The 72,089-nt window shown below is 37.2% G+C and overlaps 1 non-coding gene across 1 annotated transcript; it reads right to left on the minus strand.

Annotated features, from left to right (window-relative positions):
- Positions 1-26,295: 26,295 nt before the first annotated feature.
- LOC144456087 (U6atac minor spliceosomal RNA) lies at positions 26,296-26,423 on the minus strand. Its single transcript, XR_013484990.1, has one exon. It is a non-coding gene; the product is annotated as a U6atac minor spliceosomal RNA (small nuclear RNA).
- Between the last annotated feature and the right edge of the window lie 45,666 nt (positions 26,424-72,089).

The following is a 72,089-nucleotide window of genomic DNA, read 5'->3' on the forward strand; positions in this document are numbered from 1 at the left end:
ACTAGGTAATGGGTAATGGAATTGTCGAATAATGTGGGCACCCAGTGCCCACAAAGGGGTTTCCTTGTAATCACTTTCTTACCAAATGTTGAATCTCTTCACCATCTCTACATGGCAAGAGCTCTGGAAACTGCTGCTGCTGCTGCCATTGTCACCTACACAGCCTCCAAAGCCTACAGCTTGAAGATAAAATTCTTACTAGAGAATTTGGCTCTTAGCAGGCTGGTTAAAAGAGAAAATTTTACTTTTTTCATCTTCTTTTTATAAAGTGTGCTTTTGATGGACTACATGCCTACATTTTAAACATGCTTCATGTCCATCCTTGTTGGCCAGCTTCAGACTTGCTATTTCTCCTTTCCAATCTCAATCAGTTGTGATATCTTCAAGTACCAGAAGGTGGTACCCTGTCACTGTTTCAGGGCCCCAGAGACACAGCCTGACCTTAGTGAGGTGGGATTGAGCCCTCTTTTAAAAAAACTTGCCACAGTCTCCCTTAGCAAGGTCTGAGATTCCTAGAGTGCTCCATGTAGAGAGGGGAATTTGGCTTGTTTTACTCAAATGCCAGTTGTTAACAAAATCAATTTGATTAACTTCATGGATTAGAAATAAAATCACAATTGTCAGGATGTTCTCTGCCAAATCCTCTAACTGCCTATTCTTTGATCTGGGATGAGAGCTTTTGTTTCATGATGAGTGTAATTTCTTTGTGTTGCCAGACTTTCATTCAAGAGATGCCAGGTTCTTGGTGTCCCATGACTAATAGAAAAAAAATAGCTATTCTAAATAACAAAATTTTTGTAACTAGTCCGAATGAGTGTTTCATACCTATTACAAGTGCTCTGGTCTCTATCCTTTCTCATTTAAGAAGTTAGAAAGGAGGGAGAATAAGCATACTTGACAATGGGTGGCAGAAGACCCATAGATGTGTATGTGCATATCCCAAAGAGTGTGTAGGCACAGGAACATTGGAGGGGAGTAGGGGGAGAGAAATAGTAGGAAAATCTAGCTAGAAATAGTAGAAGAATGTAGGAAAATCACCTCATCTGCATATAAAGTAGTTATACCATAAAGTTGTGAAATGCTTAAATATTAATAATTTAGGTAATATTCCTGATAGAAAAATAATGGAAATAGCATTTAAAATTGCAAATTCTCTCTACATTGCTGGCCACAGGATATGATTTGCTTTGTCATGTAGCTAGAGATTTTGATTTGTCACAGGAATTTAAACAAGAATACTGCACATAGGCATGTAATGTAGCCATTTAAAAATACAAAATATTTGCTTATAAATACCATTTCCTGTTTGTTCCTATCATTACCACTATTTTTCTTTCAAAAATGTGATTTCATTAGTATTTACCTTTGAGGAAACCCCCTCTACTATTTTTTTAATGCATAAGTACTTTGTGAAGACCCTGTATGTAGATTATGCATGTGTTGAGGCCAGATATCAACAAACCAGGCTAAAAACACAATTATTAAACCTTATTTTTAGATATGACTTCAATTATTCAAGTTATCTGGACCGTTTCTGTCAGTGATTTTCACTCTTTTAAATGGTATGGCAAAGCACCTAAAACAGTGTTGAAGAGAGACCAAGAAGGGATGTAGTAGAAAGAAATGAAATATCTCTGCCATGACTACTTTCTTTAATATTAATAATTTTCTTCAGCAGGACTTCCAGAGGTGGGGGAGAAGAAGGGTGGGAGGGAGAGAGAGAGAGAGAGAGAGAGAGAGAGAGAGAGAGAGAGAGAGAGAGAGAGAGAGAGACGGAGAGAGACAGAAAGAGACAGAGAGAGAGACACACAGAGAGAGACACACACACACACACAGAGGGAGAGAGAGAGAGACAGAGAGAGAGAGATATCTGTATTTTAGCTCTGGGGCTGTCCCTTTAGCTGCGTTTGTTTTTATGAGCACTAGATGGCAGCATTTTGCACTTTTTTCCTGTTTTAACCTCCAAATATGATTGAAAATCAATAAACTAGAGTCAGTAGAGTTGTGCTCTCTGGAGATTTTCCAGTGAAGCTTAATGAGGTCAATATTATCCAAGACCTCAAATTATAGCTGAGCTGTGGGCCTCAAGGTGCTTTATTATATGTTAGATTCATCTTCATTCACAAATTTATGAAGTGCCTACTATGTTCACAAGGATGAAAAATAAGATGGACTTTGGCTTCTAGTATCTTACACTCTAGTAAGGATGTGCAAACAATCTGGCAGTTTATTACAGTAGACTAATTACTATCAAACTCACAATATTTTGTGAGGAAAATATTTTGCAAAATTTAAAGCATTTTATAAAAGTAAGATATTTTTGTAATTTCCTTACTTTAAAAAAAAACTCAGTGATTCAGAAGCGTATTTCCTAACTTTGATTCACTGTCATAACCAAGTATTTTGGTTTTTTTTTAAAGTTAATTCTAATGATTACAGATTCAAGCTTTTCTTTATATTTAGGCATTCTCGTTCTATAAATCTGTGGATGGACCAATTTATTAGTGAATAGGCCAATTTTCCCATATGGCCTATAACATATAGATATATTTATACAAACATATATCTGTACATATAAAATTATGTGTGTAAATTTATACTGCATTTGTCTTAAGAAAAGCTAAAGATGTCATATAGTAGTTTTTAATAGTATATGTGTTCATCTACTTTCATGGCTTCAACAAAATTACCTCTAAGCTTACAACTCACAAATCTCTTATCTCTATTGCAGAAGCACTCCAGCATTTCCAACAGGTTACATATTCACTTTACTGTTTTTCCATTCAGACTCATCATGTTCAAAACTAAATTTGTCATTTCCCCTAAGACTTGTTGCTCATTCCCAGAGATCATTCTTTCTGTCTCCCAGACTTACAGCCATAATTTTCATGTTAAACTCTTCCTACACTGGGGGTTCTTTTTTTTTTATCTATACCAGAAGTTCTAAATATTTTTGTTTGTTTGTTTGTCATGTACCCCTCTGGCAGTCTGATAAAGTTTATAGAACTCCTGGGTATAATGTTGAATTGCAGAAAATAAAGTCCGTAAAATCACAAAGGAAGCCAGTTATATTGAAATAAATAGATAATGAGGTAGCATAGTGGGTAGAACACTGGGATTGGAATCAGAAAGATGCATCTTCATGAGTTCAAGTCTGGTCTCAGATACTTATTAGCTGTGCAATTCTGGGAAAGTCATTCAACCCTATTTGCCTCAGTTTCCTCATTTGTAAAATGAGATGGAGAAGGAAATGGCAAAACCACTCCAGTATTTTTGACAACAAAACCCCAAATGGAGTCATGAAGAGTCTGAAATGACTCAACAAGAACAAAGAAGTCATTGACTCCTCTTTGGTTTTCACTCTACTTGTCTAACCATTGTTTCTTAGCTTTGTTTGCTGAATTATTATCCATTTCCTTTGCTCTAAGTATGGGTGTACCCTAAGGCTCTTCCTTGGCTCCCTTGTAATGTGAAAGGACAACAACAACTAGCATTTCTCTGGCACTTTAAGGTTTGCAAAGTACTTCACAGATATTATATTACTGATCCTGCCAACAACTCTACATGCTTTTATTATCCCCATTTTTCAGATGATACAACTGCAGATGTGAGGTTAAGTGACTTGCGGGGATTTACATTGCTAGTGTCTGAGGCAGCTTTTAAACTAAGGTGTTCCTGGCTCAAAGTCTAGCACTCTGTCCACTAATTATAGAGTCTGATTGGTTCAGCATTCTGCTGACTCATGCAAATAGAAAACAAAACCAAAATAAAGACCAAAAACCTTACATATTCACTTACACCGTTGCAGCAACTCACGTTGGACAGGGAGTACCTGAGACAAAGATAGAGAAGACTCCTTAGGGGCAGCAGCCTTCATGCCAAACTCTAACAGTGAACATATTTCTTAAAAACCAGGTAACTGATCCACCCCAAATTTCTCAGAACTGGCACATAGCCCCCATCAGAGGCTGAGGCTGTGCCATGATGTTTATGAGTGTGTTTCAGACTTGGGGAGTCAGAGGTGACATAGGTAAATAGATAGATAAATAGATAGATAGATAAAAGGAAGACAGAGAATTACACACTCAACATTTGGTTAATTATGGTGGTTTATTGATAAGGATATTTAACAGAAATATATATATATATATATATATATACATACAACAGAAATGTACACATATGTTTATGTATGTACATATGTGCACACGCATGTATACGTATGCACGTGCAGATGTGTGTATTTATGTACATGCACATAGACATTGTGTATGTATTGTTATACGTATATTTCCCTCTTTAGATAGCTATAGATATATACACACATGTAGATAGATATGTGTGTATGTGGTGATTTATTGTTAAGGATATTCAGCGAAAACTTATCTATATTTAAATAGAAAACAGGAAGGCAGAAAAGTACACATTAAACATGATTAATTATAGTGGTTTATTGATAAGGATATTTGACAGAAATACATATGTCTTCAACAGAACTGCACATATATACACACATATAAATATATTTACACATAGATACACGCGTGAGCATGTGCACACACACATATGTATGTATGCATGCATGTATGTATATGTATTTTTTTACCTGCCAGACTGGCAAAACTGAGATAGGACTTTGTTGCCTTAGTCGTAAGCAAACTCAACATTCAACATCTGGACTTGGTGTCAGAAAAACCTGAGTTCAAGTCTTCTCTTACTAACCACTTACAAATTATGTGGTTACTAGTTACTTAACCTCTACCAACCTTGTTTCTCTCATCTATAAAATGCAGTCAATAATAGCAGCAATCCCACAATGTTGTTGTGACAGTCAAAAGAGGCAATACATTTAAAACGTTTTGCAATGCTTTATAGCACCATAAAATGCTAATTATAATTATTACCTCATTATTTTTACATTTTGGAATTTTCTTCTGTCAAGGCTCATCTCAGAGCCTTTATGAAGCCTTTGTTGATCCTTGCCAGTGCTAATGCCCTTTCCATCCTCAGGTTGCCTTTTATTTATACATCTGTAAGGTACTTCAGGGTAGGGATGTATTTTTGGTATCCTTAGTCCTTAGTTCAATGACTTACATATCAGCCATTTAATAAATGTTTGTTGGATTCAACCTAATTAAATGATCAAAACATTGTCAATCAGTCAGTCAACAAGTTGCTACACAAACCATAGGAAAGATGAAAATAGAAAACAATGGAAAATGGTGAAGTTAAAAAGTAAAGAATTTGGTAGCAACTGAAGGAGAAAACAGCAACCAGTGAAAAGTAATAGCAAGGACAAGAGGATGATGAAGCAAACATAAGGACAAGCCACAGCCTTGGGAAGGGGAGAAATAAATCATGGGTGGCAGGAGCATACAAAAGAGGAAAGTAGCACAAGAACGGGAAAGCTTTAGGAATGTGCTACGTAAAAGAAAATGGGTTTACAAATGATGTATAAATGAACTATTTTACATTTTGGAATGCTCTCTCTCTATATTTTCTTTGGTCCTAAATTCTTCACTTATCCATAAATATGACTGATAAACTATTCCATGCTCTTTTAATTTGCTTATGGCATCACCCTTTATGTCTAAATTATGTACCCATTTTGACCTTACCTTGGTATAAAGCGTGAAATGTTGGTTTATATTTAGTTTCTGCCATACTGTTTTTGTTCTAAAAGTTTCGATCTTTGGGTTTATCATATACTAGATTACCCTGGTCATTTACTGCTATGTGATTTGTACCTAATCTATTCCACAGATCCACTGCTCTATGTCTTAGCCAGTACCAGATCATTGTGATAATTATTGCTTTATAATACAGTTTGAGATGTGGCACAGCTAGACCACCTTCTTCTGGTTTCTTTTTTCATCAATTCCTTTGACATCCTTAACAATTTTTTTCCAGAAAAATTTTGTTATTATTTTTTCTAGCTCTATAAAATAATTTTTGATACTTTGGTGTGACACTGAATAAATAGACTAATTTAGGTAGAATTATTATTTTTATTATATTGACTCAGTCTACCCATGAGCTATTAATATTTTTCCAATTGTTTAGATTTGACTTTATTTGGCGAAAAGTATTTTATAGTTGTGTTCATATAGTTCTGGGATTTGTCTTGGCAGGTAGAATACCAAGTATTTTGTATTGTCTACAGTTATTTTAAATTGGATTTCTTTTTCTATCTCTTGCTGCTGGGCTGCATTGGTCATATATAGAAATGCTGATGATTCGTCTGGGTTTATTTTGTATCCTGCAACTTCACTAATGTTGTTAATAATTGGGCGGAGTCAAGATGGTGGAGTAAAAGCAGTGACTTGCTTGAGCTCTTCCCCAAACCCCTCCAAATACCTGTAAAAATGGCTCTAAACAAATTCTAAAGCAGCAGCACCCACAAAAAGACAGAGTGCAACAAATTTCCAGCCCAAGACAGCCTGGATGATTGATCAGAAAGGTCTATCTTGCTGGGCAGGGGGAGGAGAGTGCAGTTCTGCATGGGTGCGCTGGCATAGCAGGCCGCAGCGAATCTGCAGCACAGACTGAGAGGGAATCAGGTGGCTGATCAGAGGGGCATTGCAGGGTCTCTCTGCTGGTGTAATCTGGGTCACAGTTCAGGATGGTGTTCCTGGGGCAAGGAAGAGTGGAGCTTGTAGTGGAGGTAGGGAAAAATTCCTCCTCATAGTTCTGAGGCAGAAAAGAGTGCTTGTGGTCATTCATAGACCAGAGCACAGGCCAGGAAAGGAATAAACACCTCATCCCTTATCATACCACCTTGGAAGAACTGAAAATTTACAGGTCCCTAGAAGTACCTCTGAAAACAACTGCACAAAACCCCTGAAGCTTGGGACAGTACATTCTCCACACTGGAAGCAGATACCTACCTTAACAAAGAGTTTATAACTCAAGTAATTGGCTGGGATCATGACCAAACAAAGGTCCAAATTCTATATAACCATAGAATCTTTCTTTTGTAACAAAGAAGATCAAAACATACAACCAGAAGAAGACAGCAAAGTTCAAAACTCCTACATCCAAAGCCTCTAAGGAAAATATGAATGGGTCCTAGGCTATGGAAGAGCTCAAAAAAGTGTTTAGCAAATAAGTAAGAGAAGTAGAGGAAAACATGGAAAGAAAAATGAGAGTGATGCAAGAAAATCATGAAAAACAAGTCAACAGCTTGCTAAAGGGACCCCCCCAAAAATACTGAAGAAAATAATACCTTAAAAAATAGCCTAACCCAAATGGCAAAAGAGGTCCAAAAAGCCAATGAGGAGAAGAGTGCCTTAAAAAGCCAAATTGGCCAAATGGAAAAGGAAGTCCAAAAACTTACTGAAGAAAATACTTCCTTGGGTCAGCTAGGTGACGCAGTGGATAGAGCACTGGCCCTGAAGTCAGGAGCACCTGAGTTCAAATCCAGCCTCAGACACATAATACTCACTAGCTGTGTGATTCTGGGCAAGTCACTTAACTCCAATTGCCTCACTACAAAAACAACAACAACAACAAAAAAAAACAAAAAACTTCCTTAAAAATTAGAATGGAGCAATTGGAAGCTAGTGATTTTATGAAAAATCAAGACATTGTAAAACAAATTCAAAAGAATGAAAAAATAGAAAACAATGTGAAACATCTCATTGCAAAACAACGGACCTGGAAAATAGATCATGGAGAGAGAATTTAAAAATTATTGAACCGTCTGAAAGCCATGATCAAAAAAAGGGCTTAGACATCATCTTTCAAGAAATTATAAAGGAAAACTGCTCTGATATTTTAGAACCAGAGGGAAAAATAGAAATGGAAAGAATCCACCAATCTCCTCCTGAAAGAGATCCCCAAAGGAAAACTCGTAGGAACATTGTATCCAAATTCCAGAGTTCCCAGGTCAAGAAGAAAATGTTGCAAGCAGCCAGAAAGAAATAATTCAAGTATTGTGGAAACACGATTAGGATAACACAAGATTTAGCAGCTTCTACATTAAGGGATTGCAGGGCAAGGGATCTAATATTTCAGAAGGCAAAGGAGATAGGATTGCAACCAAAAATCACTTACCAGCAAAACTGAATATAATTCTTCAGGGCAAAAAATGGTCATTCAGTGAAATAGGGGACTTTCAAGCATTCTTGAGGAAAAGACCAGAGATGAGTAGAAAATTTGGCTTTCAAATACAACACTCAAGTGAAACACGAAGAGGTAAAGAGGAAAGAGAAATCATAAAAGACTTATTAAGGTTGAACTATTTACATTCCTGCACAGAAAGATGATATTTGTAACTCATGAGTCTTTGTCAGTATTAGGGTAGTTGGAGGGAAAAATATACATAGATATAGATATAGATAGATAGATAGATAGATAGATAGATAGATAGATAGATAGATAGATGGCACAGGGTGAGTTGAAGATAAGGGGTGAGAGACGATTATATTGTGAGAAGGAGAAAGGGAGAGGTAGAATGGGGCAAATTATCTCACATAAAACAGACAAGAAAAGGCTTTTACAGTAGAGGGGAAATAGGGGAAGGTGAGAGGGAATGAGTGAATCTTATTCTCCTAGGATTTGGCTTAAGGAGGGAATAACATACACACTCAATTGGGTATGGAAAGCTGTCATACCCGATAGGAAAATAGAGAGGGAAGGGGACCAGAGAGCAGGGGGATAATAGAGGGGAGGGCAGACTGGGGGAGGGGCTAATCAAAGCAAACACTTCTGAGGAGGGACAGAGAGTATAGAATAAATGGGGGGTTGGAGAGGAAGAAGGGAACTATGTTTAGTTTTTCACAACATGACTACTATGGAAGTGTTTTGCATGACTATACATGTATAAGCTGTATTGAGTCGCTTGCCTTTTCAATGAGGGTGGGTGGGGAGGGAGGAAGGGAGAAAATTTGAATGAAAAATTTGAGAAACACATGTTAAAAAAATTGCTTTCACATGCAAGTAGGAAATAAGAAATACAGGAAATTGCATATAGAAATCTATCCTTCCCTACAGGAAAATAGAAGGGGAAGGGGATAAGAGAAGGGGAGGAGAGATAGAAGGGAAGGTAGATTAGGGGAAGGGGTATACAGCATACATGCCATCTTGGGGTGGGGTGAGGGATGAAATGGGGAAAATATTTGGAACTCAAAATCTTGTGGAAGTGAATGTTGAAAACTAAAACTATATAAAATAAAAATATATATAAAAAACAAATGTTCATGGAAGTATAGAATGACTAAAGTTAGTAGATAGAATTTGAATGCAATATATTTGAAATTATTCAATAAATTTGAATATATTTGAATATCATTTTGCAAAAAAATCTGAATAAAGTATATTCAATATGCTTATAAAAATTACAAGTAGTTTTTTTTAGTTAATTCTGTAGGAATTTCTAAATATACCATCGTATCATGTGCCAAGAGTGATGATTTTGTTTCCTCGTTGCCTATTCTAATTCCTTGAATTTATTTTTCTTCTCTTATTGCTATATCTAACATATCTAGTACAATATTAAATAATAGAGATGATAATGTACATCCTTGCTTCAACCCTGATTGGGAAGGTTTCTGGTTTATCCTCATTACAGATAATGCTTACTGATGATTTTAAATAAATATTACTTATCATTTTAAGGTAAACTCCATTCATTCCTCTGCTCTTTAGTACTTTTAATTAGGAATGAGTGCTGTATTTTGTCAAAGGCTTTTTCTTCATCTATTCAGATAATCATGTCATTTCTATTGATTTTGTTATTATGCTATGGACAATTATGCTGATAGTTGTCCTAATATTGAACCAGCCCTATATTCCTGGTATAAATCCCAGCTAGTCATAGCATATGATTTTTATGATATATTGGTGTAATCTCTTTGCTAGTATTTTATTTAAAATATTTCATCAATATTCATTAGGGCAATTTATAATTTTCTTTTTCTGTTTTGCTTCTTTCTGGTTTGGGTATCTGTATCACATTTGTGTCATAAAAAAAGCTTGGTAGGACTCTTTCTTTGCCTATTTTCTCAAATAGTTTATAAAGTATTAGGATTAATTGTTCTTTAAATGTTTGGTAGAATTTGCTTGTGAATCTATCTGGTCCTCAGGGGTTTTTTCTTAGGAAGTTCATTGATGGCCTGTTCAATTTAACTGAGCTGTTTAAGTATTTTATTTTTTCTTCCGTTAATCTGGGTAGTTTAGATTTTTGTGCATATTCATCAATTTCATTTATATTTTCAAATTTATTGGCATATAACTAAGCAAAATAGCTCCTAACAATTGCTTTTATTTCCTCTTCACTGGTGATGAATTCACTTCTTTCATTTTTGATAGTATTAATTTAGTTTTCATCTTTCTTTTTTTAAAATCAAGTTAATAAATGGTTTATCTATTTTTTTCATAAAATGTTTTCTTACTTTCAATTTTATTAATCTCTCCTATGATTTTCAGGATTTCAGGATTTTTAATTTGGTGTTTAAAGGGGATTTTTAATTTGTTCTTTTTATAGTTTTTTTAGCTGCATGCCCAATTCATTGATCTACTTTTTCTTTATTTTATTGATCTAAGCAATTAGAGATATAAATTTTCCTTCAAATACAGCTTTGGTTGCATCCCATAAATTCTGGGTTATTGTCTCATTGTTGTCTTTTTGTATAATGAAATAATCTATATTTTCTACGAAGTGTTCTTTGACCCACCTGTTTTTTTTAGGATTAGATTAATTAATTTCCAATTTTAATCTCTCTTTACATTGTTCATTATTGAATGTATTTTTTTTTTTATCACATTAAGATCTGAGGGGCAGTTAGATTGCACAGTGATTAGAGCTCTGGGCTTGGAGTCAGGAGGACCTAAGTTCAAATCTGGCCTCAGACACTTGACTCTTACCAGCTGTGTGACCCTGGGCAAGTCACCTAACCTCAACTGCCTCACCAAAAACAAACAAATTTTAAAAAAAAGGTTTGAAAAGGATGTGTTTACTATGTCTGTTTTTCTGAATCTGGTTGTGTAGTTTTTTATGTCCTAATACATGGTCAACTTTTGTGGAAGTGTCAAGTACTGCTGAGAAAGGTATTTTCCTTTCTATTCTCATTCAATTTTCTACAGAGAGCTATCATATCTAACTTTCCCAGAATTTTATTCACTCCTTCACTTCTTTCTTGTTTTTTTTTTTGTTAGATTTATCTAGTTCTGAGAGGGGAAAGTTGAGATCTCCCACTGATATAATTTTATTTTCTATTTCTTCCTGTAACTAATTTAACTTCTTCAAAAATTTAGATACTATACCATTTAGTGCATGTATGTTTAGTATTGATTTGATATGACTTTATTGTCTATGGTTCATCATTTAGCAAGATGTAGTTTTCCTCCTTATCTCTCTTAATTAGATTTATTTTTGCTTTTGCTTTGTCTGAGATCATTATTTCTACCATTGTTTTCTTTGCTTCAGTTGAAGCATAATAGATTCTGCTCCAGCCTTTTACCTTTACCCTGCATGTTTTGCTTCAAATGTGTTTCTTGTAAACAAAATATTGCAGGATTTTTCTGTGTTTTCTTGAGGTCAGAACAAAGCACTAGACATTTTATGCATTAAGTATCACATTTCATGTTACCATTCCTGCTTTCTTTAGATCCAGGTGGCTTTCCCTCTTTTCAGGGAGGCAAGCCCCTTTAAATAGGCCCCATTTAACAGGCTTTGCTTTATAGAGGCCATCCTGAAAAATAAGACATGACAGGATTGAAACATCTGCCTTGAAAAGTACTTCCTCCAGAGTAACCCTGTCATGTAAAGATTTGATTAACCATTGGCCCAAGAGATTATTCTGACAGTTTTAGCATCTTATGAGGCCTGCTTACAGGTGCAAAACAGATCTTAGCAGGACCATCAACTAATCTTTAAACAGCACACAATAAAACACCAATAGACTATGGTGATTTTGTGGTGAGTAAATCGCTGGGGAGGAGAGAGAATGGACCAATATGGTCGTGTTTTCAGGGCTGTGTGCAAAACCCCTTCATGTGAAGGGGATCAAATAAATGTGTCTGGCCAAAGCAGGTAAGTGTAAACACAGGTGCTCATATGCACATGCAATTGCCTTATTTGTGCATGCAAAAGGGGGGTGGTGGCAGAGAAAGCAGATGTGCCTATGCGGGTATGTCAAGTCCTGTTGGAAAAAGTCAGCCCTTAGACTTGTTCAAGGAGAAAAGCAGTGATCATTTTGGCCTTTCTGATTGTTGACTGGATTCCACTGAAAAAAGATTGGCTGTTAAACCAAGTTTCTTGGACTTATTCAAACACCAGGCTCCCAGAGGACCTAGGCAAAATTAGGATTAGGCATGGAAGAAACATATCTTGGCCTCAAAATCAGAGAGGGGCAAAGAAAGACACTATTTTTTTTAATATTGCCCATATAAATACACATATCTTTGACAAAAAATTCTACTCTTAATCTCATATTGGCTTTTTAAAAATATCTCTTTTTACTTTTTACATCTGAGAAACAAAGCCATTTTCAAATGAAGGAGAAGAAAGAGGTACAGTTTTCACTTTGGTAGTATATAAATATTTTAGGGACAGCTTTACCCAGAATCAGGTTGAAAGTCCTTATCCCCAGAGGCCAAATAAACATTTACCTGGGCTTCTGGGTGGCATGCCTTTTTAGAGATAGGAAAACTGGAAATCTGAATGTGCTCAAGGCCCCTATGAATTTTCTCATCTGTACTAGCCTAAGAACCATTAGCCTAGTCAATATTAATATTAATAATAGCTAGAATTCATAGGGTATTTTATATATTTAAGCCTCAAAACAACCTTATGAGGTAGGTGTTATTATTATTCCAATTTTGCAGATGAGGAAATCAAGACACAATTAATATCTGAGGCAGCATCCCTACTCAAGTCTGAAATTTCAGGTATCCTCGAATTTAAAAAAGAAAGGCTTGAACCCTACCTTATACAGTTTGGGGACTGAAGTGATAACACAGAATCTCAGGCTTGGAAGGAACCTTAGTAGCCATTTGGTTTAATCAATACATAACAACCCCCTCTACAACATACCAAAAACAAAACAAAACAAAACAAAAAAACAAAAAACAAAAACCAGTGATCCAGTTTTTACTTAAAGACCTTCAGTGAGCAGAAACCTTCCACATCCTTAGGTATCTTATTATGCTTTTGGATGGCTTAAGCTATTAGGATGTCTTTCCGTGATAGTGACTTAATTTAAATCTTTGTATCTTTTACCCCTTGCTATCTAGTTCTGCTCTCTGGAGTCAAGCAGAGCAAATCTAATCCCTTTTACACATCACAGCTTTTTAAATACTTGAAGGCAATTCTAATTATTTGCCCAGTCTTTTCTAGGTTAAGCATCTCAAATTTCTCTTATGGCATGAATCCCAGGCCTTTAGCTATCCTGGTTGCCCTCCTCTGGAATCTCTCCATTATACCAGTGTCCTTCCTAGAATGTGTTACTGAGAACATACCACATAACACAATACTCCAAATGTGCTCTTAGTAAGGTAGAATATTTACCTCCCTAGTCCTTGACACTATACTTCTCAATGAGAACCAAAATGACATTAGCTTTTTGGTTGCCATATCACATATTTGAGTCATATTAAGTTTACAATCCATTCAAATTCCTAGACCTCTTTCTGAAACACTATGATTGGCCAAGTTTTATTTTCTTTTTAAGAACACAGATAAAAAAGTCTTTTTGGAGAAGAAAATGTACTCAAACTTACCCTCTAAGGTGAGTCTGCATGAGATTGGGGAAAAGGCTGGGAAAGAGAGATGAAAGGTCCAATTTGATCAATTCATATTCCTTGTTTATATGGGTCTATTCCAAAGCAAGTCAAATTTTCAACAACTCTCAAATGGCATGAACTGTAACTTCCAATTTACTTCCAGTTTGAGCTAATTCCATATGGACTCATTCTGGGGAAAGGAAAGGCTCATCTGGAAAAAGTGAATTGACTCTTTCAATAGAGTGGAGCACCCACTCAAAAAAACCCATCTTTTTGCATTTCTGAGGGTCCTGATTGAGAAATAAGTTGGATGTTCTCATCTCATATGATAGTGATGGCCAGATCAAATGGGCACGCAGTGCCTGGGAGACAACAGGGTGTGTAACCGGCACTTAGAGTCCTTTGATCTGTGTTTGTCAGGGCCTTTCTTCACCTGGCCTACAATAGGAACCCAGGATCCACAAAATCATAGAATACCAGTTGGATACCAGATGTGCCTGGGCAATTACTCGCCAAATTCCCAAAATCTGGAGGAAATATCAGAGGCCCATAGACAATGCTTTGGCAACAGAAAACTTACCTCTTGTGAAGGGACTTACCTCCTCTTCACACCATTAAAAACATGTAGGTCTTTTGGAAACATTAAACTGGGCAGCATGGTGACCGATCTTTTATTTCTCAGTTAACAGAGTATTCATAAAAAGATGGAACCATAGAGTCAGAGAGAACCTTTAAAATCTTCTAGTGGAATTCCCTAATTAATTAGAAAATAAAATCCCCAAGGTGGCCCAAAGACTTAAATGAATAGCAAAAGGCTTGCAGAGTCAGTTAGTGACCAAAGTGTCCTGATCCAAGCGGGTCTTTGTTTCTCTTACACTACCATGTCCCTCATCTTTAGAAGGCCAGATACTTCTCTGAGGTCAGCAAGAAACATTCATTGGCTTATCATTTAATTGTGAGTAAGAATGAAACTTGAATACCATCACATATGTTAGACTGTATTAAGACTATAAATTCATGGGAAGTGAATCTCGTACGAGTGGACAAAGTACCAAAAGCAATCATTGAGAGGTGCTGAAATGCCCAAGTGACCAAAACTATACACTTAGCAACCTGCTACAACAGAGTGATAGAAATTCCTGCCATTGTAGTCACATCCAGCTTAAGACATTGCTTCCACTTCCTCCACTAAACTAGGTCATTGAGGAGGAATAGCACTCTCACTAACAGATAACTTTGGACTACTTCTTAATTATGCTAGATGGTTGTCCTGTGTGTCGTGGAGCAAATCATAGCCAATATGAGTGACCGTTAAGTAAACCGTTAGCTTTGGACATATGGTTGATACAATTGCAAAAACTCCAAAGAAATATAGAAATATTTGTTATGAAGTAAAATATACTGTAACACTTTGCTTGCTTCTCATATGAACTTTTATTATGTTTAGTTTTTTTAAGTATATAATAATATGGAAGTAACAAAATTGCCCTGCTTGTGTATCCTTTCATACTTTTTGATTCTCTATATTTCTGATATTTTATTGTTACTCTTTTTTTCATCTCTACCACTACCCACTAACTCAACACAACACCCCCTTCCCCTCACCTTTTTAGCAAATAATCACAGTCAAGAAAAACAAATCAACGCATTGATCATATCTAATCCATTTCTTCTTGGCCAAGAGCTGAGTGATGTACTACGTCATCAATTCTCTTCAGTTATGAGCAATGGTGATTACAGTCCTATGGTTTTTTGAAGTTGTTTCTCCCTATGACACTGTGTAAATTATTCTTTAGATCCTGTTCATTTCACTCTAGTTCCCACTATTTTCTCTTATTTCTCTAATTCCATCTTATGTCTTATGTATAATATAATAATACTCCATTATGTTCATAACATCCATTATGGTCATTCCACAATTTATGGGCATTCACTTTGGTTCTAATTATTTGTTACAACAAAAAATCCTGCAATAGTATTTTTGTACATACAAATCTTTTCTCTCTGCCTTTCACCTCTCTGAGGTATATATCTAATAGTTGTATCACTGAGTTCAAGGATTCACAGTTAGTAAGCTTCTGAATATTGTTTCAAATTAATTTCTACACTATTTAAGCCAAATCAAAACTCCACCAACTGTGTATTAGAGCACCTGTCTTCCCTCAGCCCTGTCAATTTGTCTTTATTTATTATAAGTATATGATGGTCAAAGACCTTGAAGTATAGATCAGAAGCAGAGAAGTAGAGATACCAACTCATCTTTGGAAAGAAGAGGACAAAAGAAATAAAGATGGAACAAGTCTGAGTGCTGATTTGCCCATGAATTTTCTGTTTTGTTTGGCTATGTGACTATATCATCCCAGGAGATGTGTCCCCTTGGGATCACCCAAAATCATTCATTATGCAGCTAAAGGCAGTAATCTCTCCCAATTACAAGACTTTATAGCTGTGAAATCTGTCTCCTTGTGGATATTAATACATAAATGTGAGACAATGACACATATACCCATGCACTGTATTATCTTGATGTAGATACCATGCCCAGTTCCAAACGAGGAGGGGGTATTTCCCTCTCATTTTTGAGACATATACAATAATGGGATATTGGGCATGCCCACATGTATGATGACACTGAAAGAGAAACGCTGCAAACTTTATTAAAAACCTTTAAATGGACCTTCTGCCTTACTTCTAGGGAATGCATATCAAGCTCCCATTTTCTAATATGAATTCAGGTCACTGACAATTGTGGAGACTGAATTCTTCTTTTTAATGCCTTTTTTAGATTCCAAAGTAAAATTCTTTTATTTTTTAACAAATGAGACTTAGACCTTTATTTCTGAATTAAGAAATGTGTGCAAAAAAAAAAAACCAAAACCATATTCCACCACTTAGTACAGAGTCTGGAACTTAGTGGGCACTACTAAGTGCTTGTTGACTGACTGACAGGTAACTGACAGCTCTCTGCTGATGGAGGGAGAATTAATATTTGTGTAAGCTATGGGACAGTCTCCTCAGCAAACTTCCCTTTCCAGAAGACACTCCTGTGATAGCACTCAGAGTTCACATGCCCCAGTGTGTTTTAACTAATGACCACCCTGTAGTGGGGATTCCAAAGTGTCCATGTCAACTGATCCCCTCTACCCGGGAGGGTACACACAGGAAAGTGCTCGTCATGTTATTTCTGTTGTTTGAAGTGCTTCTGATAATTCCCACCTTACTTTCACATTTCCCCCTCTTTTTTTGTTCCATCCTATTCTCCCATCTCCTCCCCTCCTCCAGCCCAAGTCATATGTATGTAACAGGGAAAATATGTCTCCATATTCTTTCTACCATATCCCCTCTTTGGTTGCTTGCTCTAAATGCATCCCCAGAGGCTACAAGGCAATGGCATCTGGTACACAGCTGTTCAGATGAGGCCCGCCTCACTCGTCCTTTGAGCTTCTCCAACCCACATCTTTGCTATCAGCACTACATTCTCCCTTCTTCTGTGAGTTCTCCTTCTGCTTAATTTTTGGAGCTCCTCGGATCCTTTCCCTTTACTCTGAATTGGCCCCAAGCTATTTTTGATTTGTCCTTGCTTATTGAGATGATTGGTCCAATAGGCATGGCTTGCTAAAGAAGAAAGGACTGGCAGCCTTGACCTTATGGTTATGTCTTCTAAGGCCACACAAAGTGGCTCACTAGGTGGGCATCTCCTTCCCAAATTTCTTCATTTTTTAAAATGACATTTCAGTTCTTTTAATTACATCCAGGATAAAGCCACATTGGGGATTTGTATGTCTTGAACAGATCTCTTTAACATTCTTTGAACAAGTAAGACATGCCATTGGCTTGGACTGCTGGATGGTAGTAGCAGCAACAGCAATAATCGGCACAATGCTAGGGCCAGAGCTGAAGCAACACCAGTGAGGAGGATATGGTAGAACCCTCTTGGGCCCCACAGTGACTAACCATAACCAGGATTCTGGAGAGATTGTGGTGTGGTGAAAAAAGTGCTGGGCTGAGTGTCAGAGAAGACCTGGTTTGAGTCCTATCTTAAACACTGACTGTTTGGGTGATCACCCAGAGCTCACTTAACATTTTGATCCTCGGTTTCCTCACATGTAAAATGGAGATAGTGAGCACCCACCTGCAGTACTAACCTCACAGGGCTGTTGAGAGGCTGACATGCCACAATGTGTATAAATGGCTTTGCATGCACTAAGAGTTCTATGTAAATGTCAGATATTATCATCCAAAGGTTTTTTCAACTTTTCTCTGGCACAGACTCATGATGGTACAATCGCCTCTCCATCTACATAGTGTCCGTGAACAAATGGAAAATCATTTGTTTTGCAAAGTATTATGGGAAGGCAGTATTTTGCAGTGGAAAGAATACTCCATTTGGAGTGGAGGATATATTTGAGTTCAAATCCATCCTGCCATATTTAATAGGTAAGACAGGCCAATTTGCTTAATCTCTCTAAGCCTCAGTTTCTTCATCTGTAAAACAAGGATAATAATACTTCTAATACCTAACAAGTTGTGGGGAAGCTCTTTTGTAAGATGGAGAAGTACTACAGAAATATCATTTGTTATGACGATTATTATATCCTGCATCCATCTTGGTTGCCTAATGTGGTAAAACTGGATATACAAAGTCTGGTTGTTGTGACATTCTCTAAACCTGGCTGTCCTGGCATAAAACAAACAAACAAACAAAAAACTGTAAGTCCTAAACTGACAGGCCCATGTAGGCATTTAGACATACTCCCTCCCTCTCCATAAATCTTAACTGACTGAAAGATTCCTTTTAGATTCTCTATCCTGCTTTCTCTCCCCTTCTCTCCCCAACTCTTTTTCCACCTTTCTCTCTTTTGCCTCCCTCCTCCTCTCTTCCCCTTCCTTCCTCCTCTTCCTCTCTCCCTGTCTTTCTCCCTTTCTTTCACCTCCCTCTTTAACTCTCTCTTCTTTTTGTCTCTCTTGCCCTATCTCTCTCTATATTTTTATCTGTTTTTGTATTGCTGTCTCTGTCTCTGTCTCTGTCTCTGTCTCTGTCTCTCTCTCTCTCTCTGTCTCTCTCTCTCTCTCTCTCTCTCTTTGTAGGGGCTGCCAGAACTTCAGTCCATCCAAGGCAATAGAGTAATTAGATGGGTTGTGTAGACAGAGTTAGAACATATGGACATCACTTCAACTTGGAGTCTGGAGAAAAGCACTTTTGTTGATTGAATTAGGAAGAGTCGCAATTACTGTGACAGAAATGTGCTAAAGTGAGGAAATACTGACCTTAGAAGAGAAAGACTTGCCAGGGCCTTCTGTAGACAATCAAGGGCTTCAAAGAGACCCACTGTGGGCATCTAGAGTGACAACAGTTGCCTGACAAATTGCCGTTTCCAGTCCCTTTGAACTAGAAGGGTGAACTTAATAGCTTTCAGCCACTGTTTTTTTTTTTAAGGACTGAATTCCCCGCCTCCCCCCTTGTCCTCTGGTTCTTTGCGTAACACTACTGTTTGCTTCTCTATTTTGACAGACTTTTCTTAGCCTCTTGCTTTAGTGAATGCAAAATTATTTTACCCTATTCAGTGACTTCCATGTGAATTTTATCTTTTATTTGTCCAAGAATTAAACCTATTTTGCCTAGCCCTAGAAGGCAGAACAAAGAACAATGGGTGTAAGCAGATTTTGGCTCTCTCTCTCTCTCTCTCTCTCTCTCTCTCTCTCTCTCTCTCTCTCACACACACACACACACACACACACACAACCACTCAATAATCAGAGCTAGCAAAAATAAAAAAAAAAGAAATGCCTTGAGCTTCTTCAGTGGGTAATAGGTTTCCCCCTCAATGGAGGGGTTTAAATAGGCTGGTAATCCCCTGGTCAGATATATAATATAGACTTTATTTTTATTCAGATGTGGTTTAGCTTATTTGTTTCTTACATTGTTTGAGCTCTGAGATGTCTTAAATATGTTATTATGATATCTCTTCTATTTCCTTGTCAGGGAACTCAGAGCATTCCAAATCATACATTTTGGGCAAATAGACACAATCAGTGAATGGTTTGTGTTGTAGGAAAAATAATCTTACTGGAAATAATTTATTCAAGCAAGCAAACAAGTCTTAGATGAGGTAGGATCTAAAACTGGCTAATTGCTCTTCTTGATCTAGGGAAATGGCCATTGATTGGAAAATTCATTAGTATGTATGTGTGTGTGAGGGAAGAATTTGTTTTGACTTCCTTTAAAATATCAAGGTTGCTAATCTGTATATTGATTTAGAATGACTTTTCATTATACCCTAAGTCCCCAGTATTCAAATGCCCATTTCTAAGACTCTCTCTCCTCTTCCTGCATTTCATTTCTTTTCGTCAGTGCATAGAACCTTCTCATCTATCCTTCAAGGTTCAATTCAAGTTCCAACTTTTCCACTAGGCCACCCATGAAAAAATTATGTAGAATGGGGCAGGGGAGAGGAGAATGGACTTATGGTCAGAACACCTGGGTTCGTATACTAGTCCCTCTAGTTTGGTCCCTGTGTGACCATGGGTTATCATATCAACCCTCTTCATGGACATTTGTTTTCAATTCAATTCAATAATCATTTATTATATATGTACCTACCTTGTGCCAGACACTGTGCTGTTGTTGTTCGACTTTCATTTTCTTTTTTAAATATTAATTTATTTTTAGTTTTCAGCATTCACTTCCATAAGCTTTTGAGTTTAAAATTTTCGCCCCTTTTTTCTCCATCTCCTTCCCCAAGACAGTATGCAATCTGATATTTGTCCTTTATTTTCTTTTTTTTTAAATTTTATTAATTTATTTATTTTTAGTTTTCAACATTTACTTCCACAAGATTTTGAGTACCAAATTTTCTTCCTATCTCATCCCACCCCCTCACCCAAAGATGACATGCATTCTGAATACCCCTTTGGCTAATCTGCCCACCCTTCTATCTCCACCCCCTTCTCTTATCCCCTTCCCCTTCAATTTTTCTGTAGGGCAGGGTAGATTTCTATACCTCATTTCCTGTATATCTTATTTCCCAGCTGCATGTGAAAACAATTTTTTAATGTGTTTTTCAAACTTTGGGTTCTAAATTTTCTCCTGCCCTCCCTCCCCACCCACTCTCTTTGAAAAGGCAAGCAACTCGATACAGTTTATACATGTGTAGTCATGCAAAACACTTCCATAGTAGTCATGTTGTGAAAAACTAAATATGTTTCCCTTCTTCCTATCCCCCCTCATTTATTCTCTACTCTCTTTTGACCCTGTCCCTCCTCAGAAGTGTTTGCTTCTGATTACCCTCTTCCCCAATCTGCCCTCCTCTCTATCATCACCCTGCTCTCTTGTCCTCTTTCCCTTCTATTTTCCTATACGATAAGATAGGTTTTCATACCCAATTGAGTATGTATGGTATTCCCTCCTTAAGCCAAATATTATGAGAATAAGATTCGCTGATTCCACCTCACCTGCCCCTGTTTCCCCTCCACTGTAAAAGCCTTTTCTTGTCTGTTTTATGTGAGATAACTTACCCCATTCTATCTCTCCCTTTCTCCTTCTCCCAATATAATCCTCTTTCACCCCTTAATTTTATTCTCCAGATATCATCTCTTCACCTTCAACTCACCCTGTGCCATCTACCTATCTATCTATCTACATACATATAATTTTCCCTCCAACTACCCTAATACTGACAATGGTCTAATGAGTTACAAATATCATCTTTCCATGCAGGAACATAAACAGTTCAATCTTAATAAGTCCCTTATGATTTCTCTTTCCAGTTTACCTCTTTATGTTCCACTTGAGTCTTGTATTTGAAAGTCAAATTTTCTATTCAGTTCTGCTCTTTTCATCAAGAATGCTTGAAAGTCCTCTATTTCACTGAATGTCCATTTTTCCTCCTGAAGGATATACTCAGTTTTTCTGGGTAGGTGATTCTTGGCTGTAATCCTATCTCCTTTGCCCTCCAGAATATTATATTCCAAGTGCTCTGGTCCCTTAATGTAGAAGATGCTAAATCTTGTGTTATCCTGATTATGTTTCCACAATACTTGAATTATTTCTTTCTGGCTACTTGCAATATTTTCTCCTTGACCTGGGTACCCTAGAATTTGGCTACAATATTCCTAGGAGTTTTCCTTTGGGGATCTCTTTCAGGAGGAGATCAGTGGATTCTTTCAATTTCTATTTTGCCCTCTGGTTCTAAAATATCAGGGCAGTTTTCCTGGATAATTTCTTGAAAGATGATGTCTAGGGTCTTTTTTTGATCATGGCTTTCAGATAGTCCAATGATTTTTAAATTCTCTCTCCTGGATCTATTTTCCAGGTCAGTTGCTTTTCCAATGAGATATTTCACATTGTTTTCTATTTTTTCATTCTTTTGTATTTGTTTTAAAGTGCCTTGATTTCTCATAAAGTCACTGGCTGCAATTGCTTCACTGTAATTTTTAAGGAAGTATTTTCTTCAGTAAGCTTTTGGACCTACTTTTCCATTTGGCTAATTTTGCTTTTTAAGGCACTCTTTTCCTCATTGGCTTTTTGGACCTCTTTTGCCATTTGTGTTAGGCTATTTTTAAGGTGTTCTTCTCTTGAGTATTTTTTTGGGGTCTCCTTTAGCAAGCTGTTGACTTGTTTTTCATTATTTTCTTGCACCACTCTCATTTCTCTTCCCAGTTTTTCCTCTACTTCTCTTACTTGCTTCTCAAAATCCTTTTTGAGCTCTTCCATAGCCTAGGACCAATTCATCTTTTTCTTGGAGGCTTTGGATGTAGGAGCTTTGACTTTGTTGTCTTCTTCTGTTTGTATGTTTTATTTTCTTTGTCATCAAAGAAAGATTCTATGGTCTGATTTTTTTGCAAGGTTTGATCATGATCCCAGCCAATTACTTGAGTTATAAACTCTTTGTTAAGGTAAGAGTCTGCTTCCAGTGTGGAGAATGTACTGTACCAAGCTTCAGGGGTTTTGTGCAGCTGTTTTCAGAGGTATTTCTAGGGACCAGTAAATTTTCAGTTCTTCCAAGGTGGTATGATATGGGGCGAGGTGTTTATTCCTTTGCTTGCCTGTGCTCTGGTCTATGAGTGACTACAAGCACTCTTTTCTGCCTCAGAACTGTGAGGAGTTTTTCTCTTTATGACCACTACAAGCTCTACTCTTCCTTGCCCCAGGACCACCACCCTGAACTGTGACCCAGATCCAAACATATACAAAGCAAGAGAATCCTGCACCAGCAAAGAGATCCCTGCAATCTCCACTCTGATAAGCCACTTGATTACCTCTCAGTCTATGGGCAAAGAAATCAGGAAGCAGCTGTAGACCAGGGCTATACGGGGACTTGGACTGGGACTGTGCTTCTTTCTCACTAGAGTCACAGAATTTTCCTACCGACCTTATAAGTTGTCTTTGGCATTTGTGAGTTGAGAAGTCTGGAAACTGCCACAGCGGGCCTGTGATTCAGTCTTCTGAGGGCTGCTCCAGTTTTGCTGAGGCCTGTTTTGTCTGCATACCCATGCTGAACTGTGTTCCTCTCTGAGCTCTCTGTGACAGACCTTTCTGATCAATCATCCAGGTTGTCTTGGGCTGGAAATTTGTTTCACTCTGTCTTTTTGTGGGTTATGCTGCTTTAGAATTTGTTTAGAGCCATTTTTTTACGGGTATTTGGAGGGGTTTAGGGGACAGCTCAAGCAAGTCACTGCTTTTACTACACCATCTTAGCTCCACCCCCCATTTGTCCTTTATTTTCAAAGATCAATGACATCATGGGTCCTGTCTTGATTTTTGCATGACTCAGATTCTAATGAGGCAGTTGTACCAAGTGGTCAGCTTCACTCTCTCTTCCAGAGTCACTAAAGTCTGGTGGCAAAAAGAAAATGTAAGACTGGGATGCAGTGGAGGACTTTGACATCTTCAATGTCTAATCAGGCTCTAAGAGCTCCATAGTACTTTGTGTCCTCATTTGTTAAACAAGCGTGTTGAAGAAGATAATATCTGTGACCTCTTTCCAGCTCTAGTTCCTATGATCCCATGAACTCTATCTTACATGGGCACTATAATGGCTTCTGCTATGCAGAGTAGTATTCTAGATATTGGAGAAAACACAGAGTTTGAACAAGAAATAAACCCTTATCTCATGAAATTTACAGCCCGTTAGGGAACTTTGACATATATTTATAATAATGAATACATGACAAATGTAAGTCATAATAGATAAAGCACTGGAATTTGAATCAGGAAGACCTAAATTCAAATCCTGCTTCAAAAAATTAACTACTGTGTGACCCTGGATGAGTCATGTAACTTCTCTCAGCCTCAGTTTTCTTATCTGTAAAATGAGGATTAATAATAGCACTTACCTTACAGGGTTGTTGTGAGGATGAGAGGAGACAACATATATGAAATCCTTTAACAAACCTTAAAGTACTATATACATTCTTCTTTTTCTTCTTCTTCTTTTAAAATAGTGCAAAGGAATGACGATGATTACCAAATGTAAAGATCAATTAAGGCTTTCTAGAGGTAATGGTATTTGAATCGAGTTTTAAAGTATAGATACAAATTGAACAAAGGCTCTTGTGTGGTGCAGTGGATAAGAGCAACAGGCCTGGAATAAAGGACACGAGAGTTCAAATCTGGCCTCAGACACTTACTAGCTATATGAGCCTGGACAAGTCACTTAATCCTCTTTGTCTCCATTTCCCCATCTGTAACATGAACTAGAGAAGAAAATGACAAACCACTGCAAATGAGGTCACAAAGAGTCAGATATGACTGAAATGACTGAACAACAACAACACGAATTGAACAAATAGAGGTAGGAAGTTCATCACAAGTAAATGGGTGCAGAGGTGGGAAAGTATAAACCATATTCAGGGCAGAGCTCCTAATCTGACTTGGCTAGAGCATAGAGAATATGGACATGTACAGGAAAATTTAGAGGAAAGATCAATTGTGAAGAGCCTTGAATGCTAGATAAAAGGAGTTTGAACTTTCCTCATTAGGTAATAAGGAGATCTTTAGGGAGTGTTGAGAGGAGGAATGACATGCATAAAGAAGACAAATCTGATGGTGGCCTGATGGATGGTTTGAATGAGGGAGAGAATGGAATTGCTACTGGGTACCTTTAGTAGATGATATGAGGGCTTAAATAGGGTGGTTGTTCCCTTAAATAGGGAATAGACAAGTGAAAATGTTATGGACATGTAACTAAAAGAAATCATTGACTGATTCCTATGGGACGTGAAGGAAAAAGAAGAATCAAAGGTGACACCAAAATTCAAACATGAAGTTGAGAAATACCACAGAAAGAAGAGGATGTTTTGTAGACCTAACTGCTCCATAAGTCCTTTGGCACTAATTTTGTAATTGCTACATTCTTTTATCCTGTTGTATCCACTGATTTTTTACTTTAGATATAGGAATATACATATGGAGATGTAATCCAATTCATTTCCACAAACTTTTTATTAACCATTGGCTATCTGATGGATTTACATATCAGTTAAGCATATACATTGCAGAGGGAAAATTCTGCCTGGGAGGCTAGGAGCTTGTTTAGTCAACTGAAGCTGTTCAGTCGAACCTGAGCTCATTCTTTTTCTATCTTTGTCAACGATTCTCTATTTTTGTCTGTATGTCTGTCTTCTCTCTGACTCTGTCTCTGTCTCTCTGTCTCTGTCTCTGTCTGTGTCTTTCTGTCTCTCATTCTCTCTGTCTCTGAATCTCTGTCTTTGTCTCTCATCTCTCTATCTCTGTTTATCTCTTTCCATCTCTCCTATATGTCAGGCATTGTGCTAGGAAATTTAGATATAAAAAGATGAAAAATGACCCAGTGTCTGATCTTAAGGAATATATTTTCCACCAGGGTGTGGAGGAGTATATGCCATAAACATTAGTAAGTATAATACCAGGCAAAGATTAACTGAGCAAAAAGAATGAAATTCTGAATTTTGGAATTAGGAATTAGGAATTTTGAAATTAGGAATTTCTGAATAGAGAGAAAACTTCTTCAGCAGGCAACATGGGAAAAGCTACACAGAAGAGATGGCACTGGAGCTGAGCCTTGAAGGATAAAAGGATGCATGAAATATAGAGATGAAGACTGAATGCTTTCACTGGGTGTTGACCTCTGAATGGAAGCAAGAGATGGCAAACTGAATATAGGAAAAAGGTAGTAGTCCAGTTCTGATGGAATACAGAATGTCGTAAGGGAAATGCCATTAAGTTACTGTGTGATCTTGGATTAGTCAATTTATCTTTGGGCCTTCATTGCCTCATTATATCACATTTCTACTGAGGACACTTCACTGCCTTCCCAATCTTGTCTCCTTTAAGAGAGAGAATGAGTACATTTCCAGACTCTCTTTGGGGCCACTTCCATGGAGGAGAAAACCTCTTGCAGACATGCAGGGGAAGCCAGTTTCTGGGCATGTCTTAGATTTTCAGCTGACCTTTGGGGATGTTCCCCTTAGGTAAGATTAGTAACTTTTTCTTGCTTTGAGTTCCTACATGGTTCCTACAAGAAGAGCTAATTTGCTGTTTTGGGGTGTATCAAGATACTCTTACCCTGAGTAATACCCCTAAAGTATAGCAGCTGAGCATGGTTAGCTATCACAGAGTAGATGGTAATACCTTAACTATATGTGTGTTATAAAGACCACTAGGACCTCTTCCATCCATATCAAATGGAGTGCTAACCTTCTGGCTTCTCATAAGTTAGCTTGATTCCTGGTAAATTTTGGCCTGGGTTATGTCTGCATTCTTTTTGCTCCTACTCCTTCATACACTATTTTTAACAATGGTGCATCTGAAACCAGGAACAGGTGAACTTTGAACATCCCCTGCTTCTTGTTCCTCAGTAGAAAGATCCCTAGACAGACAGTCTGGAGAATTGGGTGGTGGTCCTAGTTATTGATGCATCTCCCTAGGACAAAACCAGGATCAGTATGTGAAAGTTATGAAGAGGTAGATTCCAATTTATTGTGGCAATGAAAGTGTTTGGAATTAGAGCTGCCCTAAAATTAAATGGATTGTATTGAAACATAGTTCCTAGTGAGCCATATTAAAGACTACATAGTCTAGATGGTTTTAACCTTTCTTGTATCATAGGCCTCTTTGGCACTCTGATAAAGTCTATAGACCACTTTTCAGAATAATGGTTTATAGTTCATGTTCATAATTGAAAGAAATGTGAATTTCCTGTTAGAGCTTAGGGAAAATAAAGATGTAAATATTTTCCCATCCAAGATCATGGACTCCCTGAAATCTGTTCAAAGATTCTTTGGTGTATGGACCTCTACTTATTTAGTCCAACTTTTCTTGCCAAAGGAAGAATAAAATTAATAATACACTACTTTATGTTGTAGCCAAAGCCTGCCAAAATCGTTCTTATAGTTCTCATTATTTTAGTCCATGCATTGATCTGCTGAGAGAAAAAATGTCCAAACTAGCAGTCATGTCTCTAACACACTTAGCCATGTCTCTAACACAAGATATTTTGAAATAACCCTTGTATTCTTTTTTTTTTTCTGGCTAGGCAATGGGGTTAAGTGACTTGCCCAGAGTCACGCAACTAGTGAGAGTTATATGTCTGAGACTGGATTTGAACTCAGGTCCTCCTGAATCCAGGGACAATGCTCTATCCACTGTGCCATCTAGCTGCCCCTAATGCTTGTATTCTTGAACAAGGAAATTATATAATATGATAAAACATGGTTATACAACTCAGGGTAAGGAGAAAGTTAACCTTTTTTAAAATTTCACCAATCCAAAACAATAGTCACTTAATTTGGGGGAAGCACTTTCCTAAAACTACTTAATCCTGTAAGGAGCACTACTCAAGGATTCCATCCCCTCCCCCAAGCCCCAAAGTTACTTGCTAGTGACAGAAATCAGGGACTTCTTCCTAATCTTAGATAGATTTACCCAAATCCTTTCAAGGCGTTGGGAAAGGGGCTACTACATTTTAATAGATCATTCTCTAGGCCCTTTGCTCTTGTCCTTGTCTTACCACCACTTAATAACTTCAAAGAAGGAATCCTACCTCCCTTAGTTAGTCAAAATATGAGGAGCAGAACATTCTTTGAGAAGTGATCCTTAAAGAAAGACTGATAAGGATTTCTCTCTCTTAGATTAGTCCAAAGGCTTCAGACTAGAATACTTCAAAAATGCTTTCATAATACTTTAAAAAGTAGGGTGGGGGATATTATCTGCTTCCATATCCTCATTTGACAAATGAGAAAGATGAGAACTGAGATTAGGGCTGTGTTCTCATACATGGATGGTGGTAGGGAGAGGCTTGAGGAGGGGGGAAGAGAGGAGGTAGGATAAACCTAAAATAACAGCCAAGCGAATACAAACAAATGATTATTTTGAAAACTGTCTTTTAGTTGAGTCAGGAGCTCTCTTCATCCAAGTTTTCACTGTACTTAACTTTGCTGAATTAACAATAGCTTCCCTAACAAGAATCCTCTTTTGATAAGAACTGACTAGTTACAGGAAGTACCTTTTCTGTGTACTTATTAAATATGAAGTGGGGGTGGGGGTACCTTGGTGTACAAAGTGATTTTCCTGAGCATACTCTAATAAGACTATAAAAGGAAGCAATAATATGCAAGAACTCATACTTTTTATTATTAAAAAGATAACTAGGTACAGGAGGACTAAAGTTCACCTGGTTCAAGTTATTTTTATTAATATTAAGATAAATACTGCCAGATTCCCCAACCTCACCCCCAGCAAACGTGTCTGTTGGTTTCAAAACCAGGATGAGTTCTAAAAAGATTTGTGAAGTCTAGGAACAATGGAACAATTTGAGTAACAATTTTAGTATTCCGTTTAAAAAATAGAAAGGAAAAAAAACTCATGTAGATTTTTTTTCTTAAATTTTCCTTGATCCATAGCAAATCTTTTTCTTCAGTAGAATACAAAAAAAAATACTGCAGAAAACCTGTTGGGGCTTAAAGCAGAATGTGTAATGATGGGATATAATTTTAGTGCGTTATAGATATAGAGTTGGAAAGGACCATAGAGGTCATCAAGCCTAATATCTCATTTAACATATGAGTAGACTGAGACCTGAAGAGGTTAAGAAACTTATCAAAAGTCACACGTAGTGTAAGTAACAGATCCAAGATTTAAACTTGGGTCTCCAGACTCCAGAGCTAAGGCTCTTTTCACTTCATTGAATCAAAGATGACTAACAAATAATGAATCAGCTCTCAACCCTGGCTAAGTCTACTACTGGCCTACTACTCAATTCCAAACTGATCCAAGAAGTAATGCAATTGATAAAACTCCTGTAAAGAATAGCCTCATGAGTGAATTCCCCATATTCCTTTACCTGTTGTCACTATTATACAGGGAGACAAATTACAACAAACACTTATTAACCTCTGTCTTTCTGGTACCACACAGGACAGGGAGAAAAGCAGAGGAAATTAGGTGAGAAATGAAAGAAAGAAAGAGGTGGAAGAAAGGTTTCAGTAATGGATACATGAGAGGTGGCAAGTAGGAGGCCAGGCAGCTGGTGTAAGTGTAGAGTGCCACATAGACTTAACTGCGGTGCTGGATTTCATTCTATACTTATATTGATGGTATTAAGGAGGAAATATGGGAGAGAGTATAAGGAAAGGACAAAGGAAATAGTTTTTTAATCTCCAAAAATGAAAATGTCCCTTTCCTGTACCCTGAAGGAATCTGCAACACAAAAATACCTCCAACTTTTCATTTTTTTTATTTGAAAAGCTTAATTGGGTGTGCCTAAAGCTCACACTCCATTTTTTATATATAAAAAATAAAAGTTAAATGCATACATAGGTGTTATTAAAAACTCATATCCAGTTCCCACTTTTTATTAAAAATGAATTGGGGGGGATAATTTCCTAAGTCATATTTCAACATTCTGCTCAAACTGAAAAGAGTAAAATGTGATGGATTTTTTTTTAATGTTAGCTCTGGCATTGGAGCATAAACCCTTGTTCCATAGAGCATACAAACGTTGATGTAGGTATAAAAATGATATGCAGACTTAAATCCTCGGAATAACAGTAAGTTCACAGGGTGGATACTTCAAAATGAGAGGATACTCTTTTCACATCTGGTTGCTTTGGAATCTTTAAGGTAATAACCCTTTAGAAAATCTTTTCCTTTACCCTTACCTATTGGCAAGACATAGGCTGAATCTATATCCACAACCAGGTTGGCCCAATGAACAATCATTTATTAAAATAATTTATTAAAATGATAAGTACTGCTGTATGCAAGGCACTATGTGAGATACTGGGGATACAAAGAAAAAAATAATATAGTCTGTGCCTTAAGGTACTTATGGGGACAAAATGTACATATATATACATATATATATATATATATATATATATATATATATATATATATATATATATACATATATATATATACACACACACACACACACACATATTTATATATATTGTATGTACAGGAAATCAACAAAATAAGCATAAGTTAATGAGGGTGGGTTGATACTAACAGGTAGGCAGATGAACAAAGTTCCAATGAATGGGCTTGAGCTAGGCTTTGAAGGAAGCTAAGGATTCCAAAAAGCCAAGGTAAGGAGAGAATAGATTGATTAGTCAATTAATGGCAAATATTTATTGAGCACCTATTATTTGTAAGCAAGCAATTAAAAATAGGTTATTTTCACTTTGAATAACTGAAAAGCTCACACTTCATTTACTCAATATATAAGCTTCTCCTTACTAGATTTCTTAAGAGCCACAAGGCCACAATAGTTTGGGGCCAGCAGAGGACATGTGCAATCTCCTGTCTCCTCCTTATGCTTCCCAACATCCGGAAGGCCATGATATCCACAAATATCTAGTGGACATCTAAAATCACATGTTCCCTACACATCTCATACTCAACAAGTCCAAAACAGAATTCATTATCTCTTCCCAAAATCTCTCCTCTCTTCTGAACTTTCCTTAATACTGTTGAGGGCATCACTATCCTTCTAGTCACCACATTAAATTCATCCTCAAATCCTCACTCTTGCTCACCCCACCTGATCCAATCAGTTGCCAAATTTTATCATATCTTTCTATCCAGTGTCTCCTGCATATATCTCCTGTTATCCACTCACACATCCCTCAGCATAGGTCAGGCTTTCATTGCCTCTCGCTTGGACGATTGCAATCGTCTGCTAATTTGACTCCCTGCCTTAATTGTCTCCCCACTCCAATTCAGTTTACTAATCTCATAAAGGAAGAAATTAGAGGCCAAAGATATCATTAACTTACCAAAGTCACAAAAGTAGTGAATAGCAGAACTATGATTTCAACCAGGCTCTTTTACTCCAAATCCATTTTTTTCAACTATGCCACTTGTATTGGGGGCCAATTTTGCTACTTACTAGCTATATGACTAAAGATATTTTCTATCAATGATCAGGCCCTCAGTTTCCTAGTCTGCAAAATGAAAGAGTAAGATTAGATTGTTTCTAAGGCTTCTTGCCATTCTAACAATTTGTGCTTCTATGACTCTCCCATGACAAATCCTTCGTTCCAATTCTACAAGACTTGAACAAAGGCCATAGAGGAAAAGGATGCTAACACAACATTTAGGTATTTAACATAGTAAATCTTGGGGGAGCAGGCCAGGTTAGCTGTAAAATAGCAATTTCATTTACACTTATTTCCATTTCCACATTTTGATTGTCACACCAAACACTGAAGATTAGAAAGTGAGAAACATTTGGAAGTGGAACTATTATAAACTACTAGTCGTGACCTACTATTAGAGAAATACCATAGAATCCTGATTGATTTTTTTCCCTTTTTTGTTAATTTATTTTGATTTATCAACAATCACTTCCATATTCTTTTGAGCCTAATTTTTTTCTCCCTCTTCCTCCCCACCACCCTCCCCAAGATGGCATACAATATGCTAAAAGCTTTACATATTCATTCCTATAAAACATATTTTAACATTAGTGATGTTGTAAGTAAGAATTAGAACCAATAGGAGGAACCACCAGAAAGAGGAAACAAAACTCAAAAGAACAGAAAAAAATAGCAAATAGTATGCTTCAGTCTGCATTCAAATTCCATGGTTCTTTCTCTGGATGTGGACAGCACTTGCCACATCCACAGATGTCTTAGATTTTTGCATTGCTGAGAAGAGCTAAGTCTGTCAGCATTAGTCATCACACAACATGGCTGTTACTGTGTACAATGTTCTCCTGGTTCTGCTCACTTCACTCTGCATCAGTCCATACAAGTCTTTCCAGGTTTTTTTGAAGTCTACTTCCTCATTATTTCTCATAGTACAATAGTATTCCATTACATTCACTTACTACAACTTGTTCAGCCATTTTCCAGTTGATGAGCATCCCCTAAGTTTCCAATTCTTTGCCACCACAGAAAGAGCTGCTATAAGTATTTTTGTACACGTGGGTCCTTTTCCATTTGTATGATCTCTTTGGGATATAGCCCTAGAAGTGCTATTGCTGGGTCAAAGGGTATGCATATTTTTATAGCCTTTTAGGCATAGTTCGAAATTTCTCTCCAAAATGGTTGGATCATTTCACAACTCCACCAACAATGCATTAGTGTTCCAATTTTCCCACATGTTCTCCAACATTTATCATTTTCTTGTTTTGTCATCTTTGCCAATCTGATAGGTGTGATGTACTACCTAAGAGTTGTTTTGATTTTGATTTGATTTCTCTAATCAATTAGCATAGAGTTCTAGAAAGAGCTCAAGACTCAGAATCACAAGAACTAGCTTCAAGTGTTGGCCTTGTACAAGTCGTTTAAGCCCGTTAGACTTTAGTTTATTCATCTGGAGAACGGGGCTAATGATACACTACCTATTTAAATTGTTGTGGGCTATTGCTAGATTTTTTAGGGTGAGAAGAAATGATACTCATAAATTGAGGAACAGCTTCATTAATTTACTCAATATGCTAATAAATCTGTGATCTTCATATGAGTATTTCCTTCATTGTTAAGTATTGTGACCCATTCATACCTTCCCATCACATGCATGTCTTCCCATAAGTTCCACACAAGGAGTCCATCAATATGCCTGGAGCTTGCCTCAAGTGCTCCTACCTTCTCTTGATAGTACATGGGCTGGTCATCAGTTATATGTCACTCTCACCACAATACCGGCTCTTTTCTTTTTGGGTCATTCATTTCCATGAAGACATTCTTTGTTGTGGTTCTCTCCCCATGATTCCTAGACATAGAAGTCTCCAAGCACAGGCTGAATAATCACTCATTAAGCATGTTATAAACAGGAGTGTGCTGGTAAATGTTTATTAACTAGCTCTCTAAAAACACAACATACACTTTTAAGCTTAATTTGAATTATTAACATTATCTATATCTCTTTCTTTTATGTAGATAATCATACAAACAATACATTATGTCTTGATTTGTGGTATTTGCTGATTTCCAAGGTATGAATGCTAACACAGAAAATTTGACAATTGGCTGGCTCCAAAATACCTTTGTTATAAAGGCTATTGTTGGTCATGTGGCAGGTTAGAGCTGGACTAGATCAGGGGTTTTTAACCTTGTTTTATTTCTCAGGGACCCCTTTGCCAGTCTGGTGAATACATGGACTCCTCAGAATAACACCTTTTTAAATGTATAAATTAAAATATACAAGATTATAAAGGAAATCAATTATATTGAAATATAGTTATCAAAACAATATAAAAAATCTGATAGATGCTAGGTTTAGAACCCCTAGACTACAGAGAATGCATCTTCTATTTGGACTTTGCTCAGGACAAAATTTTCCCCATTCAATTTCACTGACTCCCTGCAATCTATCCAGGGATCCTTTGGAGGTTTGTGAAGTTCAGGAAAAGGTCCCCTGATTTAGCTGATATCTTTTCACTTCTGCAATGGAATCTGTTTCCTTTATTCTATTCTCTCTATCCTTTGGTAGCACTTTTCATTCCACTTCTAGGCATTACATATTCTCTCTTTCTATCTCCTTTTGAAAAACATCTTTCTTTTTTTTCATGTAGACTCATCATTCATACTAAGTGGTAAACCACTAAGTACAGAGAGAGTTGTATCTTAATTGTTATCAAAGTCTTCTCCCAAAAGGACTAAACTCTAAGCATGGAGTTGTAATCATTGATGGGAAAGAATTCTTAGGGGATTCAGTGCCTCCTTTGGACCCCTGAAACCTTACTACACAGAGACAAACCTCATTTGTATAAAGCAACCTTTAGGACTGCCAAAGCAGATCGAACACACACACAGACACGCAGACACACACACACACACACACACACACACACACGTACACATGCACACACACACACACACACACACACACACAATGGTTAGCACCATTTGGACTAAATGATCTTTAAGAGCACTTGTAGTTTTAGGTGGCCTACTGGATAGTGTACTGAGCTTGAGTCAAGTAGGACCGGAATTCAAATTTGATCCCAGACACTTACTAGATGTGTGACCTTAGGTAAGTCATTTAACTTCTCTTTGCTTCAATTTTCTCAGCTATAAAATGGAGATAATAATAGCACCTACCTTACAGGTTTGTTGTGAGGATCAAATGAGATAATATTTGTAAAGGAGGGAAAGAGGGATGGAACAGTCATTTATTAAGCATTTACCACGTGCCATACACTAAGTGCTGTGTTCTTTACAGCATTTTAGAAAAGAACTTAGCACAGTGCCTAATACATAGTAGGTTCTTAATGAATGCTTGCCTCACCTCCACCCCCACCCCCAGGACTTTTCAAGGTAGACCATTCCATTTGGGGGCAGCTTAGATTATTAAAATTTTCATTCCTATATTAAGTTGCATTGGAACCTAGGCAACACATTCTGAAATAAAGGTTGTTTCTTAATGGAATTATGGGATCAATAAATTTGACAAGTTTTCTCTTTCCACTAAATTCAATAGTTTTGTTATAATAGATATCAGGCTGTTCAGAAAAAGCCAACAGTCTCTGAGAATATTTAGGTAGAGGCAGTCTGCCTAAGCCTATTTTGGCACAGTGGGGAATGTTCAACCTGATATTCAATCCCACATACACAATTTCTTAGGCTGCCCAACCCAACCCAACCCAACCCTTTGCTTTTTTTTAATTACATACTGGGCTTGACTCTCTTAACTCAAGCTGGGCGGCTACACAAGCTAAAGCCATGTGGCACTCACCTGTCACTGGTTTCCCAGATCAATTTAGAAGCAGCTGGCTTTCATTCAGGCCTTTCTTGAGCCAGCAAGTCTTTCATCAAAATTAGAAATGAAAAGGTTGCCTTATCTGTAAAGACACCAAATTGCCTGGGGTGGGGCTTTTTGCCAGTCAAGCTGGTAGACCCTAATTCTTTTGTCACTGTTGGATAAACCTTGGAAGTTGTGAGATAAAAGCTTTGGAAGAAGCTCTCATTTCAAGGGGGTCTTGGTGAGGACATCCCAGCTGGTGTAGTCTGGTCACCTAGACTACCTATGCAATTTAAGCCAAAGAAATAGATCTGGGACTTAAGCTGAGTAGGATCTTCATAAGCCAGGTTTGCCAGGAAGTTATTAGGAAATATGTCTTTGTTGGCAGCAGATGAAGAAAACATCTGACCATTTTTGTTTGAATCACATTTAAAAAAAAGGACTCTACTGTTGAATTCAGAAGCATGTGATCAAAGAGACCACCTAATATAATCCTTTAATTTAAAATTGAGAAAATTATGGCCTAAGGAGATTAAGTGATTTGACCAAGTGGGTCACATAAGCTGAAGATAGGGTAGCTACCTTATTAGCATCTTATCAGGATTAGAAATCTATAAGTAAGCTTTGTAATGATACTGACCAATTTGGAGATAGAATTTTTTTTTTGGCTAATATAAATTTTCATTTCATAAATTAACTATAGATTTTCATGTGATCCTTCAGATTGCTTTTTTTAGTTCCATATTTTTGTCATGAGAGGCATCATGCATAGTAGATAGCTGGCCTTGAAGTCAGGAAGACCTGCACTCAAGCCCAAAGATCTGTACTCAGTGCCCTGGACAACTTTCTAAAACTATAAATATCAAAGAAGGGAGCAAGCCGTATAAAAGAAGGGCGTTTCCTTTTCTGGGATTCACAGGTCTTATACCTACCGCTATTGCTGCTGCCACTGTTGTTTTAATACAAATACAGTCACCATCCTCACTTTAGAGAAAAAAAATCATGTGTCATCTAGAGATTAGAATACTTGCAAGTGGGGCCAGAGAAAGAACTTTGGTTTGGGAGTAAGAAGACTTAGGTTTTATAAATCTTGGCTTTTCCATTTACTACTTCTATGACCTTGGGCAGCCCATGACGTCTCTAAGCCTCATTGTACTCATCTATGAAATGTGAGTAGGTTAGATTCGATGATCTCTCAAATCTCTTCCAGTCCTAAAACCGTGACCCTGAATAATTTATTATACCTTGCCACCAAGTGAGAACCATCAGTTTTGAGTGAATAAGCTTGGGATAAGCAAGAGGCACAGCAGGATAAGAGACTAAAGAAGAGGAAAAGATGCTGCTCAATGATACTGCTTAAAAAAAAGAAAAGAAAAACTTTGAAGACAGTGTAACTCCACATAATTTAGCAGATGTCTTGAGGAATTAATCAGTGTATTATTTTTTTCTTCAGTATTTTTTTAATGAAGAAATTGGTAAAAAAAAATTGTTGCTATGAGAAAAGAAGTAGATCCTATCAAGAAACACTGAAGACAACTATTTAAAAAATTACAGAAATGAAGGAAGAAAAAAAATCAGCTGGGGGTACACTCCTATACCATTTCCTAGGTTGTACAAATATAGTTCCTAGGTGGAGCAAAAATGTAACTACATTTAGGGACCACAGGATTATTTAATTTGATTCAATAAACATGTATTATATTATGTTTTATTATTATGCTTATATTTTATATTATATTGTATTATTATGTATGATAATAATATTATATTTTATATTTATTATGCTTAATATATGCCAGGCACCGTACTAAGAACAGGGGATGCAAGAAGAGGCAAAAGACAGGCCCTGCCCTCAAGAAGTTTACAATCTAATAATTTAGATTATAGCTGAAGTGCTAGAAATAGCTATGGAAATGATCAAATCTTACCTCTTCATTCTATAGGCAAAGAAACTGAAGCCCCAAGTGACAGGCCCAAATAGCAGAGCTGGCATTCAAACTCAGGTTCTGTGATTCAAATCTAGTGTTCATTCTATTGCACTAAGATGTCAGTCCTTCCACAATTTATTTGTATTTACAATGCAATACTAATCAAAATACCAAAGGTCAACTTCTTTGAATTCGTTCAAATTATAAAAAAATTGGAAAAATGACATGAATATCTATATAACCAAGAAAAAATGATGATGAGGATGTCCCATGTCAGATATCAAAATAGACTACAAAGTAGTAATTATCAAAACCATATGGTACCCTATTTTTTTTTAAGTAGAAAAATAGATCAATGTAAAAGAATTCAAAATTTCAAAGTAGATTCGGGCTTAATATAAGGAAAAACTTCCTGACAATTAACATATGCACAAATGGGGTGGGACACGTTGAAAGAAGTCAGTTTTCTCTCACTTTTGTTCAGCCATTTCTGACTTTTCATGATTCCATTTGGGCTCTTCTTGATAAAGATACTAGAGTAGTTTACCATTTTCTTCTCTAGCTCATTTTACAGATGAGGAAATTGAGGCAATCAGGGTTAAGAAACTTACCCAGGATCACACAGTTAGTAAGTATCTGAGGTTGGATTTGAACTCAGGTGTTCCTGACTCCCGGTCCAGTACTCTATCCACTGCACCACCTAGCTGCCCCAATTTCCTATCGTTGGAGGTTTTTCAATGGAGGCTGGATCACCACCTGTCACCGATATTGTAGAGAGTTTTGTTGATCTCATATTACAAAATGTCTAAGTGTCTTTTCAACTTTTAGATACTGTTACTTGAAGTAAAAATATTAGTGAGTGATAAGCTCAATGTTACAAACTATTGGGAAAGGGAATTCAATAAAATGTGTGGAAAATTAGATAATTTTGTAAAAATGTTTTTAGAACCAATCTTGAATTATATACTATAAGAAATTCTAATTGAATCAATGATTTATTTTTAAAATATAAAATGGCTATGTCACTTATCCAAAGTGACATGGATCTGGAGATTAGGTAGATAGATAGATAGATAGATAGAGACAGGCAGCAGACATACATACAGAAATACATAGATAAAAATTTAGTGTTCAACCTGTGATTCCATTGGTATAGGAATGGATCTCTTGGTGAGCCAACTCCAAGCCTTGGTGATCAAATCAATACTGCCAAAGCAACTTTTCTGCAACTTATAGTCTTAAACTTGAGTGTGGGCACTGAGAGAATAAATGACTTTCCCAAAGTATGTCAGAGGCAGGACTTGAATCCCAGTCTTCTTGATTTCAAGTATAGCTATATACTCTGTTTCTTGTGTGTGTGTGTGTGTGTGTGTGTGTGTGTGTGTGCATGTGTGTTTCACCTTGGTGAAGCTTTCTTATGGCAAGAGGGGTGTTTGGTTAAAATAGTAACTCAGGTCCTATATCTGTATGAGCCACCTGGTAGTTCTCCACCCTTGTACTACCCTGTTGATAACTGCAGATGCATGAGGGAGAGCTGGCAGTCTCCAACTTAGTTATTCTTCATATTCATGAATCATTTTGGTCACTTTCAGTCTTCCCTCCAATCCTCCCTCAATCCCATTGCCTACATTTCTAGTTAAATTCTAGGGATAAAGATCCTAATCATGATTCATAACTCACTTGGCTCATTGCCCCCATGCCACTTTTTTCCTTTAGATCTTTTGCTTCCTCAGGATGACAACAAAAATGAATTCCTCATGTCAATATCAATTAAATTGAATATTTGATAAAAACTGCTGGCAACTAGAAAGCAGTCTGGCAGAAATAAGATGTAGACTCCCACTTTATATCATATTCCATGATACATTAAAAATAGATATATGACCTTAATATTAACTATCATACTATTATAAAATTAGAAGAAAAGTGGATTATATACTTCTCACAGCCATGGGATGAGATGTGTTCTTAACCAAACAAGAGATAGAGGCAATTACAAATGGTTAAAGAGAGAATTTTGATTACATGAAACTGAAAAGCTTCAATGCAGAAAAAAAAAAGTAATGCATTTAGGGGCAGAGCCATGATGGTGGTGAAAAGCTAGGAAGTTGCCTGAGTTCTCCCCAGTTGCCCTCCAAAACATTAAATCCAGCCTCTAAATGATTCTGGAGTGACAGAACCTACAAGAAATGGAGTGAAACAATTTTCTATGTTAAGATAACTTAGAAGGACTTCAGGAAAGGTCTGTGTCACTTGAATAAAAGGTGAGAGCAGACCAGAGCAGACCATGTCTGGGCAAGCAATGGGAGGTTCTTAGTCACAGCACAGTCAAGCAACTGAGGCCGTCAGTCCTGGCTCAGCAGGCAAGTCACACAGCAGATTGTTGAAATAACCTATTGGTGGGTCTGCCTGACTTACTCCCCTCTCCAACTGATTTTCCATTCAGCCAGTAAATAGATTTTTCTTTTTAATGCAGGATCAATCATATCAACAAACTCTAGTGACTTCCTATTGCCTCCAGGAGAAAATGCAAACTGTTTTGGCATCCAAAAACCTTTATAACATACCTCCCGCTTACCTTTCCAGTCTTCTTATACCCCACTCCCCATCAGACACTCTTTGATCCAGAGACGCTGCTCTCCTGGTTGTTTAATGAACAAGACATTCCATCTCTCAGCTCTGAGCATTTTCTCTGCCTGTCCCCACACCTAAAATGCTCTCCCACCTCTGTTCCCACTTTCTATAGGAAGCTTTCCCCAATCCCTCTTAATTCCATTACCTTCCTCCTGTTAATTATTTCCTATTTATCCTGTAGATAGTTTGCTTTATATATATATATTTATTTGTGTGTTGTCTCCCCATTAGATTTTAAGCTCTTTGAGGGCAGAGGCTTTAATTTGCATCTTTTTCAATGCCCAGCGCTTAGCATATAGTGCCTGGCACATAGTAGACAATAAATAGTAGGCATTTAATAAATACTTATTGATTAATTGATGGAATATTACTGTGCTATAAAAATGATCTATGTGATGTATACAGAGAAGAATAGAAAAATAAACATGAACAGATTCAGAGGAAAGCCAAGTAGAGCCAAGAAAATAATACATGCAATGACTTCAATAATATAAATGAAAATTATGTGTGTTCTCTCTCTTGAACACACAGAGAGAAATTAAAGTTAATATTGTAAAATTCTAAACAATAAGCATGGCTCAAAAATAAAAACTATGAAAGGACATTCTGTATGCACTTCTTTCATGAAGACAGAAGGGCCATAGGTGCTATACATTGCACATATTTTCAGACTTCTTCGATGTATTGATTAGTGATGTGGATTTTTTCTCTTCTTTTTCTTTTTTTGGTCTTAAAATAAAACACTATTTGTTATATGTGATATCTCTCTAGGTGGAGTGAGAGGAAGGGATATTATGTAAAATTATGATGATATTTTAAAAAGGCATCTATATATTAAAATAAAATGGCTTTTACTGAATTTAAATCAAAATTTAAAATTAGCTTTTACAAACTATCAAATAGAGCCCTCATCATTCCTATTATTTATGCATTATATTATGCATTTTCAACTCTCCACAATACCTTCTGAGTCTTTCTACCCAACAAACTTTATAAAGAAATTTTCATGAGGCAGAGGGGTAAATCCTGTCATTGTATTCCAGATTTCTTTTGTTCCATGTTCTTTCCTATCACTCGATGATCTGAACCACCATTTTTGTAGCCCCATGGATAGATAGATGGACCTGAAGTCAGGAAGACCTGAGTTCAAATCTGGCCTCAGGCATGTATTAGCTGTTTGACCTTGGGTAAGTCACTTCATTTCTATTTGCCTCAGTTTCCTCAAATATAAAATGAAAGTAATAATAGCTCTTATCTTTCAGGGCTGTTGTAAGGATCAAATGAGGTAATAACTGTAAAATGCTTAGCCCAGTGCCTGGCATATAACAGTTGCTATGTAAATGTTTGCTATCATTGTTATGATTATTATTAATTATAGTAACCAGAAATTCAGGTGAATGATCACTGTCTCTTGAATGGTCAGTCAGGCTGTCATTTTCTCTTCTTTTCATCTCCCTGGAGCTGCCAGCTTTACTCTCAGCAGTCAGAGTCAGGAAATATGAATGCTCAAAGGATGCTCACAAAAAGCTTGAATCATGGAAGAGCATGGGACACAACATGCCTTTTTAAAAATTGGTTTTTTTCCAATTTATAGAATAAAATAAGCATTTCCATAACATAGCATAATAAAAAAAAGATAATTGCAAATGAAATTGCAAATCTATTGTGTACAAGTTGCTATTCCTTTTAAATATATAATAAAGTTATCATGCAATTTTTTTCTTTTTCCTTTTTTTCTTCCCTCCCTCCCCAACCCCACTCTATAGATGGCTACCATTAGATACAAATAGATATATATGTAATAGTTATTCTATGCATACTTCTATTTATCAGTTCTTTTTCTGGATGCAGATGGCATCTTTCTTCATATGTCTTTTATAGTTAATTTGGGTATTTATAAAAGCCAAAATGACTTATTTTTTCAGGCATTCTTAAAACAATATTGGTGTTACTGTATACGATGTTCTCTTAGTTCCACTCATTTCTCTTTCATTATTTTGTGCAAGTTTATCCATGTTTTTCTAAGATCGCTGAACTCATCATTTCTTGTAGTATAGCAGTATTCCATCACAATCATATACCACACTTGTTCATCCATTCGTGACTTGATGGGCATCCCTGCAATTTCCAGTTCTTTGCTACCACAAAGAGAGCTGCTATAAAGATTTTAGAACATATGTGTTCTTTTCTCTTTTTCTTAGTCATCTTCGGAAATAGATCCAGTAGTGGCATTGCTGGTCAAAGGGTATAGGCAGTTTTATAACTCTTTGACATAAACCCAGATTACTCTCCAAAAATGGTTGGATCACTTCACAATTTTGTCAACAATGAATTAGTATTGCAATTTTTCCATGTCGTCTCCAGCATTTGTCACTTTCCCTTTCAATCATTTTAGCTACTGCATTTTAGTGCATAATTATTGAAGATTTTATACAAAATTTTTGCAAAAAAAGTGCTGTATGACTATTATGTGAAGCTTTAAAAAATTGTGCTGGTATTACTTAAAAATCATTTATTACTAAACTGTCTTTTGTAAAAGATTAGGATGCATGAAATTCTCCTGAATATACACTAAAATTGGGAAGATTCAAGTCTTACCATATCATGTGACTTACTCATGGCAGCTTTGCCGGCCTGCCCACTCCACTTGTGCCTATGGCTCTTCATTGGGTTGAGTGAAAATCCAATCACTACTGAAACACTCTAAACAAGCCATGTAAGTCAGCTTTCAGAAATATACTGACAATGCATTTGCCCTGAGAATTCTAGGCTCCAGGCTTTCAATGTGTGAGAGATAAATGAGTATCTATATGTCACTGATCGCTGCTCTATATGAGACAAAAGGTTATAAATCAATTTTTGGACTGAAAAACAGGGTGAGATGATTATTGATGATTATGTGGTGAAATATGGTAATCTAGTAGTGTAAAATGGTATTGCAATGTTGTTTTAATTTGCATTTCTCTAATCAGTTATATTTTAGAGCATTTTTATATGACCATAAATTGTTTTGATTTTTTAATTTGAAAATGTCTGTTCATATCCTTTGATAATTTATCAATTGAGGAATGACTTGTGTTCTTATAGATTTAACAAAGTTCTTTATATATTTGAGATATGAGACCTTTCTCTGAGAGATTGTCTATACATTTTCCCCCTAATTTTCTGCTTTCCTTCTGATCTTGGCAATATTTGTTTTATTGGTACAAAAACCATTTAATTTAATGTAATTAAAATTATCCATTTTATACCTAACTGCTCTCTCTCTCTCTTATTTATTCATAAATTGATGGCTTATCCGTAAGTCTGATAAGCACTATGTTCCATGTTCTAATTTTCTTGGAATCTGTCTCTTTATATTTAGGTCATTTATCTATTTTGACTTTATCTTAGTAAATGGTATAAGATATTGGTCTATGTCCAGTTTCTACCATACTGCTTTCCCAGTTCTCCCAACATATGCTTTTTATTAAAAAAATAAAATAGTTCCTAGGTTGCATTACCTGTTGCAATTCCCTGTATCGTAGCTGTGAGCCTTCTCTATTAGCCTTCCATCCTCTTTGGCATGTAAAAATTCATAAATGCAAGGGAAAACATGTTTTTTCAATGAGTAGTCTGAGGCTACAGCATTCTTGTCTCCACTGAGTTACCTTCTTTGTTTCATTGGCAGCTGGGAAACAAGGAAGTCAAAGACAGAAAGAAAGGTTCAATACACATAAAAATATTCAGTGGTACTTTTTTGTAGCAGCAAAGGACTAAAAATAAAGAGGGTGCCCATTGATTGGGGAAAGGGTATGCCATAAGACACAATGAATATGAATTCAGATAAACATGGAAAGTTATACAGATTGGTTCCAAGGGAAACAGTCATGAAAACAATGTGGAAAATGACTGCAATCATAGAAGTAAAAAGGATTGCAAAGAGAAATTGAACACTGAATAATTGTAATGACCAAAATCAGCCCCAGAGAAGAGTAGAATGTACTTCCATTCTTTTACTGGAAATATGTGTCTCCTAGTATAGAATATTGCCTATTCCATCAGAGAGTTTGAGGTGTTAGTTGATTGTGCTGATTTTTTTTCTTTTATAACAAGAGAATGGTTCATACAGAAGACAGGGGAAAGGAACACATTAGAAAATGAATGCAATGTTTAAAAAGACAATCAATCAAACAAATGAAAGAAAAGAAAAACAATAGGAAAAATAGCTATGGAGACCTTCCTTCTTTTAACAGAAAAAAGGAATACTCTGGGGGCAGGATACTGCAGACATTGTCAGATTCAGTGACTCAAACAATTATTTTTGCTTAACTGTTCTTTTTATTTGTGACAAGGGAAGGTTCAATTCCACGTGCATGTAGGTAGGGGTATATTTAACAACATGACACAAAAGTAAAATGCATCAATGACAAAAAAAATCTTACTTTAAAAACAAAACAATATCAAGATTTGAGAAGGGGGGGGACCTGTTTCAGGAGGTTGGTTGCTTATTGTCTTTTGTGTTTGAAGGGAACCAAAATAACATCACTATGTTGGAGTCAAGGTACAATGTGTCCAGCTGTGGCTAATCAGACCCATATGAACTCAGAAGGCTTTACCAAAGGTTGGTCACAAATACTCCATAGGGACATTTGGAATGGAAATGTCTCTAAATTGCACAATCTTACATTTCTTTTGAGGTGCTGGAATTCTGCTTTGCTCATAGGGCACAGCACCTTCTTTGATGCTGGCACTCCATGCTGGATTGTGTTGTGCCAGTGTCTTTAATGTCTCACAATAGATTCCAAGTTTCAAAGAAACCTTGAGAGTATCCTTGTATTGCTTCTTCTGACCTCCATGTGAACACACACCTTGTGTGAGTTGCCCATAAAATAAGCTTTTAGACAAACATACATTTGGCATTGGAACAATGTGAATAGCCCATCAGAGTTTCTTTCTCTGAAGAGAAGTTTGAATGCTTGGAAGTTCAGCCTGAGAAAGGCCCTCAGTGTCTGGTATCATATCTTTCCAGGCGATCTTCAGAATCTTTATAAGATAATTCAAATGGAATCAATTCAATTTCCTGGCATTGGAACTGGTATTCTGTCCAGGTATCACAGGCATATAACAATGAGGTCAGCTTTGTAGAGTTTCAGTTGGGTAGGTAGCCTAATACTGCTTTTCTCCCATGCTTTCCTTAAGAGCCTCACAAACATTGGGCTAGCTCTGGCAATGCATGCATCAACCTCATCATCTATATGGACATCTCTGGAAAGTATGCTGCCAAGGAAAGTAAACATTCAAAACTTCTCCATTTGTTGTACTGATAGTTCCACACATGTGTGGTGCAGTGCTGGCTGGTGGACAATCTCTGTTTTCATTCTTTTTAAAAAATTTATTCATTTTAAACTTAAATACAAAATGATAAACAAAAAATACCCTTTCCATGTATGTAGCAGAACATGAAGAACATGAGAGGATTCAATATTAAATAATGCAGTTCTATTTCAAGAAAACCTATGTAATAAATATTATACATTACTTTCAAAGCTACCCAGCTTTTTCTGTGCTTCTTTCTAGGTTTTCTTTTGTTCTCTGCTGTGAACATTTTATCCCTCTCCCCTCACCCCTGCTCTAGAAAATGCTGCAATTAAAGGAGAACACACACATATACATATATATCTATAAACATACTTATGTGTGTATATACACACATACATATATACACACTTACATACACACACACATACACACACATACATACGCGCATACATACATATATGTAAGGCCATACTATGCATATTTCTATTTGTTAGTTCTTTCTCTGGAGGCTGATAGCATCTTCCTTCATAGGCCTAAGTCTTTCCGTGTTTTTATAAATCAACCATCTCATCATTTCTTATATCACAGTAATATTCCATCACAATCATATACATGCAGATTGTTTAGCCATTCTCCAACTGAAAGGCACTTTTCGTTTTAGTCAGTCTGATAAATAGAATCTCTGTTTTCTTAATATTAATTATCAGGACAGTATTAGCATAAGTGGCAGAGAATTGATCCATACTTTATTGAATCTTAGCTTCAGAGGCTACGTTGAGTGCACAATCATCTGTGAACAAAAAGTCAAGTGCCAACTCTCCTTACACTTTGGTCTTGGCTTGTAACAAACCTTTTCGAATTAAATAATTTACCATCGAGGAGGTAACTGACCTTGATGCCATTTTTGTTCTCATTGAAGGTGTCCAACAATTTTGCTGAAAACATCATGCTTAGAAGCCTGGGAACAAGCACACAGCCCTGCTTCACTCCCTTGGTGACCGGGAAAATGTGAGAGCATTCTCCATTATCTAGAACTTATACAAGGATGCCATCATGAAACTGGCATATAATACTGTTGAACTTCTCTGGGCAACCAAATTTTGCTATGATTTTTTACAAACTCTCATGACTGACAGTATCAAAAGCCTTGGTCAGATCAACGAACATTCTGTGCAGAACTCTGTTCTGCTCCTGACATTTCTCCTGGAGTTATTGGGCAGCAAATACCATATTGGTCATTTTTAGCCCTTTCTGAAGCCATACTGACTCTCAGATAGATGACCATTTTCCAGGTGAAGGATCAGAAGGACTCTGGCAAGAATATCGCTGACAATGACTAACATAAAGACCCCTCTGTGATTGTCACAGGACAACCTATTTTCTTTTCCTTTGTAGAGATGGACAATGGAGGCATCCTTGAACTCTTGGAGGATAAAATTTTCTTGCCATATAACCTGGAATATTTCCATCATCTTTTGTATGAGCAGTGTACCCCCTGCATTGTAAATCTGAGGTTGAATAGAATCAGTACCAGGTGCTTTAACACACTAATGGTATTTAAAACCTCTTTTTTCATTGGAAGTTTGGCTAAAGAGAGACTGACTTTAACCTGAAGTATATGGTCAATGGATTCAGCATTGGTTGATAGTATGTTGAGAGCACTATGTTCAGATCATCTTTCCAGGATCATATCCTTATCACTAATCAATGTGGCTTCATCAGTGCTTAGTAGTTGACATGCACCGTAGGTCTTTGGCACATGAATAGCCTTCAGGGCATCATAAAAGCACTTTGGATTGTTACTATCAGCATAAAACTGAATTTCATCTTCCTAGTTGGCAACAAACTGTTCAGCATGGAGAAGTGCTCTCATCTGTTGATATTAAGTTTTCTGGTAATCATCTTGCCATGGAGTTAATGCTTTTGTTGAATGTGAATGATTAGCTTGGAGAGGATAAATCTATGATTGGTCCAGCACTCAGTGCCACACATCACTTTCATCACTCTCATATCCTATCTGCCTCTTCTCCTTACAATGACAATCTATTAAATGCCAATATTTGCTCTGAGGTAGAGGTGGAGAGTGAGGTTCAAAGTTCACAACAGGGGTACAAAAATACCTAGGCCTGTTTAAGAAAGGGTTTAATGGTTGGAATTGCTAGTGGAATCTGCTCAAACTAACCCTAATATTCCTCAGGATAAAGAGTCGGCAAGGATCTTATAGTCATGACAATCTTACTCAAGCCCAGAGATTTGTGTCTATTTTTATTCTCTAAACCAAGTTACTGTCTTTTCCTGTGTAGACTATAGGAGGTTCAGAAAACATTGATTCACATCAAACGTACAAGGCCAAATCTTACTGATCACTCATCACTACTAACCCCAAACTATTCTCTCTGTATGGAAGGTAGTTAGTACCCAGACGCTCTGTATGCAATCTCCAGGGCTCAATGTACTAGCCTTTCCAAAGGCTTTGCATAGGAGAACTGCTTTCTTTATGAGATGTTTAAGGCCTCCCCTATATGCTTGGCTGGGCTTAACATAGACCAGTCCATTAATTCAGGCTTGGGATTAAAATGCAATGAGACAGTCATGTACCATAAAATGCAATAAATAAAACTTTACTGCTAAAATTAGATTAAATTATTTCATTTTAAATGTTAAAAAGGGCACTGACATAAAATGATTCTCCCCTCTGCCTCCATAGTCACCATGCCAAGTTACTGTGCTAGATAAGGAAATCATACCCTACAAGCAGTGGTAACTCCCATAAAACCTTTCATCTACTCTGCCAAGATTGGGGGAGGTTCTAGCCCCTTAAAGGACTAGCTTAGCCTATACAAAAGAGATGCCATTCCCTTCACAATGTTGCTCTTAGGCCACCGCCCAGCAGATCTCAGCCTTTGGAATAGAGCTCGTCAGAGGCAAAATGTTAAAATATGACAATAGAGAAGGGAAATTTGTCATTATCATCTTAGCCTCCATAGTTTTTGCCTCAGCCTCAGCTTCAGATATCCAATGTGATATTCTCTCTCTCCTATTAAAACTTTATTCCACAGCTTTAATTCGCCCTAAAGTACAAATGACAGATAAAGCTTAAGGCATTACCCTCTCCTATATCATTTGTACTTCAATAGCTATCACGGACCTTAAACTGGAAGTTGTAACTATTATGAATTTTAGACATCAAAGAAGAAATGGAAAAATAAATTTTTAGAACAGTGTTTTCCTAATACCCATTGGATCATGCCACAGAAGCTATTTTCTACTCTATCTCTAATGTTACCTAACCTTTGATATCTGGAGGATGGTGGGGATCACGAATGATTGTACACCTGGCAGCTACAGAGCCGCCCTCAGAACCTTTGGTGCCCACTCTACATCTTATTTCATTTTCCCATCAACAATCCACTAGTCATTCAAATGGGAGTGGAAGATGGAAGAATTATCATAAAAAGTCCAGGAATCTCTGAGACAAACCATAGAAAATTCCCAGGTTTTTTTTTGGTGGGGGATAATTCATTATTCTTAATCTTTATTCACTTTGCATAGACCTAATAGAATATAATATATTTGAGAACAAGGGCTATTTCACTTTCCCCCTTTTTGGGTCCTTACAGAACCTAGTACATATAGTACCTTATACATAGTAGGAGCTTAACAAATGTTTACTGGAATACAAATAACTGGAGAAGATATGTAGTGGAAAGACAACTAGACAAAACTTTGAGAAACCTGAGTCTTTATTCTGTTGTTATATGACCCCATGGAGGGGTCACATTATCACTTTGGGCCTTATTTTCCTCATCTATAACATTAAAAGGATATACAAAGGTCATTTACAGCTCAGAAACTCCATTATTCTAATTTCAGTTTTACTGAGCCTGTCTAGGTAAAAGTACCAAGGGAAGTAGCCAATCTGAAGTCATTTGCAGCAACTAGAAGGAGATTCATGGGGCTGGGGAATGAGCAAATTGACCTACAAAGAAGTATCATTCAACAAGGTTAGAGAAAGAAAGAGCATACTTACAACACTTGCCCTGGATAAGCTAAAGATGGATTGACAAGGCTGTCAGAATAAGCAGAGAATGGACATTTCAGGAGTGTTTGGTAGGTATCAGGATAGGAAAATGGAGAAAGATAAGGAAAAAGGGAGGAAGAGGACAAGGGAGAGAGGGATGAGGAAAGGTAGAAGAGGGAGAGATGTGGTTTGACAGGGCAAAGGGAAAAGGGAAGGTTGCCATCTGGCTCCTCCCAAAGCAGAGAACAAAATTCACAGGATGAAAAAAAAAAGCTGAAGAGCTTAATGAAATTATTAACGTAAGCAGCTTGGTTGGCAGTTTTCACTGTTTTTTTTTTTTCTTTTTGTTTTCAATGTCCTCCTTGGAGTCCATCAAATACATGAGAAAAATACTTCCACGGTCGTCAGTGATATTACCACAGTGAATTTAATAGGCAAGAGTCAAGGTGCAGATTTTACATGATATTGAAAAGGAAACTTTTCAGATTTACTCAGGTGCCTGCCAGATGTGAGCTGACTTCGACTGGGCAGACAGTTAGCTACTCTTGAAAGCCAACTGCAGGCCTTCACAGCCTCGTCCTTTCACTAGTTAACCCCATCAAGACCATAGCTGCTGTGCTTGAGCCCATCCAGAATCCAGCAACACAGTAGGCCACTCTGGCAACACTGCTTATGGTAGGATCACAGGATTTTAAAACGAGAAACTTTAAAGATTATCTAGTTGAGGGGTTTTCAACCTGTTTCGTGAAACCCAAAGACCCCTTCTTAGAATAATGTTTTTAAATTCATAAAATAAAATATGTAGGATTACAGAGGAAAAAATGTACTTGATAATAGTTATCAAAATACAAAAATATGCTAAGAAACTCTGATCTATTTCAACTGCCTCATTTTACTGATAAGGAAATGAGGGCCAAAGAAATGATTTACCCAATGTCACACAAGTCTTACAGATGAAATTCAAGGGGGAGAAGAGTATTCCAATATTAAAACCAGGGCTCTTTCCATGGCTTCCTTCAAATCTCAGCTAAATTCCCATCTTCTACAGGAAGCCTTTTTTGATCCTTCTTAATTTGAGGGTCTTTCCTCTATTAATTATTTCCAATTCATCTTGTATATATTTGTTTGTAGATAATTATTTGAATGTATCTTCCTCATCAGATTGTGAGCTCATTGAGGAAAAGAACTATCTATTGCCTTTCTTTGTATCCCCAGGGATTAGTCCATACAGTAGGCACTTAATAAATGCTTGTTGACTGATTGGCACTACATGAGGTATAACCTGTCACATTAGTTAACAAAACATGTCATACTAGATTGGCACTACATGAGGTATAACCTGTCACATTAGTTAACAAAACATGTCATACTAGTTAACACATCTTTTGTAAGGAGCACAAATTAGGAATTGTAAAGGAATAAAGAAAAAATAAGGAACATTGCCCCTAGCCTCAAAGAACTTGCAGTCTAAGTGAGGGGAGAACATAGGTAATCATGAAAAAAGATTCAGAATAAGAAAGATACCAGTAACTAGATTGGGGCAAGGAATTCCTGGATCATTAAGAATGATTATAGTTTCAATCTAAATCATGGACATTTGTTTACATTTCATTGCTACTCTAACTTAAGTTGTAGCTTAAAAAAAATTTTTTTAACCTAACTGGGACTTCCCAATGACCTCTAACCCCTAATAGAACTGTTCTTTGTAACAAAGAACTAAAATTAAGCAAAACAAACCAATGCATTGGCCCTGTCTGACAACATATGTTTTGCTCTGCACCCGTAGCGTATGTTTCACTGTCAGTCCTCTGGAAAAACCATTGGTCATTACATTGATCAGAATTATGATGCCTTTCAATAATGTTTTCCTTTACGTACTGTGGTAATTGCTTAAATTATTCTCCTAGTTCTGCCAGTTTTGCTCTGCAGCAGTTCATTGAAGTCTTCATAAGTTTTTCTTAATTTTTCATATCTTTCCTTTCTTATGGCACATAATATTTCATTGCATTCACATGTCACAATACAATCATTCATTTCCTAACTAATAGGGACCCACTTCTTGTCCATTTTTTTCAACAACAAATGTTCTGATATAAATATTTCTGCATGTATGGTTGTTTACTCTTTTTCTTTTACCTCTTTGAGATATATGACCAATACAGATAATGCTGAGTCATTATCTTTGTATGCTCCTAAGAACATAAGCTTTTAATAAACATTGCCTACTGTTGAAGTAAATGTATTTCAAATTCAAGAGGACCCCAAGAGGACAGTGATCCTTGAACTCTGATTCAGAAGAAGCAATAAAAATTTGGTTTTTAACTATATATGTATCCTCTCCTTGGAACAGTACATGGCTCTTAGTGTGACATCTTCTTCTACCTGGTTAAAAACTGAGACAGTTACATCCTGCAATGCATCCCAATAGTACTGATTAGGAGGAGTAAGAAGAAATGAAATTAACAGAGCCAAAATCACTTTCATTGGCTATAAGGAAGGAAAAGACACCATGGGGAAAACAAAGTCCTTAATCCCAAGCATTTTATGTCATATTTGAGTCAGCAATATGTCTTAATTATACAGGTCAGATAAGCTAGAGTTTAAATGATTGGAGAGCTTGACTTTGTTCCTCAAACTCCCGAGAGGATAAGTCATTGGCATTATCTACTGAAGGAGGTATTTGGAATCACTGTCCTGAGAGAGGATACAAAGCTAGCTCTGGGGTAAATGATGCTGAGGGCTCCAACATGTGCATGGTTAAGGAAAGGTGACCTAAATCTCCAAGAGGAAAGAATTCACATCTGTCCAAACAACCATCAGTCTGCATCTGCATTTAGCAATGGATGGGAAAGAAACAGCAACAGCTTCGACAAGGGTTTATTTCTTCTTTCGTCCTGAAAAAGGAGAAAAGGAAGGAGAGAAAGGAAGGAAAATGATGCCATGGAGGTCACCTCACTTTATCTGTGCCAGTACCATTCAGGTCTGTGGGTGGTAGAATGCCTTTTCTTCTATCTCTTTAATAATGGATGTATTCTTAGGGGCAAACATTTCAGGTCAAATCAGTTGGTGTCATAGTTGGTTAGAACCACCAGACATCCTCATAGACAAAATGCCCACCCACATTAGTGGCTCTTCCACAGGCCAAAGGATGGGAGGACATAGTCACTTCACTTAATTGTTCCCTTCTCAGTGGAGCTATGGTGGTTTCACCAAAGTCTCTCCTAAGGGACCTGAGGGCAAGAACCAACTGTTAATTGTTCCAACATAAAGTTACTAAAGCCAATAAGTACCTAGATCCTAGGTCAGTAGTTAGGTCTGGGAAGTAAGAAGCTCATTTAACATTTAAAAAGGAAGGAAAGAGAAATATGATGAGAAAAGACAGTGAACATTCAGGATTAACTAGCACCATTGCATAATGTCAGAAACAGATATAGTTTGATCAGTGGAAATGACATTAAAGAAATTGCATTACCATCTGCTTTCCTGCTGTACCTTAAGGACCAGGAGGACTTTCCATTTGACTTGCACTTGAAATCTCCTATATGTATTTTCTCCCCCATTAAAATGTGAGATTTTTGAGAGCAGACTGTCTCTACTTTTCAGTTTCTACTCCCAGACCATTACATATAGTAAGTACTTAATAAATGCTTATTCATCCAACCAGTTTATAAAGGATGCAAGAATCTTACGTAACCCGTTACTGTAATAACTATGGAAAAAGAGACATTTCTTTGTCTTCACTATATATCTATCCTCTTCTTGGAACAGGCATCCTATGATTACTCTTGGTGTGAAATCTTCCTCTCCCTGGGTAACAACCAAGACAATGGCATCCTGTCATGCAGGCATCCAAATAATGATGATTAGGAGAAGTAAGAAGAAATGAATGAGCAAAGCCAAAATCACTTTCATTGGCTACAAGGAAAGGAAAAGAAAGGCACCCTGTGGAAATGCAGGACGATGTGAGAGTTTTTGCAAATGATTCAGAGAGAAAGTCAAGTGAAGAAAATAAGCTGCTTTGAAAATTAGAGTTCAGAGTTTGAACTCTATCTTGACAATGTAGTCAAGGCCTTCATATCTTGGCATTCTACTGACCAGCATCCAACCCACCCAAGAGAGATGCTGAGACCAGGGGAGTATAGCTACTATTGTTATAGCCTGGGACCATGATCATGCTTCCCATGCTGACCAGACCAGTTTGAGATGAACCCAGAGACCCGTTGGGGTCAATTTCTTTTTTCTTTAGCTCCTGGGCTAAGGAGAGGAGGTTGAGGTTAATTGTCCCAGTATTTCAGCATTTTGCCTCAACTTTTCTCTGAGAGTGGAAGGAATTAAAGCAATAAAGGACATGTTCCTATGGCAGCTGACTAAGCTAACAGAATACACCCATAGATATCCCCCTTGTCTCCGAGCTTTCTATTCTTGCTCTAACTCCTGCTTATTCCCATTCTAGAGAAAGAAAGTAGTGGCTACTAAATTTTATTGTGTATTTAGGATTAATCATATCCATGTAAATTTGGGAAAGGGGCAGTTTGGTAAAAGCAAAAGACAAATCCAGTGCCTAACATGAGGCATGAGTAGAGCATAGTAATGATTTTGTCCCCTGGTGAAATCACAAACTTTCTTCTGTTTTTCTGCTGTGCTTTCTCTCTCTCTCTCTCTCTCTCTCTCTCTCTCTCTCTCTCTCTCTCTCTCTCTCTCTCTCTCTCCCCCCTCTCTTTTTTCGGTGAGGCAATTGGGATTAAGTGACTTGCCCAGAATCACACAGCTAGTGAGTGTTATGTGTCTTGGGCTGGATTTGAACTCAGATCCTTCTCACTCCAAGGCCAGTGCTCTATCCACTATGCCACCTAGCTGCCCCTGCTATGCTATTTCTTAATCAGATCAAGATAACAAGCAGAAAAAGAATAAGAAGAGAGAGGTTATTAGCCAAAAACATAATAAAAAATTTCTGTAGACTAGCAAAAGAGAGATTTTGTGACCACTCTGGGATAGGCCAAGGTGGAGCGCCTCCCAAATGGACCACAAGTATCCTGCTGATCCTTTATCAGGTATGCACTTGGGTTTTCCCCTCCAATATCTTCCTCCCATATAATTACTATAAATCTCTCCCAAGGAGACCAGGCAAAAACTTATGTGCAAGAGATCATGGATCAGCCTAATTCCCCTAATCTCTCCATAATTCATATTACATGTGGGAGAAAAACTCATTTTCTTGTTATAAATAATGTTCGATGTTACCCATATTTAGAGAAACCCCGACTTCTACATGAAGCATTAGTCGTCTCAGATAACTCTTCCAAAAATGATTTTTCAGTCTTTGCTTACTGACACAGGGTTGTGAGTTTTACAGGACAAATCCTCTTATTAAGGGTATTTGTTCTGTGAAATTTGGATTCGAAGGGCCACACCAGAGGACCTAGAGGGACACATATGCCTAGGAGGCAGCAAGTTCCCCACCCCTCAATATTAGTAACAACGAGGGAAATCCACCCCACCCCTACCCTCTCGCCCAAGCAGTCTGTTAGTCTGTCTAGAAGGCTCCAATTGTTAGGAAAATTTCCCTTGCATTGTGCCCCAAATCTAAGACCTTCTGGCATCATTGGACTAGACCAACTGCACTGTGTTAAGCCAAGTACTGCTAACCCTTACTGTAATCTCCAGCTGACCTCTATCTATATGCACTCATGACATTCCTGCTTACATAATAGGAACATTCATTCATTCTTTTGCTTTTTGAGCCTTCTCCTCTTTTTGTTTTATATGACTAGCTTAGTTATAAAGCAAATTTCTGGAAATGAAATCCAAGCACAGCGGTGAACTCTGCCTTTAACTAAGCACCCGTAACCTCCCAATAGAAACGTCCCTTCTTCAGTCAGAGGAACTTCCAAACCCAGGAACTCTCCAACCACCATTCCCTAAACTATGAAGAATAAATAGTACTCTAGCTAACTCTTTTGCTATTGGAAAGACAGAATGGCAGGGGTTTTTTTTGTTGTTGTTGTTATTTTAATACCAGTTTACCCTTAATCTAAAAAGGCCAGTATTGCTTTTATTGAACCAGGAAGATGAGCTGTAATGTAATGGTGGTTTCCAACAGCAGCAAAGCCATTATAGCTGAAGATACTGGCAGAGCCACTACCTAAATGTGTTTATCATACTCCTTCTATACCATAGGAAACCACATCTTATTTGTCTCTGTGTGTAGGAGGAAAAATCATCCAGAGGAAAGAGTAGAGGTTGCAGCTCAAGAGTCAGAACATGAGAATGAGTGTGAATGGATCTGAGCCAGATGTAATTTAAGTCCTTTTGGAAGTTCAGTGAATACCATTTAAGACAAGCCAGTAACTGTTGGAGTCTTTTGGTGTCTGGCATAGGCAAATGTATCTAGTAGTGACAGATGGAGCACCAGGCTTGAATTGGATTATAAGATATGAATGGGGCTGTCCCAAAGATGGTTTAGCTTGGGAGAAGGCAGGCAGGAATCTAGGAGAAGGTGCAGATGAACTCATTCCTCCAAAGAAGAATGAATGTTGACTTACTCATAAGTTTTCCTGAGTATTTATAGATGTTTACTGAACTTGAATACAAATTTATGAAAGAGGGATATTGGGAGGGGGAATTCCATGTTCGATTTGTAGCAGTAAGCCTATTTTGACCAGTTTGGAATGTTACTGGGTAGCAATTATGTAATTGTGAATAGCAATTTTAATTTAAATGATGTTGTGGTATATATTATAGTTAATCAGAAGTTAATGGGGAGGGAGAGAAGAGTATAATAGCTATAGTTGACTTTGTTACCTGTTATTAAGTAATATATGTTAATGGGATATAGTTAAGATTTGAGTTGAAATTGTATAATGGATTGGGAGATTATGCAGTAAGGAGCAATAAAGCATTGTTGGCTATATACTGAAGCCATAATTAGGTGATTTCCCTGTCCAGGCATCCTCTATTTTCCTTCTACCTCTCACCTCTCTGTCTGGGATTTGACCTAGTGAATAGAAATGTAGAGGGCATCTACTGAAGCTTATCACCTGATTAACAGCAGTAATTAATTAAAATAGGAATGTACTATATGGCTACTTCCTACCTTGCAGATTTTAAATGATTATATAAATTTAATCTATAATTATTTCCTGTTATTGCTATTAGTACTCCTATCATTAACATATTTTCCTGACCTCACTAACCCCTTCTGTTATTGAATAATATAATTTACAAAATGGAAACATGTGGCCTAAAATTCAATTTCCCAAAACAATTCAATGAGAAAGAGAGTATGTAATGAAAGAATTACCTTTTTGTGAAATTTGGGGTCACCTGAAGTAGAATAATTCAGTGAACAGAATTTTAGTCATGGAATCTGGAGGACCTGGGTGTAAATCACCTGCTACCTCTAACTTCCATTTTTACTTCAAGTGCTAGTTAGGCCATGAACTCTAATACCAAGATTTATAGGATTAACTCCTTAATTTTACCTCTCCTGGAAGCTTAATGCCTCCAAATTGGACACCTGGTTTTCAGGATCTCCTGGCTCTAATCCAATCTCCCTATAGCTGACAAAATACTTTTCATAAAGTGCAGGTCTGACTGTGGCACTTTTATGCTCAAGACTATTCAGTGACTATTGTCTCTAAGATACCAGTATGATATTTAAAGCCTTTCACAGTTTGCCTCCAAACCACCTTTCCGGACATATTGCACATTTCTCCTCTTTAGTCTATGTGTTCCAGCTAAACTAGACTACAGGTTGTTCCCCAACTCACTATCCATATCTCCACTCTACTATGTCTTTGAATAGGTCATCTTCCATGTGTAGAACACACTTCCTTCTCACCTCCACCTCTATACATTTCTAGTTTCCTTGAAAATTCAGCTCATGTACTAATTTCTATGGGAAGCTTCTCCTCTTAATTATAAGTGTTCTCTTCCTCATCCTCAAATTATCATATATATACTTTTGTGTTTAAATATTGTATCCCCACTAGTAGAATGAAATCTCCTTGGGGGCAATTTTTCTTTATATCTCTAGAACGTAACATAGGGCTTATACACAGTAGGCACTTAATAATTATAAGCTGGCCATACAAAAGAATGCTACAAATAGCTAATAATAAGAGAAATACAAATTTAAAAAAAAATCTCATGTTTTATCTTGTATCCAACACATTTGAAAAAAAAACAAATAATTTTAGAGGGTTTGTGGAAAGACATGAAAATTAATGTTCTGTTGGTGGAGCTGTTAGTTGGTCCAACTAACATTTGAAGACAATTGGGGATTATGTGAGGTGACTAAATTTAATTTCACTCAGAGATTCCACTACTAACCAATATACTCCAAAGGTGTTTTTAATGAGAATAAAGTTCTTATATAAACCAAAATAGTTACAGCAACATTTTTTATGGTAGCAAACAATTGTAAGCAAATTAGATACCCATAGGTCAGGAATTGCTAGACAATTGTGGTATGTGAGTATAATGACACATTACTGAGTTGTAAAAAATGAAGAATACAATGTATGCAGAGAAATGTGGACAGATTTAAGTGAACTAATGCAAAGTAAAGTAAGCAGATCCAGAAAAAAACGATACATACAGTAACTACCATAATGTAAATGGACTGAATAGTACCAAAACATAAAAATTGGACATTGTGAAATTACAATATACAAACTTGGTTGCAAAGAGGTGATATTATAAGACATATTCCCCTCAAGAAGTGGGGACTGTGGGTATGAGATACTTAATATAAGAAACCTTTTTTTCTAGTTTTGCTGGTTTTTCAAAACTTTTGCTTCTCTTCCTTTTTTATTCTTTATTATGAAGGATGCCTTTCTGGGAGAGAGTAGAAAGAGGGATACTTTGGGAAATGTAGGTGATATGAAAACAATATATCCATAAACTTTATTTTAAAAAATAAATGCTTGTTTCTAGGGCTATACCTCAAAGAGATCATACAAATGGGAAAAAGACCCACATATACAAAAATATTCATAGCATTTCTTTTTGTGGTGGCAAAGAATTGGAAATTGACAGGATGCCCATCAAGTGGGGAATGGCTGAGGAAGTTGTGGTATATGAATACAATGGAATACTATTGTGCTATAAGAAATGATGAACAAGCTGACTTCAGAAAAATCTGGAAAGACTTGTATGGTGTGATGCTGAGTGAAATGAGCAGAACCAAGAGAATGCTATACATAATAACAGCCACTTTGTGTGATGACTAATGTTGATAAACAACCCTTCCCAGCAATACAAGGATCTAAGACATCTCCAGAGGCCTCGTGGTGGAAAATGCTATCCGTATACAAAGAAAGAACTATGGAAATTGAATTGCTATTTTTTTTTTCCTCTTGAGTTTTGTTTCCTCTTTCTGATGGTTCTTCCTATTGGTTTTAATTTTTACTTACAACATCACTAATGTGAAAATATGTTTAATAGGAATGTAAATGTACAGCCTATATCAGATTGTGTGCTATCTTGGGGGGGGGAAGAAGGGCAAGAAAAATTTTAAACTCAAAAGCATATGGAAGTGATTATTGATAAATCAAAATAAATTAATAAAAAAATTAAAAAAAATAAATGCTTGGTAGATTAGATTGGATTGTCTTAAATTTTAGTTTTGGTGAACTTCAAGATTCCAAAATGCAGTACAAGGAAACACAAAGCTGAAAACAAAAAGGGATTAGCAGAAAAAAGGAAAGTACCACTCCTGGGAGCCAAGATGGCAGAGTGAAAAAGTAATCACTCTCACCCTCCACTATCAACCTCTGAAAACCCAGAATATATCACCATAGGGAAAAAAAAAACCTGGAACAGCTGAACTAGAAGAAAGATGGAGAACAGCAGTGCAGCAACCCAGCAAACCAGTCTCCCAGTGCCTCAGCAAAAATAAGGGAAGCAGCACTACAAAGGGCCCCAGGCAGATAAGCACCCTGCAGCATTCACCTGAAAGGAGCTGAAGAAAACAACCTAGAGTCTTCCTAAAGTCCCAGCCTTGCTGATTCCAACCCAACAACTCCAATTGTCAACCAGGAGGAGATCCTGAAGCCCAGGTGGTAGAGCAGGCAAACACCAACACCTGGACCTCTGAGTGCCTCAGTGAGGGTGGGGTGAACTGGTGGAAACCAGCTCAGAAAACCACCAGCTGCCTCGGCAGACTACCTCAAAGGAATCTCCCATTGCAACAAAAAGTTTGATCTTCAAGTACAGGACTCAAGAAGGACTTAAAAAGGTAAATGGGACAGAAAGATACAAAATGTTGTTAATAAGGGTGGACTGTTTACATCCCTACAATGGAAGATGACACTTGCAACTCTTGATAACTGTATTGTTATTATCCCATGTTAAAGGAGTATACATAAAAGGGGTGGATATTAGTTGACTTTGATGTAATGATAAAAAAAATCTAATTAAGTGGGTTAAATGGATCCAAGTAAATGGATTAGTCTGATCTTAGAAAATGTACTGAGAAAGGAGGAGGCAGACAAGGGTAAATTACATTACAGGAAAAGACAGAAAATCCTATTATAGCAGAGAGAAAGGAGCAGGGTGGTAAGCACTGTTTGAACCTTGCTCTCATCAGATTTGGCTCAAGAAGGGAATCACATAATCAGTTAGGTATGGAAATCTAACTTCCCCTATGGACAGTAGGAGGGAAAAGGGGAAAGAAAAGGAAGGGGGGGGAGGGACATAATAGAAGGGAGGAGAGACTGAAGGAGGTGGTGGTCAAAAGCAAAGTACTGGTGGGGGGGGAAGGGAGAGAGGAGAAAGAAAAGCATAAATGGGGAAAAAGGATGGAGAAAAAGACACAGATAGTAATCATAACTGTGAAAGTTGAATCGCTGTCTTTTTTTTTCTCTTATGTTGAGTTTTGTTTCCTCTTTCTATTGGTTCCTCCTGTTGGTTTTAATTTTTACTTACAACTTCATTAATGTGAAAATATGTTTAATAGGAATGTAAATGTATAGCCTATATCAGATTGTGCACCATTTTGGGCAGAGTGGTGGGGAGGAAGGGTGAGAAAAATTTTAAACTCAAAAGCATGTGGAAGTGATTGTTGATAAATCAAAATAAATTAATAAAATATGCAAAAAAAATCAAGGGGGCTAGATGGCACAGTGCATAGAGCTCTGATCTTGGAGTCAGGAGGACCTGAGTTCAAATCCAGCCTCAGACACTTAACACTTACTAGCTGTGTGACCCTGGGCAAGTCATTTAATTCTGATCGCCTCACCAAAAAAGCAAAAAAAAAAAACCAAACAAACAAAAACAAAAAAACAAAAAAAAAGCAAGAAAAAAGGAAAGTAATCTAATTTTATAGAGGGAAAACTATATATAACAACATTTTTACCTTTTGCTGTTTTTTTAATCCTATTATCACACACATTTTCTAAGTTTTCAACCAAAAAACTAGTTAGCAAATCAATTTGACTATTACTTCACCTCTAACAAGTGAGACCTAATAATATAGAAAGAGAACTGGGATCATGACTCTTCTGCTTATTAGTGTGATCTTCAGCAATTTATTTGACCTTTCTGGGCCTCGGTTTCCTCATCTATAAAAAGGATGAGGTTTTATTATATTACTGCTGTGGTCAATTCTATCTCTAAATCTATGTTTCACAATATATGTTTGGTGTCCATTGCCTGTCATTTAATGATCTGCAGGGGATTTAACATTTCTTTTTAGTCATGAAGTTTGCATCTTGAAAAGTTCCGGAGACACACTATCCTGAGAATTAATTTTGGATGTGTGGAAATTGAGGTTCTTACAGGACATACTGGAAAAGATTTCTAAGAGATAGTTGGAGATGAGGGACTGAGAAGAGTTTCAGGTGAGTAATCGATATGGATATATAGATATGCAAACTATCTACTTAGAAATGATAATGCAACAATAGAAATTAATAGATCACTGAAGGAAAAGCACAAGGTTTCAATGAGTTTATTTAAAGGTTAATACCACTGATAAAAATCTTAAAGCTTGAAATTTAGAGCAAGTTTTAATTTAACCTCATTAAATTGACAAATATTCAGATATCTTACCCTAGGAATGAAAATTAAATAAATCATGCTAAATCGACTTTAGCCTAAGACAGGAAGTATATAATGCACACTATACAGAAAGTGGCATACCTGAGCCAATTATGAAGTATGTTTTGGTTGTGTGTTTTTTTTTTCTGTTTTCTTTTGTTTTTAGTCTAGCCCTGTGATTCCATCAATAACAAGACTATTATTCAAAGATTAATGTTGTAGTGTGGTGAATGCTACTAGTAAATTCTTTGTTTATATTTAATTTTTTCTCAATTACATGTAAAGTTTTTATATTTAAAAAAAATTTGTGAGTTACTTTAGGGGCAGCTAGGTGGTACAGCGGATAGAGCACTGGCCATGGAGTCAGGAGGACCTGAGTTCAAATTCGACCTCAGATACCTACCACTCACTAGCTGTGTGACTCTGGGCAAGTTACTTAACCCCCGTTGCCTCACCAAAAAAAAAAAAGTGTTCCAAATTCTCTCCCTCCTACTCCTTAAAAGGCAAACAATTTGATGTAAATTATACATGTACAGCCATGCAAAACATTTCCATATTAACCATGTTGCAAAAGAAAATGCAGATTAAAAAAAAACAACCAAGAAAAATAAAGAAAATAAAGTATGCTTCAATCTGCATTCAGATTCCACCAGTTCTTTTATTGAAAGTAGCCAGCATTTTTCATCATAAGTTCTTTGGAATTCCCTTAATAATTATATTGCTGAGAATAGCTAGGTCATCTACAGTTGATTATTGTACAATATTGCTATTACTGTGTTCACCATTTTCCTCTTTCTATTAGCTTTACTTTACTTCAGTTCAGGTAAGCCATCCCAGATTTTTCTGAAAGCATCCTACTCATCATTTCTTGTAGCACAAAAGTATTCCTTTACAATCATATATCACAAGTTGTCATATACCACAACTTTTTCAGTCAATCCTCAATTGATGGTCATCCTTTCAGTTTTCAATTCTTTGCTACCACAAAAACAGCTACTATAAATATATTTGTATATAAATAGTAGTAAATTCTTACTAGGAGGCTAATTTCATTCAGTCTACTTTCTGCCACAGATTGTTGATGTGTCTGCAATTACACACTTTCTGTGTACCATTACAATCCTTTGACCTCTTTCTGCCTGTCATGGGGGAAAAACAATCCCTCCTTTACAAGACTAACATATTCACAGGATACAATCACCTTTTCTCTTCAAGACTATCATCTTCAACTCTCTTCATCTACCCTTGGCATCTAAAATCTCTTCATTGGATTCAACTTTGCTTAAAAAATGCTCAGTTTCCCATCTTAAAATAACGTTCCCCTGACCCTGAAACTACTGCAAGTTATGAGTGTCTCTCTCTCTCTCTCTCTCTCTCTCTCTCTCTCTCTCTCTCTCACTTTATAATCATGATTTCTACTTTATTGCATACCCTGAATTCTAGCTTCTGTGCCAACTGTTCTACTAAAATTGTTTTCACAAAGATCACAATGGCTTAATTGCCAAATTCAATGGCCTTTTCTCAGAACTCATCCTCCTTGATTTCTCTGTAGCATTCAACATTATGGACTGTGGTTTCCTTCTTGAACTCCACTCCCTTGAATTGTGTGATGTTATATTATCCCAGTTCTCTTAGTAATTCTTTAAGGTCCTCTTCCTTCTCAGAATATCATTTTTCCCTATGGTCATCCTATCCCTCTTTTCACCTTTCCCCCTTCTCTCTGCTCTGTTTTTTTGCCATTCTAATCCACTCCTCTGTTTCACCTATCACCTTTATATCTCTGATCTTGATCTTTCCTTTGAGCTTCTTGCCTTCATTTCTAGCTATTTATTACACATCTCCCCATCAACAATTCATACTGAACAAATCTAAAGGTGAATTCAGTATCTTCCTCCACTGATCACTACTGATTTTATCTACCTTTGTCTACACTATGCCAAATATCTTAATATTTTCAAATATATATCTAAATACATAGAATTGTGCTATTGTGAAGATGCTGTATCTACATGATTGACTGATTTAAAAAAAATATCTATCCAGTATTGTGTGGATACAGCCTTTCATCTATATAACCAGTCCGCACAATGATATACATGTGTATATGTGTAAATTATACTAAAATAGTGTTTACCCCTAGAGTCATGAGAAGCACAGAATTCAGCTGCACCCTCTGATTTTGCATCAACTTATGAGTTCTTAATTGTTGAAATGGCCCTAGAAAAATACATCCACAAGGAGTGATGAACAAATGACTGAGTCATTTAGATTTATCTATGGAAATGGAGGCATTTATGATGGCTACTCATAATCATGTCATTATCACTAGAAATTTATCCTTAAGGACTTTAGATTTAGAGATCTATATGAATTATACAAGGAAATGGTAGAAGCTATGCAACACATGTTATCTCAGGCTGTAAAACATGAGTGTATACTAAACACTTGATAGGACATGACCTGGTTGGTGAGAATAATGGATAAGAAACTCACAATCCTTGTTGGACCAGTCAACATCAAATCCCAACTTAATAAGGAGAGACCTCAAAGTATCCTGGAGAACTCAACAATCATATTTAAATCAGCATTATCACAGACTGAACCATTGCCCACAACTGCCCAAACATAACATTGGTTCATCAAAACTTAAGAACAATGCTTTTCATATATGCAATCATACAACATACTCATAATCTCCAAGCTACACTGAATGATAAAAAGCTTTCAAATATAGAAATCTAGCAGAAGACATTAAAAAAAATCTTGTAGAAATTAGATGAAGGGCACATCCTCCCTGATGGCTAATTTGTTACTGAGTTGAACCAAGGATAATTTCAGTGCTCTTACAGAGAGTGAACTTATATCCTAATAATTTTATTCAACTACAAAAAGTAGTTATTTTATTCACTTGCAGGGAATTATATATAAAACAACAATAATAGGATAATAGGTTTTCCTAAGACTATTTCAATGGAACCTCATCAAAACAACAATAATAAATTCTATTGTTTATATAGAACTTTTTGTTTTTGCAAAATACTTCACAAATATTAGCCCATTTTGTCCTCAACAATGCTGGAAGTTAGTTGCTATTGTTATCTCCATTTTACAGATGTATGAAGTAAAGCAGAAAAAGGGTAAGAGACTTACTAGGTGTCAGAAAACTAATCAGTGTCTGAGGAAGGATTTGAACTCAGGTCTTTCTGACTCCAACTGTACCATTTTATTCATTGTGCAACCTACCTGTCATGATGAAACCAAAATAATAGTAGTAATAGTAGTAGGAGAAGGAGGAGCAGCAGCAGCAGTCATAATAGTAGTAGTAGTAGTAGTAGTAGTAGTAGTAGTAGTAGTAGTAGTAGTAGTAGTAGTAAGGTAATTCAAACTTATATTATGTTCCATTTTTTGCAAAACACTTTGTTCAGAGATAGCTTTGTCAGATAACTACTATGATCTCAGCACTCAGCTGTAAAGAAAGACTAGAAGGAGAAGATTCCCATTTTTGTTCGTAAAGTGATTATAATCAGAAAGATAAGAGTTTCATATAATACGCAATTAAAGAACAGGATACCCCATAATGAAGTGCTAAATAATGCACATAATAAAATCAGTGAAATTGGTGTTCAGAAATAGGAGAGATCTATATAGGTTGGAGTGAGGATAAACAGCTTCACTAAATAGTTAGGACTTCAAGAATAGAGAAAAATTACATAAATGGAGAGTTGGAGTAAAGGCATAATCCCTTTTCTGAAGAGCATGTATCTTTGATCCACGTGGTACTAGAACAGAAAGTCAGTGTTGTACTATTGAGTTTTTGAAGATTAGAACTTAAGCTTATGACTTTAGTCAATCACATATATATATATATGTACAAATATACATATATGTATATATACGTGTGTGTATTTATATGTGTGTGTGTATATATATATATATATAACACATATATATGTATATATGTATATATGTATACAGTGCTTGACACTGACAAAGTGTTTAGATACAAGATCTTGGTTGATCCTTGTTACAAAACTGTAAGTTGTGTTGTCCTCATTTTGAGGATGAGAAAACTGAGGCTAAAAGATTTTTCTCAAGGATCTATGGTTAATAAAATGTGAAGCTGCGATACAAAGTCAATTTTCCTGACTCCAAGTTAAGTGCTTTTTTATCTATATCAATTGGTTTTGAAGAATTATTAGAACTAGAGCTGGAAGAGCCCTTACAGACCCTCTAATCTAGGGTTCTTAATCTTTTTGTATGTGTTATGAAACCCTTTGGCATTTTGATGAAACCTACGAACTTCTTTTCAGAATAAAATTTTTAAATACATAAAATAAACATGGTAGATTTAAAAAGAACTCAACTATGTAGAAATTCAATTTATTGAAATATTGAAATTCAATTATATTCAAAAACACATAAGAATGTATTTTTATAAAAAGAACAGCACAAACCCTAGTTAAGAATTCCTGCTGTAGTCCACCCCAATCTTTCAACAAAAGGAAAAAAAAATAACCTGAGGACCAGGGATGTTATGAGACTTGGCTAAAGGCACACAGCTAGTCTACAGTACAGCTGGAATCTAGACTTGGGCTGCCAAAGGTACAAACTGCAGCCATGAAAGGGAACAAATATATTGGTGGTTGCAAAAATAGATCTCTTCCAGGCTTGATCCCACATGGGGTATGCTCCTGGCCCTGCCTTCCGCTGTTGTCACCAATGCTTCTGGCAGGGACCAGGATAAGGACGGGATCCCAGACTGGCCCCTTTACCACAAGCTAAAGATTAACTCTTGGCAAAGGCACCAGCAACCTAATGTTGTATCCTGATTTTCCCTTCTAGCAGTCAGTTTGAGAAGTCAGAGCCTTTTATCTCCCTCTTTGATTAAGAATGCCTTTCAAAGCCCTGCTGCTGTTGAAATGGCGGCAGCAATTACCTCCCAGCCCAAAAGGCAAGGAAAAGATCACAAACAGGGACCTCAGGCAATGGGGAAAGCACATTTGTGTTTCATGTTTTGCATGGTCCAAGGCGCCTGCCAGAAAAACAGCTGGTGGGAGCCAATCTCGTGGTGGGGATGTTCGATGCATGTATGTTGTACGTTTCCCACCAAGGAGGAAAGAAAACAGATCTTATCTTCAGCTGAAAGAAGTAGAAGACACATTGTACTCCAGGTAGTCACTTCACACCCTGGCTTAAAATGATCTGAAGTGCATAGCAGATTCTGGCATTCAATTTAAACCTCACTAACTACCTTGGGATATGCTGGTGAGAAGATGTCTTCTATCAGAAAACAGTGTGAGGTCAGCCTGAAATGAGAAAATGCATTCCAGACCATGCCCAGCCCATTTGACATCAGTGGATTTCAAGTGCCTTCATACAAGCAACCCTTTGGAAAATCTTCATGCTCCACAAGCACAGCTTCTGTGCATTTTCTAATGCTTGAGGCCATCCAGGCTGATGTGGGCAAATTATCTGCCTAGCAGAGAACAGATCTTTGAATGTACCCTACCTCACCATCTCTAGGAAAACATCAAGCCAATATGGCACACAATAGAGGGGACTGGCTGTGGTGAGATGGAAGGTACACTGCCTTCTAGCATCAGAAGACCTGGGTTCAATTCCTGCCACTGATACTTATTCCTTACAGGTCTTTGGGAAAATGTCAATTTCCTGGATTTTCATTGCCTACTCTGTAAAATGAGGGACTAGATAGTGACTGAGGTCACTTCAACTCTTCATGTTTGATCTTAAGGAAAGAAATGAAGAAGCAAGAGATGAACAGGACAATTGGAATCAAATCAGAGTGCTCATTGATAAAGTGTACAGAGAGAAAAGAGGTATACAGAGGGACAGCTAGGTGGCGCAGTGGATAGAGCACTGGCCCTGGTGTCAAGAGGACCCAAGTCCAAAACTGGCCTCAGATACATAACACTTACTAGCTGTTAACCACAGTTACCTCCCCCCTCCCCCCCCAAAAGTATAGAGAATAATGGAAAAAACAGCTCAAATTTTAAGATCCAAGAAAGCTCATTGAGAATCATCCTGAAAAAAGGAATTCTTCAGAAGTACTACAGGAGCCAAAAACGTTGTGGAGTTCAATCATCACATCAATTTCCCAAAACTAATTAAAAATAATACTTTCAATGACATTATTGAGTTTCCTCAGTGACCAAAGTCATTCATTCATACACTCCTAGGCATTCAGTAAACATTTACAGATGGTGACAGTCATTTCAACAATCTCATCCACAGGAATGTGCTTTCATTTTTCCATACTGATAGCCAGCATAGCACTCAGCTTAGTCATAAAGACATGGATTCCAATTCTGCCTCATACTTATAAGCATTTAACAGACAAATCATTTTGCCTCTCTGATTTTCCCCATCCATATAATGGAGAAGATAACACTCATAATATCTACCTCAGAGGATTGTTGTACGGCTCTAATGACATAAGGTAAGCTAAGCACTTTACAGACATTATAGAGAAACTCAGTTGTTATCCTAAGTTGGCGTAGAATACTTAAAAACATGCTGGGCCAAGAATTAAAAGACTTAGGTTCCCATGTTCCCCAGAGTCCTACTTGTTTTGTGATCATGGGCAAGCCACTTACCCTTTCTAGCTCATCTGTAAAATGGGGATAATAATACTGGAATTACATACCTCAAAGGATTGTGAGGAAAGCACTCTGCAAACCTGAAAGAACTATAGCAATGGAAAACATTATTCTGCCCTCTTGATATATGACTGATAGGCATCCTTTGGTCTCCTGTACTTGTCATATACGCTGCAGTTATGCCTTCTTCTATGTGTTCTTTCCCTCTTTTAGAATGTAAACTCTTTGAGGGTAAGGCTTTTTTTTTTCATTTTGTGTTTATATCTCCAGGTACTTACACTGTTTCCTTCAACATATCAGAGGATCTCAACTCATACTTTAACAAGAAAACTGACACAATTGATTAAAAATTTGCCCTTCTTCCCAATAATAACCACGAACCCCCTCAACATTTCACCCCTACCCCATGATCATAGTCTTTGCTCTGGGGTCTAAATTCTAGGGTAACTGGACTACTCACTGTTCCATATACATGACATTGCATCTCTTACCTCCTTGCCTTTGGTGGTCTATGCCTAGAGTGCTGTCTCTTTTAACTTTTGTCTCACAAAAGCCCTAGCTTCCTTCAGAAAACAAATTGGGAGCTAGATGAAGCTCTTCCTAATCTTCCTATGTGTTAGTATTCTGTGCCCTTTATTCCCAAAGAATACTTCGTGTTTACTTCATTTACATGTGTATATATAGGCATGTACATATATATGTGTTTTAATATATTTTACTTATGGATGTGTAGGTATGTATAACTTATTCAGATTTATGTCTATTGTTTTCCCCAGTAGAGTGTAAATTCCTTGAGGGCAGGGACTGTTTTTCATTTTTATATCTCTAGTACCAGGCACAATATCTGGCACATAGTTGTTGCCCGTTACTCCAAACGTTTATCAAATTAAATTGAATGACATGCTCAGATTCATGCCTTAAGAAGACTAACTTTAGCAGCCCTCTGAAGGATGGATTAGAGGAGCAAGACTAGAGGCAGGGGGACAAATGAGGTAGCAATTAGACCAGTCCAAACACCTGGTGATGAAGGCCTGAAAATAAAGTGCTTGCTATATAAATAGAGAGAAGGGATGGATAGGCAAGGTGATATGGGCATAAATCAGGGAGGGGAACCTGTGGCCTTGAGGCCACATGTGGCTTTTTAGGTCCTTAGGTGTTGCCTTTTGACTTAAATCCCCTTAACAAAAGGAATTTGTTCTGTGAAGTTTGGAGTCAGTCAAAGAGCCGCACTTGAGGCCACATGTGGCCTAGAGGCTGCAGGTTCTCCACCCCTGCAAAGATTGACAAGATTTGGGTACTTATTGATTAATGAGGCCTTCAACAGAATTAGGGAAGTTGGGATGTAAGAGGTCAAGATTAGGTTTAGCAGTGAAGTTGTGAAGTTTGAGATATACTGAGTTTCAGATGCTGGCTGGACATCTGGGTGAATACCTGGATTGGTTAGAGAAAATTACGTTAAGCAAAGACTTCACCCATGGTTTCTGCTGCCATAGAGAGGGTGGGGTAGACATAACAGAATGTAGAGGGTTTCTGCCATCTATGATCTTGAAAATCAGAGCCAGTTCCTTTAATTTTTTTCTGCATTGGGTTAAGGGCAAGATTGTGTCACCCTCCACAGGGTCCTTCAGGAATTTCCCCTTTACCTTTCAGTATGATTCTAGGAGGGATGTCTGACCAGTGGTACCGAAGGAGTTGCTTATGTGATGCTTGTGTAAGCAATGGGGTATTTACCTCCAATAGAATGTAAATTCCTGGAAGGCAGAATCAGTCTTTGATCTAACAGGATTCCACTTCTCCACATGGCCACCACAGAGCTGAGATGAAGGGTTTGTGACATCAGGGCATGATCCTGCTAGACTAAGTAAAATAGCAGTTCCTCAGGCTCTCTACCCTTCTTCCACCTTTTTTCCCCCCCTCTACCTCACTTTGGTCATTCTTATCTCATGGGCTCCCTCAAAGGAAGAATATAGTGAAACGTTTCCATCCTTTAGACTCCTTTGGGATTGAAAGTGCTGATTTCTTTCTCTATCTGTCCCCCAGAATCCCTAGGTTTCAGAGAATTAGCTTAGGTAGTCCCTCTCCATATTCATGTTCTCCTTCTTAAGGACCCTCGGAATTATCCTCCACTGAGATTCATTTCATCTTGCCTCACTACCTCCTTCCAGAATTACCTGTCTCCTTTTCAACCTCGGTTCTAGGCCCATGTGCTCTACTTTACCTTCTGGGAACTTACCCAGTCCTCATATTCACCTAGTTCTCTAGGGCTTCAAATGACTGTCCTCCTTTGCAGAGCTCTGGAGTTAGGAGAGCTGTAAGGTCCCCACCATCAGCAATTCTAGGATGGTTTCAGCTAGGACCTGTACAGTCATGTTATTTGTCGTAAGTATCTCAGGCCATATTGGGCTGTGACAGAGAGTTACTAGCAAAATTTTGATAGAGATATTCCATTCTGTTCTACTGCATTCCATTCCATAAACATCCTGTATGTGCTGGTTTTGTTCAGGGCATTATGCTCAAGACAAGAAAAGGTAAGGTAAATGATCTCAGGAGACCTGGTACTCAATCATAAGTGGTGCTTCCTTAAGGCTGAGGCTTGGGGCAAAGATAATTGTCAAAATTATCATTAGGTGCCCAGAGAGTATTACACTGCCACTGTCACTTTTTTGGTGAGGGTCAGGGTATGTATGTGAATTTTGGCAGTCAGTGCTATCCACTATGGAGTGGATAGATCTCTGGGCCTGAAGTCAGGAAGATCTGAGTTCATATCTGGCCTCAGACACTTACTAGCTGTGACCTTGTGCAAGTCACTTGACCCCTATTTGCCTCAGTTCCTCATCTGTAAAATGGGGACACAATGGAGAAAGGAATGGCAAATCACTCCAGTATCTTTTCCAAGAAAACCTCAGGGACAAATTCCATGGGATCATATAGAGGCAACTAGTTGGGTCAATGGATAAAGCTTTTGGGCCTGGAGTCAGGAAGACCTGAGTTCAAATCTTTTACTAGCTGTATGATCATGGGCAAGTCACTTAATCTCTGTTTACTTTAATCTACTGGAGAAGGAGATGGTAAACCACTCCAGTATTTTTGTCAAGAAAACCGCATGGTCCACAGGGTCATGAAGAGTCAGACACAACTGAATAACTCAACACCACCACCACCACCACCACCAACAACAACTACAACAACAATCACCACCTTTGAAAAATAAAAAGGTTGGACTATACAATCTCTAAGTACTTTCCAACTCTGATATTCTGGGATTCTAGGATCCTACAACTATTCTGTGTGTGTGTGTGTGTGTGTGTGTGTGTGTGTGTGTGTGTGTGTATGTGTGTGTGTTGGGATCAATGAAGTCTTTCTGGAAGAAGTGGCCTTGAAGAACAGAAGAGATTTCACCTGAGAAGGGGTTTATGAGAAGAGTTGGGATAGGGAAAGAATTCTTCAAAATGTAACCTGGCATGATCCCCATATAAGGACCATCTCCAATCCCTTTAATTATCATGCCTGGGCTTAACACATATTATATTAGTTATACTTGTTAATAATTGACAATATATTTTGTTGAATTGAATTTATATTATGTTCTGTATACATACACATATATACATGTATATTATATGGTGCTTGTCTTACCTGAACTGTTAAACTTGTCTATAAACTTTCTACATTTTTGTCATTTCCCCACTCATGTCATTACATATGATAGTTTCTAGGAAAAAATTATAAACCAATAGATATAAAATGACAAAAACCTAAGAATTGCCTCCTTTCCCTCCTCTTCTCATTACCCTTCATTTTGCTATAAATAGCAGTTCTCAGAAACTCCAAGCAAAGGGGGAAGTTGAATTAATGAAAGGAAAACTCTAAAGCACTGTCTATGCAATGCCACACATTCAGATACTGTTACTGGAAACAGCTGAGAATGGGACCATTTTGGAAACTTTAACATTTCCAAATCAGACAATGGTGAGACGTTAGAAATACATTTATACTTTGCACTCATACTTGAACTGGGTCTAAGTTTTTATAATTAATAGTGAGGAATATTTTCCTGTACAGCAAGTTGTTTTCACTCTTTCAAAGTTCTTTGGTAGTATGAGGTGAGCCATTAGTGCTTTGCAGGTAACTTCTCAAAGAATGCCTGGCCATCTAAATCAGTGGAAACATCTAGAGGCAGAACCAAGATGGCAGAGTGATAGGAAGCAATACAGTGAGATTTCCTCCACAAAACTACTCCAGGCACAACTAGAAAATGCAACAGACTGCATTGTGACAAGGAGATCCAGAAAAAAAAGTCACATTTGGGGATAGGGGGATAGATAGGGAAGGTCAGCAGAAACTGAGGACAGGCTCAGAGTAGTAGCATGAAATGCATAAGCCTGTAGTGCTCAAGGAGAAGTTGTGCCCCAGAGCAAGAAGTCCTAGGGCCATACCCAGGCACTTCAACTGGGTTGGTACCAAATGTCAGCTTTGCCATCCACCAACTACTCAATTATAGGTGCAGGGAAGTTGCAGAAGGAGACTTTTCCTGGTGTAGTTTTCCCGGGCAGTGTACTGAGTGAAAAAGGAAGAAATTCAGAAGTCATCAGGAGCAATAGTAGTGGTATGGCTCAGACTCCAAGAACAGAGAAAGGTCTCAATTGTAG

The sequence above is a fragment of the Phascolarctos cinereus genome, unplaced genomic scaffold (genome assembly GCF_003287225.1).
Source record: "Phascolarctos cinereus isolate Bilbo 61053 unplaced genomic scaffold, phaCin_HiC Scaffold_2;HRSCAF=192, whole genome shotgun sequence".
Taxonomy (NCBI): Eukaryota; Metazoa; Chordata; class Mammalia; order Diprotodontia; family Phascolarctidae; genus Phascolarctos; species Phascolarctos cinereus.